Source organism: Plecotus auritus, assembly GCF_963455305.1.
Source record: "Plecotus auritus genome assembly, chromosome: 9".
NCBI classification, from domain to species: domain Eukaryota; kingdom Metazoa; phylum Chordata; class Mammalia; order Chiroptera; family Vespertilionidae; genus Plecotus; species Plecotus auritus.
Window position 1 is genome coordinate 115,379,570 of NC_137783.1, and position 72,089 is coordinate 115,451,658.

Here is a 72,089-nt window from a genome sequence, read left to right on the forward strand (position 1 = left end):
AGTTTACATCAGCTACTATTTGGTTCTCGGATTCCAAAGTAATTGATGCTCCCTATTTAGTGATAATAAGTGGAGAGAGAAAGCTGACGTGAGGACTACCTGCAGAATGTACATGACTTGATGCTGTTTTCAAGTTTTATTTCTTGTCAGTTTCATTATGAACATAGTAATTATTAAAATAGAGTTCTATAGTTTAAAGAGGAAGGGGATTTTTCAGTCAGGTTTCTCTCCTGTGCATCAGTTTTCATATAAAAGCAACTGAATATATTTCTGAATGGGACAGCTATAACCATTTTAATGGATTCTTTGCTGTAAACTCAAAAGTTCTAAAAAAAAATTCTCAATGTATTTGGAATCATTTGAAGATGTGTGAAGTTATGGTGATACTGTCTTTTCAACATCCATCCCTTAAACATTTACAGTATGTCAACACTGCGCTAGAAGCTGGAGACACTCTAGGAACTAATATCTAAACATTACACAAGGTGACAGGTACTAAACAAATGATGTGGAGGCACAGGATTCCAGAGACCTGATTTGGCAAACTTTAAGCCTCTAGCAACTGGGCAAGATATCCAAGATGATTAAAAAACTGCATTTGGGAACGGAGAAAAGCCACCTATTAATCTAAGCCCTGGCTGTGAGGGGCTCCCTGTCCACCAGGCTCCTTTTCCATGCGCCTCTCTCAGGTAAGGGCAGATGGGTGAGAAAGCTGGAGAGGAAAAGAGTCTAATGGCAGTCCATTTCGTAGTCTGAAGAGATCACCTAGGAGATCTCCAGGATGTGTGTCTACAATTCATAGCTTCAGCCTATTATCAAAAATAAATCAATCTAACACTCTGCTCACCCACTGCAGCCCCTTCAATCTGAGGGCAGGGCAGGCTGGAAGGCTCAAAAGCCAGCCATTGCACCAACAAAACTAGAGTCTATCCTAGGGAACTCCTACACCAGGTAACCTCAGGAGCTCAGGCCAGCTGGAGAACACCTCCCACACGGGCGGGGCGGGGCTGGCCTAGTGACGGGAAGTGGAGTGTAGGAGGCAGGTGGAGAGGCCAGGGCTGAGGCCTCCATTGCCAGTTGGGTAGCGGGCAATGCAGTCTTTCTCCCAATAAACCTGGGTAACTATTCTAGCTTTAGGGCTTCTCTTTGATTGATGTTGGAAGTGTACAATGACCTCTAGTCTCCAGCACCATGAAAAACGCTTGCCGCTTGGTGTCGAAGACGTGAGATTTTCCTGCTGGGCCTCTAAGCTTGGTGTCATGTGGCTAATTGTGAACCTTTTGGAGACAGAATTTCTCTGGATATTGAATGTGCTTAATAGGACCTTTCTTGAAATGATTTTGAAGTTAGAATGACATTGGACTTTTGAGAAGATTTCCCAGAATCATTATGCTGTGAAAATTAATACTTTATTGTGTGGCAGGCAGTTTTTTAGAGATAAAGGATAGAGGGACTTTAGTTAGGACTCCTATTATTTAAATCCCGTTAATTTACAGCTAAGAGAGGTCAAATAATTATCCTAATTCTACACCATCAATCCTATGTAATATGCAAATCGATCAAACAGCAGAACAACTGGTCACTATGATGCGCACTGACCACCAGGGAGTAGATGCTCAACACAGGCGCTGCCCACAGCCCGCAGGCCCCAATCACCTGTTCCGGCCCACGGGCTCCAATCGCCCGATGGGGAATGGGGAACTGGGGGTGGGTGGCGGCAGTGGGTGGGGCCTGAACAGACCCTGATCGCAGGCCAGGCCTAGGGACTGTACCCGTGCACAAATTTTGTGCACCAGGCCTCTAGTAAAAGATAAAGGACCAACAAGTTCTTAAAATACTTCAGGCACTGTGCTTAGCGCTGCTCACCAGGAAACTCTCAGACTGTTAACATTCTGATTCATTTGCCAATTAATTTTAATGTTTGGTGGAAGACAACAGCACATATGACTCATGGTGGCCTGTATGTATTCTAAATTTTAGGGCCTGTGAATATGATAAAAAACACACCCTTGTGTTACTTTTTGGATTGTATAATTATTCGGCCTCTGCATATCCTAGGATTTAATCAGTTACTTTGGTGGGCATATCTGATAGGATCTGCCTGACATTGATACTGAGCCTACCAGGATTGCTGCTGACTCTCTGCAGTACTCTGAATTTTTATTGATCCAATGATTACAAAAGTTTGTTGACATTAGGTGGAAATAAACTGTCTTCATAAAAACTGATCTGAGCTCTGGCAGCCTAGCTCTTAACCACTAAGCTGTAGTTATTCCTAAAACTGTATATTTTGCTCACTTTTACACATCTTTACCCGCGGCCCCTTATTTCAATTTATTCTGCACTAAAGTTAGATATACTCCCTCTGGAAAGTCTCCCCTTACTCCTCCCCATAATTGGGCTTGACCCATCCGATGGAATAATCTCAGCTTTATGTTATCCATATGAAAAAACCCTACACCTTGTAGAGTAGCTCAAACTCCAACATGAAATCATTAATCTGGACAGACTGATTTCACTGTCCCTAAAACACTGTGCTCTACTAATTTTTCCCTCTTGTCAGCTATGAACAACTTCTCTGGCCTGTAAACTATTTTAGCCTTTTTATATATTACCCGGCTGGCTTCCCTCTGGTCCTGGCTTTGTCAGGAAGGACGTCTGGGATGACGTTAGGAAGACTTCCAGTCTAATTAGCATATTACCCTTTTATTATTATTGATACTATCTAAGCCCTGGCCAGTGTGGCTCAGTTGGTTGGAGTGTTATCCCATGCATTGAAAGGCTGTGGGTTCGATTCCCAGTCAGGGCACATACTAAGTTGCAGGTTTGGTTCCAGGTCAGTTAAGGCATGTGCAGGAAGGTGGCCTATAGATGTCTCTCACACACTCTCTCTCTCTCCCTGCCTCCCTTCTTTCCTCCCTTCCCTTCTCTCTAGATCAATAAGCATGTCCTCAGATGAGGATTAAAAATAATAAAATACTATCTAAAATCCAGTTTTAAAACTACCTTCTGATATATTCAGCATACTCAAAAACTATACTCAAAATTTAATGATTTTTCTCATCTCCACTGTTAACACTATGTAAACACCTTAGGCATCACTGCAGTACCTCCTCATTAGAATCCTTGCTTTATTACTAGCCTCTACCTTCAGTCAATTATTAACACAGCATTCAGAGCGAGCCTTTTAAAATTTAAAGTTAGATCATGTCACTTAAAACCCTCCAATGGCTTTTCATACCACCTTTAACCTGGGTTTTTTAGTGACTATATTTACCAAATTTATTCTGGTGAGCACCCTAATAAAGGGAAAAATAAAACAGTTGAAAAAAGGAAACTGCCTCCTACTATCAAAACTCATTGATACCACCTTAGTTGTCTACTAAATGGTCTGGTAAGCTCCATTCTTGTTCATTCTCTTCCCCTCACTCTCTAACATATCCAGTCTCCACAGGGTTGTTAAAGTCATTTTTTTTTAGAATAATAGTGTTGCTCTTTCATTTAAGTTTCATTAATATTTCTCCATGACCAACAGATTCTTTTTTTTTTTTTTTTTTTTTTTTTGCTTGGCATAGGAATTCCTTCATGATCTGTCCATCTGATTATTGCAAGAGTTTAAAAAACTATTGACTTTTGTATTTTTACCCACACCAATTGGGTTTAATTATAGTTCATTTTAATTTATAAAGACATATTGTAGACACTCCTTTATGGTTGCCTACTGAACTTTAGACTTTTTTATATTAATAAATCAATACTGATCAGTTGAATAGCTGGATTCCTGGTCAAGGGCAGTACCTGGGTTGCAGGTTCAATCCCCACCCTGGTGGGGGCACATACAGGAGGCAATCAATTGGTGTGTCTCTCTCACATCAATGTTTCTCTCTCTTTCCCCCTCCCCACTCCCTTCCACTCTAAAAAAAAAAAAATCAATGGAAAAAAATTGATTTTTTCCCCTCCTTGGGTGAGGTTTTGGAAAAAAAAAAAATCAGAAATGTAGCACACTTCTTCTTGCAGCCCTTTCCCCACTGGTGCTGGATTTAACAAATAGAAACACAGAATGCCTAGGTAAATTTGAATTTCATATAAACAAATAATTTCTTAGTATAACTCCCACCCAATATTTGGAACATACTTATACTAAAAAATTATTCATGCATACCTGAAATTTAAACAACAGTATTTTATCTGACAATTTTATTCTCCCACCCAAATTTTATATGTAATCTTCTATACTTAGCATTTGTATATTTTCTTGCATAACTATTTAAAATTTTTGAAGTTTTGTAAACAAATGAACAATTATTCAGACTTAATGGCATATTTAACTAATTTTAGTGCTCATCACAAGTCCTTTTATACCATTACTTCATATTTATGAGCTCTTTAAGAAAGGCACATGTATATTTTGTCTAATTTGCTATCTGTACCCATAAAAGACAATGTAGTTGATTAAAAATAAACAACTGTAGAGATAACGGATTTTTTTAATCTCACAATTCCAAAGGTGGCGTTCCATTATCTTTTGACATTTACTATTGCTGAGGTCTTTATCCATCCTTCCTTTTTGATTTTGTAGATAACCAGAATTTTTCTTTCTGCATTGCTCTTTTTTTCCTAAGTCATTTCTAAGCATGGTTTTTATACTCCCTAAAAATCTAGTGAGCATATACTTTTAGCCCAGGAGTAATTTCTTTGATCATTGATTCTATTCCAAATGTTCTTTTATCTTCCTTAGAAACACCTTTCTTACACTAGAATCTCCATTCTCTGTGCTTCTTTTCTCTCATTGTTCCCGTTTCATTATCATTTATTTATACATTTAAGATCTCAAGTTTATTCATTACAGTATTTGATATTTTGCAGTGTCAATTCTCATTACCTTTTACTTTGGTATAGTATTTTAAATTTCCCTATAGTCCTTCAATTTTATATATTTTTCTTTTTATCTTAGAGGTTCTTCTATACTTATGGATTTCTATTCTAGTTTTATTGATTTCAGGTTTTCAGTCATGCCACCAATTCTTTTTTTAATTTCTTTAGATCAAAATAGCTCATTCTTATGGCATTGAGATTCTAAGTCTTTACAATTATATTCCTTTCTTTGGTACTACAATTTCCTCTCATTTCCCTAAACATGTCTACTTAATTTATTTTTCTTGGGATGTGATATCCAAACATATTTATATGTTAATAATTAGGACTTGTATATTCCTATTGAGTCTACTCCATTTTTATAATGGCCAAATTCTCTCTTCTTACATAATTAGCTTGAGTTCATATTTGCACCTAGTTCTGAGTTCCAATTTGTTTCTAGCAGTTATTTTTCTATTACCACTCTATTCTACCGAGATTAAATCAAATTCTACTGCTTAGATCTCTAACTCTGAACCAAAGGGAGTTATCTTCAGTTTCTAACACATTCACTTCTATCAGCTTTTGTACATATCATTTACACCTTTCTTAGAGAAATCTCGTATTATTTTTTTGGTGTCTGAACTTGTGTGGACAACTGGGGAGAGGAATGGATGAGAATGCATTGTGGTAAGTTCAAAGTATGGCACCCCTGCAATGAAAGGATGATTCCTGAGTGTTCTGGTTGACAGATATAGCATCTCTAAGATATCCCATCTAGATAAAGGGTTATAGTGTTTCTCTTATCTGTTGTCATAAGCAATTGAATTTTACTTACCCTATATTAATTTTTCCACATTTGAGCAACTGGCTATCTACCAGTTTTGAGTTTAAAGTTTTGTGTGTTTTCTTTCTTTTGGTGGCTTCTAGGGACTTTACAGCAGAGTCAATATGCTATTTCATAGCTAGCTAGCCAATTTCACTTCAATCAAAATATAAGTAAATGTTTTGAAGTCAGTGAAAACACAGAATTGAACATATAGTATGATTTCATGCACATGAAAATGCACAGAAAAAAGTGACTAGCTTGAAACAAGATGAAGTTTTCACTTTAATGCTTTTATATATATCATAATGATTATGTGTATTTATAGTGGAAAAAGAAAATACACTTTAATTTTAAATATATAGAAATCCTCCTAAGAATCTCCTCTTGAATCGAATTATTCTTAATGAGCGTTAGGCGAAACTAAATGTTGCTTGGGATTGCTTGAGTTATTTATAGAATTTGCTTTCCCAATAGCATTTATTTGGCTTAAGGTTAAGCTTTGATTAAAGCTGTTAACTAAAGGAACAGAATTATACGTTTTCTTTACTATGATTACTGTGAAGATGTGAATTCTGATCGAATCCCCTATAATACTCATGGCATTTATGGGGTTTCTCTCTTGTGTGAACTTTTTGATGAATTCGAAGAGCTGAGCTATGACTGAAACCCTTACCACACTTAGCACATTGATAAGGCTTCTCTCCTGTGTGGACTCTCTGATGAATATGAAGATTAGAGCTGTGACTAAAGCTCTTTCCACAAGCATCACATTTATAGGGTTTTTCTCCTGTATGGACTCTCTGATGAATGAGAAGATGTGAACGCTGACTAAATCCCTTTCCACATTGTTCACATTTATAGGGTTTCTCTCCCGTATATACTCTTTGATGAGTGTGAAGCTTTGAACTCTTGCTGAAGCCCTTCTCACATTCATGACAAGTATAGGGTTTCTCCCCTGTATAGACCCTCTAATGAATGCGAAGATCTGAGCTGTGACTAAAGTCCTTCCCACAGTTGTCACATTTATAAGGCTTCTCTCCTGTATGCACTCTCTGGTGAATTTGAAGATTTGAGCGCTGGACAAAGCCCTTACCACAGTCATCACATTTATGGGACTTCTCTCCTGTGTGAACTAACAGATGAATTTGAAGATTGGAGCTCTGGCTGAAGTCCTTACACATTCATCACATTTGTATGGTTTCTCTCCTATATGGACTCTCTAATGTACATGAAGTACAGAACTTCAACTAAGACTCTTGCCACACTGATCACACTTAAAAGGCTTCTCTCCTATGTGAAGTCTCTGGTGAATGTGAAGTAATGAATTTCTACTGAGGTCCTTACCACACTCAAGTTTATAGAGTTTCTCTTCTGTGTGGACTCTCTGATGAAAATGAACATCTATGCTTTGACTAAAGTTACTGTCAACTTCATCACATCTGTACAACTTCTTACCTATGTGGATTCTTGGATGTCTGTATAGGTCTGATCCCTCAAAGAAACATGCTGTGTTGAGGGCACTGATAAAAGTTTTCTCCAAGTTGATTTCTCTTGTGGAGAACATACTGTGAGTTCCAAGAATAAGTTTCCTTACATTTATTACATCCACAGTATTTCTCTTCCATAGAATCTTTCAGTAGGTCATTTAGGCAGAACTCCTCAATATACTTTGGAAGAATTTCCTCCATTGAGACATAAGAATGCTGAACTATGAGCTTCTGTTTTGTTTTTTTCCAATGGAGAGATTTTTCCTGCATATGCTAATATGGTATTTACTTCCTTGAAAACCATGTGAATCTCATAGATTTCTCTAGTACTGTCTGGAGTGTGTTTTATTTCTAAGGCTTGCTAATATAAACTTTGTATATTTTACATTTCTGGGACTTTTTTTTTTAAAATAAATCTTTATTCAGATTATTACAATTATTTCTCCTTTTTCCCCCCATAGCTCCCCTCCACCCCTTTCCCACCCCACCTTCTGCCCTTACCTCCCCCCCACTGTCCTCATCCAAAGGTGTATGATTTTTGTCCATTCTCTTCATGAACCCCCCATACCCCTTTCCCCTTGAGAATTATCAGTCCACTCCCTTTCTATGCCCCTGATTCTATTATATTCACCAGATTATTCTGCTCCTCAGGTTTTTAATTCACTTGATTTTTAGGTTTGCTTGTTGATAGATATGTATTTGTTGTTCATAATTTTTCTCTTTACTTTTTTCTTCTTCCTCTTCTTTAAGAATACCTTTCAGCATTTCATATAATACTGGTTTGGTGGTGATGAACTCCTTCAGCTTTTTCTTATCTGTGAAGCTCTTTATCTGCCCTTCAATTCTGAATGATAGCTTTGCTGGGTAGAGTAATCTTGGTTGTAGGTTCTTGCTATTCATCACATTGAAAATTTCTTGCCACTCCCGTCTGGCCTGCATAGTTTCTGTTGAGAAGTCAGCTGACAGTCGTATGGGTGCTCCCTTGTAGGTAATTAACTGTTTTTCTCTTGCTGCTTTTAATATTCTCTCTTTGTCTTTTGCTCTTGGCATTTTAATTATGATGTGTCTTGGTGTGGTCCTCTTTGGATTCCTTTTGTTTGGGGTTCTGTGGGCTTCCTGGACTTGTAAGTCTATTTCTTTCACCAGGTGGGGGAAGTTTTCGGTCATTATTTCTTCAAATAGGTTTTCAGTATCTTGCTCTCTCTCTTCTTCTGGCACCCCCATAATTCTGATGTTGGTACGCTTGAAGTTGTCCCAGAGTCTTCTTACATTATCTTCAACTTTTTGGATTTTTTTTTTTTTTTTGCTTTTTGCTTTTTCGGTTGAGTGTTTTTTGCTTCTTTGTATTTCACTTCTTTGACTTGATTCTTGTGTTCCTCTATTCTGTTTCTGGGTCTCTGTATAATATTTTTTATTTCAGTCAGTGTATGTTTAATTTCTAGTTGGTCCTTTTTCATATCTTCGAGGGTCTCGTTATATTTATCGGCCTTTTCTAGGATATTCTTAAAAAGTCTTATAACGGTGGTTTTGAATTCTATATCCAGTCGTTTGTTTTCTTCCATTTCTTTCGTTTGTGATCTGATTCTTTGACCCCGCATTTTCACTGAATCCCTGAGTTGGTAAGGTAGATATTTGTGCTAGGTTTCCAATATGGCCCAGTGGGTCTGCTTCCCCAGTTAACCTGAGGTGGACACTCTTGGTGCACCCCTTTGTGGACTGTGTGTACAGCCTTGTTGTAATTAAGTCTTTATTGTTGTTGGTATCACTGGGAAGAATTGACCTCCGGGTCAGTTGGCTGTAAGGATCAGCTGTGTCTATGCTGGGAGAAGTTCGGTGCTGGAGACAGCCCTATAGGATTAGACTTGCCAAACTGCAATAGCCTCTGTGCTCAGCTTGGATGGGGTGGAGCCTCAGTCTTGGCTTCCTGTCAGCCCCGCCCCTGCGCGCACGTGCACTTTCAGTCCTCCGCCTTCCCCAGCTCGAGTCTCCGCCTGAGAGTCCAGACTCCCCCCACAAGAGCGTGGGTCCCCAGGGGCTCGCCTGGAACCGGGGTTCACTGCAGTCAGAACTGGGGCACAGTGCCGTCAGGAGCCTCTGACTCCCCTCCACCAGGGAAAGCCCGCGGCAACCTCCGCAGCCCTTGTGCGCACCAGCGCAGGCGCGCTTTCAGTCCTCCGCCTTCCCCGGCTCACGAGTCTCCGCCCGAGAGTCCAGACTCCGCCCACAAGAGCGTGGGTCCCCAGGGGCTCGCCTGGAACTGGGGTTCACTGCAGTCAGAACTGGGGCTCAGTGCGGTCAGAATCCTCTGACTCCCCTCCACTAGGGAAAGCCTGTGGCAACCCCCGCAGCCTTTGTGCGCACCAGCGCGTGCGCGCGTGCACACTTTCAGTCCTCCGCCTTCCCCGGCTCCCGAGTCTCCGCCCGAGAGTCCAGACTCCCCCCACAAGAGCGTGGGTCCCCAGGGGCTCGCCTGGAACTGGGGTTCAGTGCAGTCAGAACTGGGGTTCAGTGCGGTCGGAGGCTTCCTTCCCCCTTCCGCCAGAGAAAGTCAGCCAGGCTCTCAGCCGCCCTTCCTCTCTGCGCGCACAAAGCCCCTTTGCCGTACCTCCAATTCTCTGTGAGCTTTTCTCCTTCCTTCTAGTTGTAGAATTTTCACTCAGCCTGCTTTCCTGTGGTTCTGGATGGTGTCCGTTATGTCTTTTAGTTGTAGTTTTGAAATTGTTGTGCTAGGCAGCAGTTTAGGTGTTTACCTATGCCGCCATCTTGGTTTCTCTCACATTTCTGGGACTTTTGCCTTCAAAAGTCAGTTCATAGTTCCCATAACCCGGTACTTGTGTAGAGAGTATTAACCACTCTTGATGGTGGGAAAGATCTTGCTGCTTTGGGTTTTTGAAATCTATCCCTTGAATGGTTTCCACATAGTTTCGGTTCTCATATGTCTGAGGGCTAGCATTCCTCCAATCTTGCTGGCAGGAAAGATTTTCATGCTCTAAATATCTGAATCTTTCTTTTTGGGGTTTGTAGCCCTCTTTCCAGTTTCCTGGAAGAATAAACAGATAATCCAGTGGTGAGATAAAGGTTGTGTTTAAAATTTCTAAGTATCTCAATCAATGACCTTCAGAATTATAGGAATATATGTGTGGGTGGGAGTGGGAAAGAAAGGCTATGGCTTAGGCTGCTCTATATTTGGGTTTGAAATTCATTTGTTTGTTCATTCATATATGTATTCATTCACTCACTCATTCATTACAAATGTATCTTGAGCATCTACTTCTAACCAGGTACTCTTAGAAATAAAAGAGTAAGGCTGACTGCTTCATAGAAATAGTATTCAAGATGAGATTTAATTAGTTTACTCTATTTGGGGCATTAAAGAAAAAAAATACTGTTTCTACCTTTCTGTTCTCTAATAGTGTCACCGATTATGTTAAAAAAAATGGCTGCATTAACTCTCTATTTTTATCTACAGCTTTGTGTTACCCTTCCTTACTGACTGTAGGCTTGGCTGTTTGGTCACTAGGACAATAACAAAAGTGATATAAGCAGAGACGTGCATTGCCTCTTACCCTCTTCTCTTGCTGGTTTTGAAACTACTGTGACCACCACCATGTAAAGGAGCCTGGGCTAGCCTACTTGGAGAGAGATATACACTGAGTGGCCAGATTATTATGATCTCTGAATGCATAATAATCTGGCCTCTCTCTCTCTCTCCATATATATATATATATATATATATATATATATATATATATATGCATTATTATGCATTCAGAGATCATAATAATCTGGCCACTCAGTGTATATTCCACCCATTCCCATTATTCCCACTGATGCTGACCTATTGCCAGATATGTGAGTCAGGCTATCTAACCTAAACTTACACCATCCATCCTTAACCAAGTCACTCCATGATGGAAGATTCATCTAATCAATTAAAATTATAAAAATTATTTTTTATGTCAGTTAGTTTGGGGTAGTTTGTTATACAGCAAAAGCTAACTTATACAAATAGTATGAAATGAGAACAAATTTAGGACCACACAAAATTAATTGTAGCATGCGGAGATCTGTGCTTTAAGTGCAGTCCAAAAAATAAGAAGAACAATCACAAATACCTATTAATTACATGGCCTACATGGCATGGAAGATGTCTTGCTTTGTTTATTTTCTATTTGTCATCTAATTTAAGAACCTTTTTTGAGACTACTTCTACCACATTATAATACGAAGATAAAGAACCAAATACTTAACAACACTGATCTCAGAAGAAAGTTGTAGGGAGCGGTTATAGGGTTAAGCCTTGGACTGACCTGCTGGCAAAGCTGCAAACAAGTCCCAGCTTAGAGGGCACAGCCCTCTTAGCATAATTAAGCTTGGTCTTGTGACTGCTCCCTAGATTCTTCTTGGGTAGCTAATGGGCTGTGGGAGGTGCAGCAAGTGCTGCCAAAACAAGTGAAACTTATAAGAACATTGTAAATTACCTTGTTTACCTCTGACTATAAAATAAAGCATCCGCTTGCAGTCTGGATCTGTTCTGTGGTCTCAGTCACGCACAGAAAATCAACCTAGACCCAGCTTATTCCCTTTGTCTGTCTTTTCTTCATCCTTCGCCAGCCCTCCCTCAGGCTCCCCGAACCCTTGGCTGTGCTGGCGCGGCACAGAAAGTATTCCCTGAGAGCTGGGTTAACTTTATCTACTGACATGACATTTGTGTAGTTCTCCCACATGACTTCTCTGTAGAGTTGTTTTTTTAAAAAAATCCAGGAATTTCCACTCCTCCCAAGTAAAAATAACAGTCACATCTTCAAATGTTACTGCCATCTAGTCAAAGATCAGGCTTTCTAGGAAGAAGAAATCTAAGTAAGAAGATGGACAAAGAAAAAGACATTCATCAGGTAACAAGTGGCAAATCAAACAGTAAAAGAAAGAACTTCAATAATGAAGGGAAACAAGAAAGGTAAGAAGAGACATAATAGTAGTCAAATGGCTAAATAATGTATCTAGTCATTGAACCCTATCACCGTCATAAACATTTATATAGCATTTGTGTGCTAACCACTGTGCTAAGTACTTCACATATATTTCAAGGAGTCCTATCTTGTAGATACTATTATTATCTCCATTTTACAAATTAGTAAACAATGATTGTGAAAGATGAAGTAAATTCCCAAGATCCATGCCTAAACAGTAAAACAATCAAAAATGAGAAAATTCAGTGTTATTTACTTTTTGTTTATTAAATAAATGTTAAAAAATTTAAAGATGATAGGTCTACTTTAACACAAATGAATATATAAATAAAATAAGAAAATTGGGATGCTCAGAAACCCAGACTACAGGACTGAAAACTGGTGTCAATGTAGAAAATAAATGAACTTGCTGTCCCTCGTTTTGAAAAAAGTACAAAAAAAAAAAAATAAACCTATCTATAATTTAACATTATAATAAGGAAGCCACTGACAGAAGAGTATATATGGTGATTCCATTTTTATAATGTTCAAAATAGGAAAACTAAATAGTTTTATTTAGAGATGCAGACATAGATAGTTAACACTACAAAACAACAAGATTTAAGACAGCATTGCCTCTCTAAGAGAGGAAATTGTGGGGTCATCGGGGCTTTGAAAACTATTTGCAGATCTGGATGATGGGTGTCCATGTTATTATATGTTAATTGTACATATGTGTTTTAATATATTCTTTTGTATTATGTAATACATCACAATAAAAGTTCAAATTAATTAATATGTAAAATCCAATTACATAATTTAGGAAAAGAATTTGGACAATAAATAATATTTAAAAGTTATTTTTAAAATAACATAACTAATTTAAAAATATAAATTTTTAAAAATTAGCTTAAAAACACTTAAAACCTATATAAAGATAGCTTCAGGATTTATAAATACTCCATAATCTTAGGAGAAATAAATATAATTTTGTTCTCAATAAACCTATCTATATTTTTATCAAGATACTAACAATTTGGGGAGGGGGAGTATCTGACATACTGATTTGAAGTTTCACAAATTTCATGAAAAAAGAAAAATTGTGTGAAAAGGAATGAGGGGAGACTAACCCAATGGTATGTTAAATAAGGCCTCCGTAATTATAACACCACAGGGTTGACTTAGCAGTAGAGAAGAAAACCAATGAAAAATACTAGAAATCTGGAAATAGACTCAAATATAGCAATGAATTATGAACATGTTATAGGTAATATCAAATTTGATGGCTTATTTAATTGATGCTTGGAGAACTGACTAGCCATCTGGCAAAAAAAATTAAGCTAACTTTTAAATTACTTTAATTAAAAATTAAGCTGTCTCAATTCTGATGTTTTAGTGACTACAAAGTTATATAAGATATGCATTATATTTTAAATAACATAATAGAAACTGTTGGTTCTATTTGTCAAGCACTATACTAAATTTTCACATGTATGATCTCATTTAACCTTCTTAACTACTCTATATAATAGGTTCTGTTTTTCCATTTAAGATGAGAATCTGGTTAAGTAACTGAATCTAGTTTGCATAACCAAGTTGTAGGGGCATGAAACAAGTTTAGGTAATGAGTACAGCACCTGTATTTTGTCTAATATGCTATATTAATAAAAATACTGAAAGGTTAATATATTTAATATCTAAAAGTTATTAACTTTTACTTCCTTTTTTCCAAAATAGAAATTATCAGAATGTTATTCTGTGGAATATTCCCAATGTGTAAGCTATCTTCCTTCCTTTTCCTTATCTTCACTGAGTGAAAAACAAAAGCTAAATTACTCTTCATTGCCCATTAAATGCACTACATATACAGGAATAAGATTAAATACATTTTGAAACAAGCATAAGAGTTGAAAAATAGGTCCATGTAATAGGACAGTCCTAAAAGTGATCTGTGTTACATGTGTGTATAAAGAATTTAGTAATTTGGATATGAAAAGATAGCACCACAATCAATGGAGAAAGGAAATGTTATGAGAAAAATAAATGGGAAGAAAAAAAATGCCAAGTTTGAGAGTTAAAGTTTTATCATACTTGAAACTATAAATAAATTCAAAAAATGAAAGTGATTATATATTAAATCCGGGGATGAAGAGATTTCAAAGCAAATCTATATAAATAAAAAGAAATAAGATTTCACTTTATGCAAATTTTTTAAATTTCAAAAATTTATATATATATATGAATTTCTCTATATACCTGTATCTTAGATAAACCCAGGTGTGTATATTTTGTAAATATATGTATGTATACTTACGCATACATATTAGTGTTTGTACAGATTAGTGAGTATGTATATTAAGTATTAGATAAAGGACTATAAGTCAGTAATGGCTGCCTCTAGCTGGTAGGCAGGGGACTCTGAGTGGTGTATAAGAATAAGTAACCAATTAAATATTAATAGCTTGTGAACAAAACGGCCTCACCTTATCCATTCATACTTATCCTCTACTGCAACTAGCCCATTTTCTATATTTGTCCCTTCAAATTCTACCTGAGATTAGATGATAATCTTCCTGTTTGGAATGTTATCTTCCTATACATAATGATTATCCAAATCTGAGTTGCTGGTCCTGACTTCTTAAATGCCACTCATTCTGGCACTATTTAATATGCAACAACTTTAGAAATTATTATTAACTTCATATGGTTTATTTCCCCAATGTTAAGGAAAGACACTATTTACCTCAGAGCACTGGGAACACTATGAATTATACAGTAGACTTTAATGACTAAGTAAATGTTGGGAAAAGACACTGGGAAGGAGGCAGGGGCTTGCTGCATAGGAGGCTTTCCAGGCAAGCAAGCAACACAGAGCATTCTATTTTTCTATCCATCCATTCCCATGACCACTACTCACTGTCCATGGAGAATTCAGGGGCATTTTATAAAGGAGAAAAGACAATCCTACTCACCGAGGGTCAGACAATGAGGAAGAGAGTGAACATTCCTTCCTACTTTCTGCTCCTCTTTTGTGTAAGGGTGGAGTGTTGAGAAGGCTGAGCTGAGGAGAGGGAGAAAGACTAGGCATGAAATTCCCAAACCCACTACAATCCCACATATAGTACTAATGGGGTATTATCCCCAAATCCCCTACAAAGAGGTCAGAAAGAACCCAGGAATGTTTCTGTTTCTTTTCAAGGACCAGGAGAGCTATCAGGGCTGGCACCAAGACCTTGTTTCTGGCCCTCTAAAAACTTCCAAGGTACAATTCTAGTTTGAACACGAAAACACAGAATTTTATCTCATTGCTTAGAGATGCATATGCTCTCCATGTAATTTAACCTCTTGAGCTTCAAGGCTTTCTTAGTTTATTAACAAGAATAAAAAAATAATAGATACAACAACAGGGTAGTTAAATAGCTGATAGTCTTTATTTTTCTTACTTTGCTCATCAGTTAAATATACAGTATAATTCCATTGCTCTCCCCTACTTGTTACATCAGAAATACTATCTTTACTAGCAGAACACCCAGAGTCTTAGAAAAGGATCCCAGATCCTAATCACAATCGCAACTCTTGTCACCAACCACTTTATGGAACTTTGGAAAGGACCAAATTTATAGACCGCCCGGGGCCTCACTTTCCTCACCTGAAAAACGGAGGCATGAGCCTTCGAGTCCTGCCTTGCTAATCTGATCACAGGTCCCTGAGGAAAAAGATCAACAGTTAAGACCCCTTTTTCTTTGGTGAGAAAAACGACTCATGGGTGTCCCAAGAGCAGGACAGGTTTGGGCTCCCCAACGCACCACGCGCTGCCGGAGTGTCTGGATTCGGAGGTAAAAATGGTTCTAGACGCCCGTCTCGGGGCCACACCTGCGTGGCCTCTGCTCCCGCGAAGAAGGGCGCCGTCTCCGATGCGCGTCCAGACCCCCCCACACACGCTCGACCCCCAGCACCCCTGGCCCAGGGCCCAAGCTGCCTCTGCCCTCCTCTCCGCTTCCCCTACCAGTGGTTCTCAACCTTCCTAATGCCACGACCCTTTAACACAGTTCCTCATGTTGTGGTGACCCCCAACCATACAATTATTTTCGTTGCCGCTTCATAACTAATTTTGCTACTGTTATGAATCGTAATGTAAATATCTGATATGCAGGATGTCTTAGGCGACCCCTGTGAAAGGGTCGTTGGACCCCCAAAGGGGTGGCGACCCACAGGTTGAGAACCGCTGCTTCCGTTTTCACCTGGGGAGGGCGACTGCGAAGAACCCACCTACCAGGTGTCTCCAGGATTTCTAAACCCGCCCCGCCCCTCGGCCCTGACCCTCCCTTTTCTGCCGCTGGCTCTCCAGCCACAGCCCTCCCCGCCCTTGTCCGCTCTGGCTCAGAGCCCACGAGAGTCACTCACGAAGCCTCCTAGGAGGATAGTGACTTCCCCAATCACTCCCGGCGCACAAACAGGGGCCGCAGCCCCGCTGGAAGGAACCGAAGCCGCAAGCCTGGGCGTAGACTCCGGGGCGTTTCCATGGAGACCGGAGGGGCGGGCAGGAGAGGCGAGCGTGGAGGACGAGGCTCCTGATTGGCCAGAAAGATCGGGATGCAGTTGGGCGCTTTGAGAGGAGGATGCGGCCAAACATCCCAGATACTAAAAACATGGGGCTATTTTAGGCGCGTTCAGGGCCCCTGGGAAGGGGACATGGCCCGGAGTTCTGGGAAAAGAGAGACCCTCACGTCCCACTAGTGCGGAATCCCCATCAGGAACCTGGAGAAACCCTTGTTGTCAGGTTGCCTTTGGGGGCCAGGAGCGGTAGCTCCCGCTGACTCGCGCCCTCCTTGTTAGGTCTGCCCTAGCATCATCCCTAAACTCGGGGTTGGAGTCAAGCAGCCATGAAGAGGACCTTTCAGATTCCAGTTTAGGTTGCCGGACACCCCCTTCGCTCCAGGGTGGATGGGGCTTTCCTCCCTTCCCCTCTTCCTGCCAATTCTTGGGCTCCTTGGGGGACTGTAGTCAGAGACAGGAAAGGCAAGGTGGGACCTGCGTGGAGTCTTGGGAAGGAGCCCCTTCTCCATGTCCTGATGAAATGAGAAAATTGGATTAGAGCGTGTGGTGTTCCTCTGGGCAGGATGGTTCCCAGGTCCTTGTCCAGTGGAGTCGAAGGATGAAACCAGGAACAAAAGGTGGTATACTAAAAGATGGAAATTTATTGAGAAGCAAGCACAGACTCCCACGTGGGGAGAGGGAGAGAGTCCTACTGGGTCCCTTTTTTCTATGGTTTATAAAGGCTACAGTTCTTTGTGCCTTGACATCCCCTCTGATTGGTCACTATCCCCTCTGATTTGGTCACTATAACAACTTCAGGGCTCTTACCTCAAGTGAGGTACCTGAGGTTCTCCTCCCTTATTGTTTTCCTATTCCCTTTGGGCTTTCCTCTTCCCTCTCTGAATGAGGGGCTTCCTTCCCTTTATTCTGTAAATGTATATCTTCTGCAGCTCCCAGCTCCCTTATTCTATGGAAATGTACCTTCTGCTGCTCTGTAGCCCAGTGCTTTTTCTATGGACCCCTTAATTCCCAAAGTTTCCTAAAACCTATTTTACCCCTAATAACTCCTTTCACTGAGAACAGGAGAAAGAGATCCAAGCATCTGCTCGTCTGTTATCTAGTTGAGTGTGTTATCTTAGGAAAATGTTTTCATTTCCTTAAGCACGTTCCCTCAAACTTGGGCAGGATTCATTCTATTCAAGATTTAGTAGGCAAGGGACCTTTTTAGGGGAGTCTTTAAAAGCAAGGGATTCCTTGGATTCTAATGTGACTACACCACTTACTGATGATGTGACCTTGGCTGAATGACAACCTTTTGGTGTCAGTGACCCCACCTTTAAAAGGGGAATAATAACAGTAGCCATTTTACAGGCTTGCTGTTAGAATTAACTTAATGTAGTCAAAATGCTAACCTACTCCCTGGCACATAGGAAGTACCCTATAAATGTTAACTATGTATTTATATTTCAGTGTTTTGCAGAAGTTGTTGGTCCTGGGCCTACCCCTCTTGTCTCACCACAAAATGAGCCCCTGAATTTCTTATGAGTCCCAAGACTACTATTTGATAATCATTGTGCGAGCAACACTGGTCCCTGGCTTAAATATTCTGAGGCAGCATAGCATTTAAGAGTTTGGGCTTTGCTGTCAAACAGAATTCACTTTAAACCTATCATTGTTATCCATTTGGTGATGTTGGGTAAGTTAATTAATCTTTTGCCCTCAGTTTTCTCATCTGGGAGATGGAGATGTTAATGTAGTTAATTAGTTACAGTTGAGAAAATCCTGTAAACACAGGCGTTGACCGGTAAGAGCAAGTACTGGAGGTCAACTGCTCTGCCATGCTGCTTCCAACCTGTAGAACATCAGTTCTGATTGTTAAAGAATAGTGAGATAACTCATGTAATTTGCTCTTACAGCTTCCTGGAAAATAAAAACATCAAATGCTAGCTGTTGATCTTATTATTTACCTTATAGTCTCATTTTTAAAAGTGTGCTTTGAGACTGAACTATTGTGTATCAGAGGATCTCAGAAGTGTAACTGAGTCTCCTGGACTTTGAGTTTTTGTGAACTTATTTTGAGATGGTGTGGAACCCAGTGTTTTGTTTCAAACAACTGATTATTTTCTAATTAATTAATCAATTAATTAAGAACACTAATCCTTAAGGACTTTCACCCCAGACACACTGATAATGTCTTCAGCCAAGGTTGGGATATACTGGGGAAAATTGGGGCTTTTTCATGTAAAAGAAGGTAAACAGGTCTACCATTTCATAAGGTCATTCACAGAACAGGGCAGTAGCTCTCTTCTATTTCCTGCTCTGTCTGCTTTTCCTAAGCAGACAACTAGGGCTTATGGAGAGAAAACTTGAGCTTAGAGCACTGGTTTAGAGACCAGATGTTGGACCTCTCTCCATCCTTTTGGGCTGGATAAGAACGTAGAGGACAGCATCAGAACCTTGGTGAGAAGACTTGAAGACCCTGGATCTCTGGTCTGTGGACTCCTTAGGAGACCTGTATAATTTACTGGGGTTCTTTGACTCTCAAGAGACTAAGAAGATGATGCACATGTGGGCTGACTGTTCCCTGTGCTGAGACAGGTATTATGAGACTAGGGAGCAAGAGGGTTTTATCCAGGTGCCTCATTTGGAAAATGGCAGACTTCATGCTTCTATCCAATAGTGATCAGCAGTAAATACCCTTTGCCTCTTTGTCTTCCTCTAACTGTGGGACTGCTGCTACTTAAAATATCCCATTAAGCAGACCTTAACCTCAACGAACTGACAAAAACAAAACAACTAAGGGATCCAGTTGCCAAATGGAAAATGATGAGTAAAAACAAACAGAATATGCATCTAGGGAAATGTAGCTGCTAGAAGAGCGGATTACAGTATTAATGACAAAAAATATAATCAAGTATAGAATACAGACTTTATGGAATTTAAAGATATACTTTTAAAAATAAAATTAAAGATATCTATATTTATATCTATATGTATCTTCTACTTAATCAGTTTAGCAAGTGAATTGAAGATGGTCACTTTTAAGACTCAAGAACTAGATGGCTTAAAGAAATACCCCAGGGGGGGCAATGGTAAGATATGTACACATATAATACTTTAATAAAAATATATATAAAAGAAAAAAAAAGAAATACCCCACAGCACAGAGGAAAAAAGATGGAGATGGAAATTATGAAGAAAAAAGATAATAGACTTAAAGGATAGATCTATAAGACTACAATATAAAAACACAAAAGTTCCAGAAGGAAAAAAAGAAAGGAGTGAAGAAATAAATGAAAAACAAAATAATAGAACTTTCTCTAGGGTTAAAATTTTTTAAAAAAATATTTTTAAACTGATTTTTAGAGAGAGATGAAGGGGGACAGAGAGAGAGAGAGAGAAAGAAACATTGAAACATGATCTGCTGCCTCCTCTCTCCTGCACATTGATGGACTACCCCCTGTACTCCACTGGGAATTAAGCCAGCAACCCAGGCATGTGCCCTGATGGAATCAAACAGGTAACCCTTCAGCGCACAGGACAACACTCAACCAACTGAGTCACCCTAGCCAGGGTAATGTTGAAAATGTTTTAAACGGCCTGAATCTACAGATCTAAAGAATTCATAACATTTCAGTCTAGATTAGTCAGTAAAGACTCACAGTTGCGCATATACAGATATAATTCCTACATATTAAGGATGAAGAGAAAACTCATAAACTTAAAGCAGAAAGGACAAGAAAACTAAAAAGATAAATAACATTAGACTTTTCATTTGTAATGTTGGAAGCTAGAAAACAGTTAAATAACAGCCACAGACTACTAAAATAAAGAGGCTTAAACCATCAGCCAAAATGTAGTCACCTGTCCTGAGGAAATAAATATTTGAGGATTTGCAAGAATTCAGTGTGCATCATTTAGGTCTCCCCCATCTGAAGAAACAATTCAAGAAAGGACTCTAAACAAGTAGCAAATAAACTAAAAACAAATAACTGAGGAAAATCATGGAAAAGGAAACAGAGGAATCCATGATGTAAAATAAATAAGAAACAAAGTAACATATAAAGAATGCAATAAATTATCAGTCATTGCACTAAAGGTGAATAGACTGAATTTTCTTATTTAAAGGCAGAGACAGGGCCAAGCAATAAAATCCAGCCCTGTGCTGTTTACAAGAAACACCTGTGAGGCTGGTCTAAAAGCTACCAGGCAAGCAAAAACAACAGAAGTTTCAATGTTGCAGAAAACAAATTGAAAGAGTCAAGAAATAGATGGACTATAAATTGATAAAAGACAATTTATGAAGAAGCATAATAGCATAAAACCTGCTAAATACATAGAGCAAAAATGTATAAATTTGAGAACTTGATAAAAAATACAGTTCTGGCCCTGACCGGTGTGGCTCAGTTGGTTGAGCATGATCCCAATCCTCATCGGATGAATGTGATTTTAATTGCCCTTATTAACTTCGTGCCCTATTAGTTTAGTTTTATGAAGAGACCTCTTTTAATTTTTTCTGATACCTTTTTGTTAGTAATTCTAAATGTAAAAGATGTGCATTTTCCTTTTTATTATTTATAAAGTTAGCATTTCTCGAGCTGGAGTCTTCATAGAGAGCTTTAAGCCTTATTGTGTTCCCTTTCCACCCAAAGAGAAGTAGGATCCACTTCCTGGCCCCCAACCCCTGCACAAAGTCCCTTAGCCCACTCTGTTTTTCTGCACAGAGATGATCATCTGGTATACTACCGTTCATTATTCATTATCTGAGGTCATTCAGTACAATGTAAGCTCCATGGGAGGTGGATGGGGGAGGCGGAAAGCGAAACTTTGGATGTTTTGTTCCTTGCAAGAGAGAACCCAGAAAACTGACAGGCACTAAGTAGGGTATTTGGATGAATGAATAAAGGAATGCTGCTTTTTTGCGAATCATCGGGTCTGAGAAAGGCCATCCGAAGCTAGGGTCCAACTCCGAGACCCCCTCATCCCCACATGCTATTGGAAATGAAGAAGGCTGTGCGTCCCCAGCTGTGTTGCACTCATAGGATCCTATATTGAACAGTGTATCTTCTTCCAGAAGCAGCGCCTGGTAGATCAGTCCGCCCCGCAGGCCGGACATAGGGCACTGGAGCAGCCCCGACATAGGGCACTGGAGCAGCCCCAGGCCCGGCCAGCCAATGGGAAGACAGCCTCTCTGGGCCGGCCAGGAGGGTCCACCGCACACGCGGCCCACGCACAGCTCTTTGCGCCTTTAATCAGCGCGCGGCGGAGGAGGGAGATCGGGCGAAAGGGCCGACGAGCGAGTTTCTCCTTTGGCATCGCCCGCAGTTCCTTTCACTTTTTTCTTTCCCTTTTTGGTCCTGGCTTTCAGTGCTGGGATTTACCCTTCGGCGCCGACGCCCATTGTGACCCCAGGTATGGAATGACTCTCCTCTTCTCCGGGTCTGTTTGGCCCGCTCCCAGGTAGGAAGTTAGATTCCGTGAGAGTCTTTGAGCGCGCACATCATGTGTGGGAGACAAGGAAGGGGTTGCGGACCCCGGGCCCAAGGCCCAAGAGGAGCTGCCAGGACCCCCGGAGTGGAGAACGCCAGCGGCTTGCGGGTGTGGGCGCGGGCGGAGACCGGGAGGGAGAGGCCGCTTTCCGCTGCGATGCCGCGCTCACCTGTTGAGGCGGGGAGCCCGGGACTGGGGTGAGGACGAGCATAAGGAGTCCACTTCGGGTGGGGACGTAGTGTGGCCTGAGTTCAGTGTTATGATTATTCCCACTTTCACCAGTCCTGATAAACTCAGGAACGCCTCGCTGGGCCCCAAAGCAGGTGCTGGTCCTTCTGTCTGAGAATATTCCCTCCACCTGTGCTTCGCGGTGGTTCCTCCGCGCGGTGCCTCCTCCAAGCTCCTCTCATTGAGAACAGAGCAGCCTAAAAGTTGACAGCATTGTGCTCGGCGTCACCAGTTTCTCCCCTCCTTCCTTGCAAAGTTGTAGAAAGAATAGCTCTTGCTTGCTCCCTGCATGGAGTCACCCTCTATTCATAATAGTGAGGCTTTATCACCCTCACCCTCTCCCCTAGCAGTGGCCTAAAAACGGTTTTCTCTGCAGAGGTTACTAATGAGCTCCCACCCGCCAAATTCGAGTGCAGTTGGCAGGCATTTATTTCTATGTCGCTGTGGGATTTGATAAATTGATAGTGCCGTCCTTTCACCTTTATATTGTTCCACTTATTTAAGGAATGTATTGCCTTTAAAGAAAGTTGGCGCAAATTGTTCTAAACCCCAAACACAGCCATGGTTAATATTTTGAAATATTTTCATGCCGCTTTTTTTATGAAGAAGTTTGGTTTTAATTCCGTGGTTGTAATCCTCATAGTCCTACCATATGCTCCTCCCTGCACGTGTTGCATATTGTTGCATCGAGAGGTCATTTTAAAGACAAAAAATTCAAGTGTGCTATATTTGTATGCATATATTTCATTAATCATAATTGAAGTTTAATTCCTTGACAATTATTTACTATTCTAAATAAACCCCTATGCACAAAACTACACCCCCCCCCCTGTATTTGGGATGCATTCCATTGGATAATTTACCAAAGAAGAGGTTACTGGCTGAAAGTCATGCATAGTGTTAGAGCTCTCCATAGTAGTGGACATGCAGCTTTCCAAGGGTGTAGCAGTTAACCTTCATACTAACAGTATCTGCTCCATACCATTCTCTTCCTCATATGGAATTATTTTTTAAAGCTTATTTTTGCCATTTTGATTCTTGTGAAGTGGTATTGCCTGGTTTTATTAGTTTTTAATATCTGCTCAAGTTGGAACTTTTTCTGAAATACTTGTTAGCCATTTACCTTTTTTTTTCTCTACGAATCGGTTATTTGCAAGAATTTGCTTTAAGACTGTGTTATGTCTTTCTGGTGATAGTAAACTTTTTAAAACCATATTTTAGTGTGGTTATAATTCACATAGAAGAGTGCATTAAACATCAATGTGCAGCTTAGAGGGTATTACCAACTGATCATCCATGTAAACCATCACCAGGTCAAGGAACAGAACATTACCGGCGTCCAATGCCTCCTTCCCTGCAGAGGTAACATTAAACCAACGTTCACAGTAGTTACTGCCTTACCCATAGCCCATTTAAAAAAATATGGCGTTGACAACTGTACATGCTACATGCATCTATAAACAGAATAGTTTAGTTCACTGATTTTCAGTTTTGGTCTTTTTTATAAATGGTAATTCTTCTTCCTTTTGGGCTTCACTTCTTTCACGGATGTTTTTGAGATATTTTCTAGTGACATGTAGCGGCAGATCATTATTTTCATTGCTGTGTAGGACTTCGTTGTATGAATTTAACACAGTTTATATATGGATTCTGCTATCAGTGGTCGGCAAACTCATTAGTCAACAGAGCCAAATATCATCAGTACAACGATTGAAATTTCCTTTGAGAGCCAAATTTTTTAAACTTCTTCTAACGCCACTTCTTCAAAATAGACTCGCCTAGGCCGTGGTATTTTGTGGAAGAGCCACACTCAAGGGGCCAAAGAGCCGCATGTGGCTCGCGAGCCGCAATTTGCCAACCACGGTGCTAGGTGAACTCTTGGATCTCTTCCAGTGCTTAGACATGACAAACCATGCTGCTGTGACTATTCTTGCCTGTCTCTTGGTGTGCCTGCACACAGACACTTCTGTTGGGTATATTCTAAAAAGTGTAATTGCTAGGCCATAAGGTATGCAGATCTTCAGTTTAAAAAATAACCACTTCTTTTTAAATAGTTTTAGATTTACAGAAAGAGTCCCCATAAAACCTTCCCCAAATTTTCCTAATTTTTATCATCTGTGTTACTATGGTATATTTGTAACTAAAGCAATTAAGAACAATTAAGTCACATTTCAGTTTTCACTAGTTTTATCCTGGTTCATTTTCTGTACAGGCAAATCTCACTTTATTGCATTTCACAAATGCTGCTTATTATTATTTTTTAAATTGAAGGCAAGATTCCACCAGCACAAAGATTACAACTCAGTCTATTGTGGTACTTGATTGTGGTGGTCTGGGACCAGATCCACAGTATCTCTGAGGTATGCCTGTGCTCGGGTCCTTTCTAGGATACATATTACATTTAGTCTTTTCTCCTTCCTCTGGTCTGTGACAGTTTCCCTCTTTCATTGTTTATGATGACCTTGATGACTTTGAAGTACTAGTCAGGTATTCATTTTGGGTTTGTTTGATGCTTTCCTCATAGTTAGACTGGGATTGTGGATTTCAGAGAGGAATATCACAGTGGTGACATGCCATTCGAAGCACAGCGTATCAATAGGTATCAATAGTGCATATTGTCAACAATGACTACTGACTGATACTAACCTGGTCATTAGGCCCAGGCAATGTTTATTATCAAGTTTCTCCACTTAGAGAATCATTAAGTACTGTCTGCACTGGTGGGTGGGGGTAATGATCTACTTCCTGGAGGAGGAACTAGCTATCTAAAGTATTTGTAATTCTTTTGTAAGAGAGATTTGTCTCCCCTCCCCCAACTTATTTATTTAGTCATTATCTATGTTAGTATGGACTCATGGATACTTAATTTTTTCTAAGGCCAAAATATACTCATTGTGACATTTTATTATATTTCTTAGCAGTGGTTCCTTTCTTTTCCTTACACCAGTTTATTATGAAATTACTTCTTCATTTATACATTGTGTTTTAATTGTCCATAAATCCCAAAACTATAGGTTACAAATGCATGAGTTTTTGACAATAAAGTGATGTATTTTAACACAGCCTATTTTGTATAGTAAAAATTAGTTTACTTATTTTGCCATTAAAAGTTGTCTTGTTTGAAAAATATTCTACACATTAAGTAAAAAACACTGTCAACTAGTTTATTAGCACTTCCAATGTTGGGTTAATTTTTGCAACTACTCATCTTATAAATTCAAAATTGCTACTCAAACCCATGTTCTGAAGTCTGCACTTTGGAAATACTTTTACTTGATGGTGACAATGATGGATAGAATGTTATGAAACATGGTATAAAAATACAGTTACATAAATCTAAAAATAGCACCTTCTATTGAATTCAGATGTAGATTGCTGCCTTCCTTAAGTTTTTTTTAAAATTTTTAATATATTTTTATTGATTTCAGAGAAGAAGGGAGAGGGAAAGAGAGATAGAAGCATCAATGATGAGAGAGAATCATTGATTGGTTGCCTCCTGCATGCCCCCTACTGGGGACCAAGCCCGCAACCCTGGCATGTGCTCTTGACCCCTGGCATGTGCCCTTGACCATAATCGAACCTGGAACCTTTCAGTCTGCAGGCCAACACTCTATCCACCGAGCCAAACCAGATAGAGCTGCCTTAAGTTTTATCAAAAATTAAAGAGAACTTCTAGGTAACTGGAACATACAGAAAGACTGAAAAGCAATTAATTGGAACTAGGGCTTGTCACTGACCATGATGATAAGGCAGTTTATTTAAACATCTGTTAACTGGAAAACATTTATCCTTTCTTTTTCCTCTACTTTCTATTGTTTTCACTGCAGATATTGTGGTTTTTATCCCTAAGTTCCATTACTTCAAAAGAAAAGATGTTAACATTTCACTTAAAGAAATATATATAGTTACAAGAGGCCTGGTGCATGAAATTCTTGCACGGGTAAGGTCCCTAGGCCTGGTGGACGATCAGGGGTGATCTGTGGGGTGACCAGCGGGACAATCTTGGGGTCCCTGCTGGCACCCGCCTTGGCTGGCCTAAGGCCTGCGGGCTGGGGGCAACTCCTGCATTGAGCGTCTGCCCCCTGGTGGTCAGTGCACGTTATAGCAATCCGTCGTTCTGCTGTTTGGTCGATTTGCATATTAGGCTTTATTATATAGGACTCGAGGCCTGGTGCATGAAAATTCATGCACTTGAGGAGGGGTCCCTCAGCCTGGACTGCCCCCTCTCACAGTCTGGGAGCTCTCAGGGGCGGGAGGCGACCTGGTGATCAGGGGAAGGCGATGCCCCCATCACATCTCCGCTGCTGCCACTGCCAGCAGCGCAAGCCTCGGCCGGCCCTGGTTACCTGTGCCTCGGGCTGGTCCTGGGCGGCTGGGGGGCTGAGGGGACTGAGGGACTCTGCAGGCAGGCGCGCGGAGCGGCCAGGCCTGTCTAAGGGCGGGCCCCGCACCTGCTGCCCCAGGCGGGGCTGAGGGGACTGGGCACCACCATCTTGTGGCTGTGGGCGCCTCCATCTTTGAGGGCATGGCAGTCAATTAGCATATTCCCTCCTTATTGGCTATGGGCGCTGCCATTTTGAGGGTGTGACAGTCAATTAGCATATTCTCTCCTTATTGGCTGAGGGTGCCACCATCTTTGTGACAGTGTGAGGGTCAATTAGCATATTCCTTCTTTATTAGCTAGGATTATTAGCATGTGCTGGATGAATAATTTATTTTGAACAAATATGCTTTAGTTATTATAGGTGACAAAAATCCACATCAATAAACCTGCAAATTGAAATTCATCCTTTTAGACCATGGGTTCCCATTTTAGTTTAGGACATTCTGGAATTTATGAATATCTTCACATAAGTGGAGCAATACTAGGCATTTGTTATCCTCTTCCTAAAAATATAAACAAAGGAAAGCCACAAAGCAAATAAAAGACCCCCTGCCCCAAATTCTCTCAAATACAGCATAAAACCTTTGAGAAGGAGGCCAGAGTATATTGTACTATCAGAATTGTAGCTATCATATAGAATTAACCCAATAGGATTCAGAACCATATAGAGATATTGGCTCAGAGACACCCAAAAGGCAGGAGGCAAATGAAGAAAGCAGGGGATTTTGAGAGTCAAGGAGAGAGAGAATACAAGAATTAAAGCTAAAATAGTACATATAGAACCTTGTAAATTAGGTGTGTACATTAGCTTCTAATCCTTACAGAGGATTTTCCCCTTCTTACAGATATGAAAATTGAATCCAAGAATGCCAATTGTGTTTTGCAACAGGTGGTAATCCGCGTATGAGTTATCTCAGTGAAAATTTGGTCCTGAAGATTAGATTGCAGTAGGTTGAGGAGGTATAATTGGTAAAGTATAGAAAACTCTGAAGAAGTTTGTGAAGATGAAGGGGATGTGGAGGAAATGAGGTACTTGTAAAAGACTAAAGTAGACTTGGGAAATTTAAATGTTAACAAGGATTTTCAGGACAGGGAGAAGTTGAAGACAGAGAAGAGAGATCATTAATGGGTTAAGTCACTTAATAATTGGATCCTGATGAGATTCAGATCACAGGTGGAGGGATCAGCTATATCAGAGGGGAGGGAGCCCCCTTCCTTTGTTACAGGAAAGAAGAAGAAAAAGGCCCCCACACAGTGATACTGTAAATTCTAGGCAGGAAGTTGAGGGTGTTGTGTTCTATGCCTCATTTTCCCTCACTTACCATAGTCTGTATGTCTTGGAGAAATTTCAGTGTTCCTTTGCAGTTTCCTCATATTTATTCCTTTTGCTTCTTTTTAAAAAATTACTTTGAAACCTGGTTTGATTAGGTCCTAGTCTATAATCCAGAATATTTCTGCAGTGAAGTTAAAACAAAAAACAAAACAAAACAAACCATCACCATCACTACCATCACCATCACCATCACCATCACCATCACCACCACCACCACCACCACCACCACCACCACCACCACCACCACCACCACCGCCACCGCCCCGCCCCTGCAAAAAAAAACAAAAACCCAGCTGATAATTCAACAATTACTGTAGGATATAATTCTAACTTACTATATAATTTTGAGGTAATTCACCTTCTGTTTAAGAAGTAAAGTCTCCCTTTGCTACATTTTTTATTTCCCCACCCAACTTTTCCAGTCTCATTGGCGAGCATAGAGGGAGGTATTATGAAGACTGGCAAGGGAGGCAGTTTAGAGAAAGATCTGTGAAGTTCTGGTGGTACCACTTACTAGCTCTGTCTCTTTTTAGGCAATCACTGAAAAGGAGATGAGAAACTTGAAGATATGGCTTAAGTGATTAACTGGAGTACCCATGCTGAATACAAAATTGAATAAGGTTCTTAAGATGGCTGATAAGAGGAAAACACAGGGCTCAAAAGACTAAGAGTTGATAGTGTTTGATAGAGGAACTGTTACAGTGGGAGTGAGGGCATGAAACTGCTCAGTAAACTGGAAGATATTAGCAGAGAATGGGCTATGGGACTTTGGAGTTTAATAGTTTGAGTCATTGTTGCTGATACAGTCTGGAGCGATAGCCTCAGAGTGAAATGCTGGAGTGAAATAAGGTCATGGGAGTTAAGGTTAAGGATGTGAAATACTAATGTTTTGGATGGGCTTTAACTTTGAACTCACCTAGAATAATTGTGAAGGGGAGTAGGAACACAGACCCTCTGTGACTGCATATCAGTTCGTGACCAGATTTGACAGGACAAGAAGAGGTAGATGGTGGCATATTCCAGTTGCATGTGCTGCAGGAGTAATGGTATCTTTGGTTGGGGTACAATAACAATGCTTTATAGGCTGAGATACACGTTGTGTGTTGGTGGGGGAGAGAAGGGATGAGGAAAGTTGCAAATACTTGGTAGGATCCTGTTCTGTGCCGGGTGATACATGCACTCTACCTGATTTAATTTATACCACATACCTCTGGGGTTGCCTCTGATATCAATACTTTGCAGAGTAGTTAACTGAGGCTCAGAGAGATGAATTGTCTTTATTTCTTCTTATATGTGGTGGGATTGGGAGTAACTCTTAGGAAGGTGAAAGAAATATGTGATGATCTGTATTAGAGGAATGTTTTCATGATAGAAAATCCCAACATACTTTTGGTGAATTAATATATATTTTATAGGTATTTTATTTTCTAATCTCTTCCATAGGTCCCATTTATTTCATTTTCCCCTACTGAACATTGACCCACAGACAAGATGACAGATTCTTCGTCGTCTTCCTTCTTTTCTGATTTTGGGCTGCTACTGTACTTGGAGGAATTAAACAAAAATGAATTAAGTAAATTCAAGTCATTCCTAAAGAATGAGACCACAGGACCCGGGAACTGCCTGATACCCTGGACTGAAGTGAAGAAGGCCAGTCGGGAGGATCTGGCTAACTTGATGCACAAGCATTATCCAGGGGAGCAAGCCTGGGATGTGGCTCTGAAAATCTTTGGCAAGATGAACCTGAAGGATCTGTGTGAGAGAGCAAAAGCTGAGATGAGTTGTGAGTGATGCTAGGGACATATCTGGGGGGAGGGAGAAGGAAGTGCTTCCTGGAAGCTACTGGGATGATTCTATGAAAGGGATTTAGGGACTAAACCATTCAGTGGTTCACAAACTCCTTGGAGGCCACATATATTGGGAACTTGTTGGATCATTTGAGAAACAACAAAGAGGCAGGAAAGTTTTGAGAACTGTTACAGCCTGGCTCATTAATTAGTATTTAATCCATTTGGTCGCAGTTAGCATGATCAAAGCAACTGAGTGATAAGAATGATCTCATCTAGTATACCTTTGCCTAAACTACAGATAAGCTCATACATTAGCCTAAATTTTAAGGAATCTCAAATATGGCTTAAAATCTTTGCTGAAATATGAGGAATGAGCAAAAAAATTATTAAGGGACATAAGCCAAGCCAGTATTTTTAGTCATTCCCAAGTATGATATATTGTAGACATCTAAAATTCCTTACTCATATTTGCTTTGAGCCTCACCATATCTCTGTGAGGTCAGTACAGACAAGGACACTTAAGCTTAGGCAAGACCACTTGCCCTGTTACAGGCTGGTGGCATGGCAAGAGGTCTCCTACTTCAGTGTTGGTTACATCACATCACTCTTCCCTCAGGTAAACTGGTGCAGTCTGGGGCTCTGTTGGCCCTAGTTTCTTAAACCTAGATGGTCATAGAATTGGACTACTGAGGAAAATTCTGGCCATTACCAAAGCTCTCCTTGTTTTTGGTAATCTTGTGATCCTGTTGCAGGGACAGCCCAGACTATGGAACCAGAGGACATCACGGCTGGAGAGGCCCAAGGTGACCAGGAGGGAGTTCTGGGTAAGTAGATAGGTTTTTGTTAGATTTGGGAGGAGGTTGAGCTTTTAAAGCATTGATGGGATCTATCTGTGAGGGCACTTTTTTTCAACTCTTGATAACTTCTAATTCCTACCTGTTCACTGATATCATTCAAAGAGTCAACAAAACTGGCTCTCTGGCCAAAGTCAGAGTCAGGGCCATGTTGATTCAGGGCCTCAGGAGAATGGTATTTGGGAATGCCCAATCAAAGGTGAAAGTCTAATAAACAAAGGTATGTTCATGTTTGTGTGTTATGGACTAAGAGTCTCTGAGTTGGCAGGGACTGTAGCCTGTCACGTCTATTCCCTTCCTTTAGGAGTGATGCTGTAATTAAGTTCCCACGGTATTGATTGACTAGTCCACATAAAGTGTAATTTCTAGTTCAATCCCATTTCCATTTTCCCTACTTTGTTTTGAATTCTGTTTACTTGAATTTCAGTTTATGTAAACGGAATTACAGTACAAAGAAAACCGGAGCAGGTGAGAAAGCTTTGTATTCATAACTCAGCCATGCTGGTTTCTAAGAGGCCACACTATTCCATTCAAGAAGTAATTGAGGCCCTGGTCAGGTATCTAAGTAGTTAGAGTGTCATCCCTACAAATATGCCAAGGTGGGTTCAATCTCTGGTCGGGACACATATAAGATGCAACCAATGAAAGCATGAGTAAGTGGAATAACAAATCAATGTTGCTCTTTCTCTCTCAAAAAAAAAAGTCAATAAATAACATTAAAAAAAAAGAAATAATTGAGACCCTACTTCATTTCAAGGACTAATAAAAATTGCTTATTTCTTTAAATGATCTTGAAGATGACTTCCTGCTTTGACCTTAATTTCTGATTCAATATAAGGACATCTGTTTTTATGGTATAAATTTAAGAAACCAGGTTTTTATTTCCATAGAAATTTACTGTCAGAAAATTTGGAAGACAGATAAAAGTAAACAAAGAAATTAAAAGTCATCCTTATAATCTCAATTTTCTTTTTAAGTACTGCACTGTACTAGATATTATACCATAAAGAATATCTATATTCTAATATCATAACTTTTCTTGGAGGAGAATTAAGCATAATTTACTGTGATATTAAGTATGTTAGATATTTGTGGGTTTTTTTGTGTGTGGTTTTTTTTATTGATTTCAGAGAGGGAAAGAGACAGAAGCATCAGTGGTGACAGAGTCACTGATTAGCTGCTTTCTGCACGCCCCCTAATGGGGATCAAGCCTGCAACCCGGGCATGTGCTCTTGACCAGAATCCAACCTGGGACCCTTCAGTCCACAGGCCGACACTCTATCCACTGAGCCAAACCAGCTAGGGCAAGTATGGAGTGACATTTAATTGAGATCTAAAGATGGAATCAGGCTTAACTAGGCAAAGATGAAATTATATTTTCATTCTACTTGGACACTTGGGAATTTTTTTCTTTTGTCTGTATAATTTTGTTAACCAGTGTCACCCCAATAAATTCAATAATAAATAAATAAAATGAAATGAAAAATATTCTTTAGGGTATGTTTCAGTGTTCATTTCTATTAGTGTTTTACCTGTATAAAGTGGATTGATCTGTAGCTTCAGATCTGTAGCTTCAGTTCCTCACTGGCTATTATTGTTAATTGTTGCCTATTTTCCTTTTTATAAAAAAATTGATTTCTCAGAGAAAGAGGAAGGGGGGGAGAGAGAGAGAGAGAAAGAGAAAGAGAAAGGAAAGAGTGAAACATCAATGGGTTGCCTTCTGCATGCCTCCTACTGGGGATCCAGCCTGCAACCTGGGCACGTACCCTGACTGGGAATCGAACCAGCAACCTTTCTGTGCACAGGACAATGCCTAGCCAACTGAACCACACCTGCCAGGGCACCTGTGTTCCTTTTTAATCTGGATATAACTCTGTTCTACACATATATCATCTTTATTTTCTCTAAGGAGGAAAAGTAAAAAGAGAAAATATTTCTAGAACAGATTTAATTTTTATTTTCCATCACAAATTTATTTTTATGCATTGCCAGTTCTATTTTTTCAGTTTCTAACATATGTTTTAAATCTACAGGAATATTCTTTGTTTTGTTTATATTTTTTTCTTAGCTAAGCCAGCTGATTTTTTATTTCAGCCTATATCTCTTCCTGTTCCGAAGTCCAGGTCCAGTATTCTTAACGTTACACATCATAGAATGTGTTTTGATCATGTATATCTTTGTTTTGTTTTTGCTCCATTCTGATTCAGGTGATGGAACAAAATATAGGATTCAAATACAGGAAAAGTTTTCCCTCGTGCCGGATGAGAAGTGTTGGCTTGGAGAACCTAAAGATTTCCATCATGAGATTGCTGAGGAAGGTAGAGAACTGCTAGAACATTTGTTTGATGTGGATGTCAACACCGGTGAGCAGCCACAGACAGTGGTGCTGCAAGGGGCTGCTGGAGTCGGGAAAACCACCCTGGTGAGAAAGGCCATGTTAGATTGGGCTCAGGGCACTCTCTATCAGGAGAAATTTACCTATATTTTTTATCTCAATGCGAGAGAGATTAACCAGTGGAAAGAAAGAAGCTTTATTGAAATGATATCAACAGACTGGCCCAGCACAGAAGGCCCCATTGAAAATATTATGTCCCAGCCAAGTAATCTCCTTTTTATTATTGACAGTTTTGATGAGCTGAACTTTGCCTTTGAGGAACCCGAGTTTGTCCTGTGCGAGGACTGGACCCAGGTACACCCCGTGTCCTTCCTCATGAGTAGTTTGCTGAGGAAAGTGATGCTCCCTGAGTCTTTCTTATTGGTGACAACTAGGCTCACAACTTATGAGAAGCTAAAGCTCTTGCTGAAGAATCAGCGTTCCGTAGAGCTACTCGGTATGTCAGAAGATGCCAGAGAGGAATATGTTTATGGGTTTTTTGAAGACAAGAAGTGGGCCTTGCTAGTATTGAGTTTACTGAGAAACAATGAGATGCTTTTTAGCATGTGCAGTGTCCCCCTAGTGTGCTGGGTCATTTGTAATAGTCTGGAGCAGCAAATGGAGAAGGGTGGTGACATCACATTGACCTGCAAATCCACCACGGCTCTGTTTTCCTGCTATGTCTCCAGCTTGTTCACACAGGTCAACGGAAGATGTCCTAGTTTGCCCGAACAAGCCCAGCTGAGGAATCTGTGCCACTTGGCTGCCAAAGGAGTATGGTCTATGACACACGTGTTTTACAGGGCAAATTTCCGAAAGCATGAATTAACAAAATCTGATGTCTCTAGTTTCTTGGACATGAATATTCTGCAGAAGGACACAGATTATGAAAACTGCTATGAGTTCACCCACCTACACATTCAGGAGTTTTTTGCAGCTATGTTCTATATGTTGGCAGACAGCTCGAAACTCGGGGACCATTCCTCTCAGTCTTTTGCAGACTTGAAGCTGTTACTTGAAAGCACCAATTGTGAACACCCCCATTTGACACAGATGAAATGCTTTCTGTTTGGACTTTTGAATGAAGACCGAGTAAAACAACTGGAGGAAACTCTTAACTGTAACATGTCATTGGAGATAAAAGGGAAGATACTTCAGGGGATGGAAATATTGGGAAACAGTGACTCTTTCATCCAGCTGGGATGTCTGGAGTTATTTCACTGTCTGTATGAGACTCAAGATGAAGCATTTATAATCCAGGCAATGAGATATTTCCAAAAGGTTGTCATTAATATTTGCGAGAAATTCCATTTGCTTGTGTCTTCATTCTGCCTTAAGCATTGCCAGTGCTTACGGACCATTAAACTGTCTGTAACTGTGGTATTTGAGAAGATGTTAAAATCAAGCTTCCCAGTTGAAACTTGGTAAGTGTCTTAGGTCAGTTCCCTGGAAGTGCCCTGTGGGGGAGTGAAGGAAGTCGATTTTGTCTTGGGGGAGGGGAGGAGTTGTTTAGCTGAGGTCCCAGAGCCTGGAAAAATATTCAGAGTTGTCCCACCTTGAGAAATGGAGGCCAGGCACTGAAGCCTCTATTGAACAGCCACAGCTCTTGGTAAAGAATAGGCAGAAACTTGCCTGAAGTGGCTCTCTTCACTTGAAGGTAATCCCAAGAGAGGGACTTGGCTGAGAGCTGTCAACTGTGAACACTCCCAGCAACTAGGGAATGAGTGCCTCAGCCCTGAAGGAAGGATGTGGCACAGCACAAACTTACATCCACTATCCTACTTCTATTAACTTGTAAAAGCAATGCCCTCCAGAAGAATAGGGACCAGGAATTTCTTCCTGGACCGAGTGTACGTAGATCATCTCTCTGGGCTATGCTCCACTGTACTCTACTGACCTAGCTCATTGCCTAGACACAGATTGGCCTTTGTAAGAAAGGTCTAAGCTCTTTAACACCTAACTGGATGGAGTCAGATGCAGGTAAGCAATAGTAGGTGCTGAATGAGTGTTTTGAAAGACTAAATGAACCTTCAGCATTTTTTGCTTATTACTAGAGGCATGGTGCACAAAATTTGTGCACTGGGGTGGGGGGAGGGTCCCTCAGCCTGGTCTGTGCCCTATCGCAGTCTGGGACCCCTTGGGGGATGTCCGACTGCCTGCTCCCCACGCGAGCCTAAGCTGGCAGTCAGACATCCCTCTCACAGTCCAGGACCCCTCGCTCCTTACCGTCTGCCTGCTTGCTGCTCCTTACTGCTCTGCTCCCTGCTCCTTAGTGCTGCCTCGGAGGCAGGAGAGGCTCCCACCACCGCTGCTGCGCTTGCCAGCTGTGAGTCCAGCTTCTGGCTGAGTGGCGCTCCCCCTGTGGAAGTGCACTGACCACCAGGAAGCAGCTCCTGTGTTGAGCGTCTGCCCCATGGTGGTCAGTGTGCATTATAGCAACCAGTTGTTCTGCTGTTCAGTCAATTTGCATACTAGGCTTTTATTATATAGGATTATTATACCCTCTCTCCTTCCTCAAGTTGCCTTTTCTGACTCTACCCATCTAAGTCTGAAGAGTTGAACTATGGGACTAGTTCTAGATTTAACTAAAATTAATTGAGAGTTTACTATGTGGTATATAGAGTGTACAGGATATTGAACATATCCAATTGAAGGCTGGTCAAAACCACATTTCTATTTTTAAGATTATAAAACTGAGATTCATGGAAGTTCACCTAAAAAGTAAGTGTATAATCATTGATTTAACCATAAATAATAGCGAACATTTGATTCACACATACCTGATAGTCTTCTAAGTCCCAACTCATTTAGTCTCCTAAAAATCCAATTTCCTTTTTACTTATTAAGAAATGTATTAAAAAAACACCCAAGTGCGTGTGTAACTTGAAAGAGGTCACGTCTGATGATAAATCCTTGGTTTTCCAACTTTACTCAAGCTGTCTCATTGCTGTTACATACAATTGCAGCATCCCTCTTATAAGAATACATTTCATTTCTCTCTGAACTGTGGGAGCAGGAATTGAAGGTTGGAATGCTGTGACTCTCACTTTACTGTCCTTGGGAAGTTATAAATAATCTCCTCCAGTCAATTTTCTTGATTCTGATTTCATAGTTCTATTGACAGAAGACATGATTGAACCCAGGGCATCAGAATGTATATTAAGCCTAATCCTATATAATAAAGGCTAATATGCAAATTGACCGAACAGCCGAATGACCAGTTGCTATGATGTGCACTGACCAGGGGACAGACGCTCAACACAGGAGCTACCTCCTGGTGGTCAGTGCGCTCTCACAGGGGGAGCGCTGCTCAGCCAGAACTCTGAGCTGGGCTCATGACTGGCGAGCGCAGCAGTAGTGGCGGGAGCCTCTCCCACCTCTGCAGCAGCACTAAGGATGCCTGATTGATGGCTTAGGCCCACTCAGACATCCCCCGAGGGCTACCGGACTGCGAGAGGGCACAGGCCGGGCTGAGGAACCCCCTCTCCAGTGCACAAATTTTGTGCGCCGGGCCTCTAGTAATAAATATTAGGAAGGCATTCTGGCCACTATATAGCCAGTCTTCATGCTCTGCTCCTCTCCCCTCCCCTCTGTTGTAGTGTTATCTAATTCTAGAGTTGGCATTGTTACTAAAATAAAAATGGAATCTGAGAACCCAGTGTTTTAAAAGGGACATTACGGGTGACTTCAGTCTCTGCTACAACCTAACTACATTGTAAACTTAAGAACGGGATTCTTATCTTGTTCACCATTTTATCCATAATATTTGTACATAGTAAGCACATGAACGAATTATTGCCCAGTTTTCAGATTTAAGACTTCAGGTGATGTAGAGCCCGCCACTCTGCAATGTCACTCATTCCAATTTAAGTAAGGTATTGGGGGAACCAATGTTTATTGAATAGTGAAGGGCATCAGGATGTGCCACTGCAACAGGTGCAGCTTTTGCATAAGAATGTTTTGAGCTGAAGGTGTTGGAGTCCCTGAAATCCCTTATCTGCCTAAAAGCAGAGCTTCCCAAAAGGACTTACCTGTCATAAGCTGCCCCCAGGAGCAGCATTTATCTCTTCTTGGAGACTGAAGTTGGCCCTACAACTAGACAGAACTTGTTATAAACTATCATGTCTCCATCTAGTTTCCTAAGGGCCCACTTACCTTTCCAAAAAGTCATTTGTTTTTCCATAAGTACCCTTTCTCCGTTTGCCTTTCCCCTACTAACATACACTGAGTGGCCAGATTATTATGATCTCTGAAAGTGTAATAATCTGGCCACTCAGTGTATATCCTATATAATAAAAGGCTAATATACAAATTGTCCCCTCGACCAGAAGTTCGACCAGCAGGTAGGCCGGCCAACCGCCCATGTCCCCTCCCCCTGGCCAGCCTGTCCGGACCCCACCCATGCACGAATTCATGCACTGGGCCTGAATATACACACACACTGAGTGGCCAGATTATTATGGGTTCAGAGATCATAATGTGGCTACTCAGTGTAGGTATGTAGACCCCAAATTCTAACCACCCCTTTGAATTACCTATAATTGAATAATCTGGCTACTCAATGTAGGTATGTAGACCTCAAATTCTAACTGCCCCTTTGACTTACCTATAATTGAATTTCTCCCCTTTGTATCTTTTATGCACATAAAATTTGTATGCTTTTCTCTTGTTAATAGGGATACCTATTACTGCTGGCAAGATCTTTGTTCTGTGCTTCATACAAATGAACACTTGAGAGAATTGGAGCTATATCATAGCAACCTTAATGAATTGGCAAAGAAGATTTTTTATAAAGAACTAAGGCACCCAAAATGTAAACTACAAAAGCTATTGTAAGTCTGACATGAGTTGTTCTAGTTTCTGTGCCCCACCTCCCACTCCTACTTATCAGGGGAGACCAACAGTGTAAAATACTCTTAAAACGTGAACAGTGGAAACCTCTGGGAACACGGAGGCATAACTAACCTGTTCTAGGAACTATTGCACAGAGCATGGTAACTGTTGGCATGGGTTTTGGGGCTTGATTAGGAATTTTCTAGATGAGGAAGAATACAAAGGTAAGGCATTCTAGGCAGGTCAACAAAGCATTTTCCAAAGTAAGTTCTGGAACATACTATTTTTTCTTTTTAAATTTTTTTTATTGAGGAATAATTTATTTTCAATATAGTGCACATATATTAAGTATTCATTCAGTGCATTGAGCTATGTAAAAAATTGCATACAGCTATGTAAATACCAAAAACAAGACAAAATTATTCCCTCACTTCAGAGTCCTTTCTTGTACCACTTCTAAAAGTCTTCTCACCCTGTTCAGACCCACTTTCTAATCTCTATCACTATAGCTTAGCTTTTCTGTTCTTGGAAATCATTTAGGAAGACTTGTTTTGTGTTTATCTTTTGCTCAACAAAATGTGTTTCCATGTTGTTGCATGTTTCAGTAGTTATTTTTTTATCGCTGATTAGCATTCCATTGTATGATAGAATACAACTTGCTTTTTCATTCTTTTGTGAATAGAACCTGAGGTTGTTTCCACATTTTTTTTTGCCATTATGAATAAGGCTGCTGCTATGAATATTTTTGTTCACCTTTTATTTTTGTGACATACATTTTTATCTCTTGGGCTAATACCCAGGAATGCAATTGCTAGTTCATTGGAGGATGTTTGACTTTTTAAGAAATTGCCAGCCAGTTCTTCAGAGTCATTGTACCATTTCACAGTCCCACCAGCAACATGTGAAAGCCCCAGCTGCTCATCCTTGCCAACATTTGCTATTGCAGTTTTTAGTTTATCTCATAATTTGATTCTAGATACCCTATCATTTTTTAAAAATATATTTTATTGATTGCAGAGAGGAAGGGAGAGGGAGAGAGAGATAGAAACATCAATGATGAGAGAGAATCATTGATCGGCTGCCTCCTGCACACCCCACACTGGGGATCGAGCTTGCAACCGGGACATGTGCCCTTGACTGAAATTGAACCTGGGACCCTTCAGTCCGCAGGCCCACGCTCTATCCACTGAACCAAACCAGCTAGGGTCATTTTTTTTTTTTTTTAATGTTTGCTTGTTAATGTCTCCCTCTTGTCCATGGGCTCTCCTAGGAGCTGGAACTGATCCTGTTGTCTTCTGTGTTCAGTGCCCATCAGTGCACTCAAAGCCTAATTTGTGCTCAGTAATATGTACTAATGCTGAACAAATGATATATTTTGTTTCCATTAGCACCGAAGATTATTTTTTGGGGGGCGGGGGGCGGGAGAGACAGTCTTCCCCTTAAATATTTTCCTTAGAGCCTTGGTGTTTTTAGTGATATCTGACCTTAGATTTCAAATAACTAGATTAGGTCTGGACTTGCATATAGATGTGGCAGGAAACTGCATGTATGTTATGATGAAGGGGTTCTTAGAAGTCCTTTTCCTCACCCCCAAATATCTTCCCAGTTTGTCCCTTCACTGAATGTCACTAACCTAAATCCTAACAATTGTTAATGCCATCTTTTGGGTTAGATAGCTTCCTCTTTTAGAATTCAAAGGTCCCTTGGGTTGAGGGTGGAGGGGAGTGACACCATGAAGGCAGCTCTTAGTCTTTCCCACCCTGGTGTGGCTTTACTTAAGTCCCATTTCCCTAACAAGTGAGGCTGTACTTTCCAATTTATGTTTAGTGAGTACATTTGGCACTTTTATTAGATGATGGTGGTTAGTGCTCAAAATGGGTAAAAGCTTTATTTTCTTGTGCTTGGCTGGAAGGGATGTGAAAGTAAAGGGTAAGTAGAGGGCAAAAGGGAGGGCAGGTGGTATTATGAAGAGAGGTTTTGAACAGTTAGCAGTGTTAACCTGCTGGGCATGTGGGGCCCACAGAGGTACTACAGAAGAATTGGATACAGATAACAGTGACTGAGTTAGGAGATTGGAAATCGGAAGAAAAATAGGCGATTTAGCTTCCTTCTTATTTTGCTTTGGGCTGTCCATGAGATGGTAGGGCATATTTTGCAATGATGTTTTGCTAATGATACACATTAAAAAGTTGATATTGACAGTGAAATATTATAAATTAATACTGTAATTGCAGAATTTGGAATAGTCCCAATAATTTTTGATAGCCATTCCTGGGGTTAAGGGTTCAAAAACTCCTCTTTTTTTTCCTGATATTACCTTCCTTTCCTTCAAGGTCAAACAAAGTTGAGAGTATCAGTTATCAGGATATCATGGACATCTAAGTTGTAACCCAATTGTTTTTCTAAGCAGCAAATGAAACTTGGATTTATGACCTGACCTGGAACACGAGAAACCCAGAGTAGGAAAAGAGGTGGCAGGAGTATTTAGATAATATTCAAGATTTGGGCTTGAAAAGACAAAAGAGATGATTTTGTAATCCCTCCTGCATATTTTTCTTTTGAAGGTTGAGATTTTTTTCTTTTGCTGATGGTTGTCAGAATTTTGCCAGTTGTTTGACTCACAACCAGAATCTGCTGCATCTTGACCTGAAAGGAAGTGATATAGGGGACGGTGGAGTGAAGTCATTATGTGAAGCCTTGAGACACCCAGACTGCAAACTGCAGAATCTGAGGTAAGTCGTGATTTTTTTGGTATTACAATTGAGAATTGTATTCGTCCAGATAGAGCCTTCCAGCCTGGAATTGCTGTTCGTGGGACTAGGTTACATCTACTTTCATGATATGGAAAGGGGCGGGGGGGAGATCAGTAGATTTAGGCTAATTTCTTCCAGGTAGGACTTCTAACTCCTCCCATCCCCCCACTGAAGACCCCTCATTGTTCAGTCACCTAAATCTAAAAAATAAGCAAAAAAAAAAAAACAGCAGATCCAGAATATATAAGATTTAATTTTTTTTCATATTTAAATGCAAGCATGTGTTTATTCCCTGTATTTTTGATGCTCAGAAAAGAATGCACTAGTGGTAGCTGGGGCAGGCTCAGTTTTACTTAATTTTTGATAGTGAATCGCCCTCACCTTGTAATTGCAACTCACTGATCAATATAGAAAATTGAGGAAGAACAGTATAGCAACTGCTCTCTCACTGTCACACACTATTGATCCTAATGGTAGGCCTGATTTTCTTTCTCTATGAAAGTGAGGGGTCTAGCAGTCATACTTGGTCTGCACATTGTGTAGCAGGTTTCAAGAAAGATCTCATGTTCCAATGAAAGATATTTAATTCAGTTTATGGCAAATAAAACCAAAAAAACAAACAGGAGCAAAATAAAAAAATCATTGCATTAAGTTTTACCTTAGAGGTTTTTGTAATCCCTGGATTCACGTGGGGTTGGGGGGTAAGAATGAACCTTGGTACATGAAAGGCCAACATAGGTCTGTATTTGTGGGAAACAAATGATAACTTGTGTGTAGAAAACAAGTAAAATCTGCCATAAGACCTTCTTTTTTGACAATAGGCATATGAATTCTGTTACCATTCGGAATTTATTTTTAGGTTTCACTATTTTACAGGATGAAATTCTCTCATAGCATGTCTGAAAATTTGTTGCATAATTATTGAATGTGTTTAGTTGTCAGCAGGACAGGTTAGGGTATTGGTTTTACCATCTAGGAAGTAGTTCTAGTACATTTTGAAGAATTTTCTATAACCTGTAGCCTCTGGTTCTGGAACTCAAATGAGAAGTAGGTCATTGGTGTCTCTTTGTAAAAGTAAAACATGTTAGTGGCAAAAAGCTGTTAAGTGGAGGGAAAGATATTTTCTTACAGTGGGAGCTGTGGATCCAAACCAAAATGCCTTGGCCCTTAACAGAGCAGTAGGACTTGATAAGATCTCTTTCATCAGTTGAGGTTTGACAAGCCTTGATGTGGGCTCGGTTACTAGGCTTTTAGACAGGAAACCATCTCACTGGGTCAACTAGTAGGGCTCCTTACACCAGTGAATAGAGTGTTTCGTGGCAGAAGTCATCAGAGCTTTGTAATAATAAAACACTACAACATGTAGGGTTGGAAGTTGTCCCATTGTGGGTGGCCACTGAGGAGTAATCAAGAGTCCTGTAGATATCCTATTGTCATTTCATGTGGGAAAGTTTCTAGTCTTATGATTGTTTTAGAACTGTTATAAGAGCTATGGACAGTTGGCTGGCCATGTTATACATGTGCTTATTTCCTGTTTGTTTAGATAATTTTTTTTTCTGTTAAAACTTTATGAATTAATCTATAGTACTCTTTCTGTCTAGAAGACCTCTCTCCAAACATAATGTATGAGATTGCCTTCATTTCCCTAACTGCCTGCTTGGCTGCTGATATAATGCCCTTTAGTATTAGTCTACTCCTGCTGCCGTAACAAAATAACACAGGCTAGGTAGCTTAAACAACAGAGGTTTATTTCTCAGTTGTGGAGGATGGAAGTTCTAAATCCGGGGGCTGGCAGGCTTGGTTTCTGGTGAGGCTTCTTTCCTTGGCTTGCGGACAGCTGCCTACTCATATATTATGGCCTTTTTTGTGTTCGTACATTGCTGATGTCTTGTCCAGTCCTATTGGGTTAGGGGTTCACTCTTGTGACCTCATTTAACCTAGTTACCTCTTTAAAAGCCCTGTCTCCAGATGCAGTCACATTGGGAATTAGGGCTTTAACATACAAATTTGGGGGAGCACTAATCAGTCCATAACACCTTTTCAGGGCAAGTTGAGGTTTTCAACCTTAGGCCATGTTCTGGGTCATCCATTGAGGTCTAATCCTGTTCCTACCTCTGTATGCCCTGATTTTGATGAAGAGAATCAATTCCTGGGGACTCAAGTTAATAAGTCCTTGATTAAAAGAAATAATCAAAACAACTCCACGTTCCAGGAACATTGCTGCCACTGGACTCTCTTTATAAATAGCTGCTGATAATCAGGTCCAGCCATGCCGAAAGCACAGGTGGTCTCTAAATATGAGTCTCTAAAAATAGGGGCTCTACATACACTTACTTTCTTCTGCTGCTGCTGCCCTTTTTAAACTTTATTTTTAGAAACATTTTACTTCTTGTTTTCACTGGTAAGGACTGGTTTCCTCAGAAAGCGTAGGTTGACTCCCACTTGTAAGTAAGCTCTTGGCAGGCAGTAGTGGGAGTGGCAGCTTTTGCTCCTGATTTCCTGCCCATCTTTTTCATAAATCAGAATGCCAGGATGCAGCTCTTCTCCAGTCCACCTCCATCCATGTAGTTAGAGGACATTCCTCCCAGATTAAAACATGATCATTTAAAAATATTTTTAGCCCTACTGGTGTAACTCAGTGATTGAGTGTTGACCTATGAATCAGGAGGTCAAAGTTTGATTCCCAGTCAGGATACATGCTGGGGTTGCAGCTCGATCAGGGCATGCAGGAGGCAGCTGATCCATGATTCTCTCACATCATTGATGTTTCTATCTCGCTCTCCCTCTCCCTTCCTCTCTAAAATTAATAAAAATATATTTAAAAATATTTTTAATGTTTTCATAGGGAATTGGGGATGTGGGAATGGAAAAGACCCCCCCCCCTTCTAACTCTCTATCAGAGCCTTATGATGGGATTAAATCACTCTTATTCTAGAGTTAAGCTGGGTTATCAGAAAAGGTCCCAAAGACCCAGATCGATCCGGTGACCAAATGCTCTGGCTGGGTGAGCGTTGGTTATAATTCTTCTCCAAGGAGGAGTCATTTCTATGTTTCTGTATTTTTCCCCCAGCCTGGAATCCTGCAGCCTAACTACACTTTGCTGTCTGAATATCTCCAAGATTCTCATCAGAAGCCACAGCCTGATATTTCTGAATCTGTCGACCAATAATATATTGGATGACGGAGTGGAGCTGTTGTGTGAGGCCTTAAGACATCCAAACTGTCACCTAGAGAGACTGTCGTGAGTCTTTTTGCTTTGTTTTCTGTAGAGTCATTTTGTTCAGCCTTGGACACATTAGTTATGAACTGAATGGGCAATCTGCCTGGGTCTTGACACCAGTTGGTTCACTTGTTAATTGTGGATCAGCTCCTCCTTTTCACCCTCTACTGCCCTTCCTCTTTTACTTAACTTTTACCCACTTTTCTTCATGATTAACTTGTTATTTTTCATTTTTTTCCAGGCTTCTCCTCTTCCCTCCTATTTTTTGTTTCAGTACACCCTGTGCATAGCTGAAATGGAATCCATAATTTAAGTAGCTTTGATGAAGTAGAGTCTATAGTTGAGGTGTAGGGGTTGTAAGTACCAGCTAACTTCCATTTGAAGGAGAAGAGAAGCATGAACTTTGGGATTTGACTGATCCCTTCCCATTTGTGTTTCTCCTTCAGCTTAGAAAGCTGTGGCCTGACAGTAGCTGGTTGTGAGGATCTCTCTTTGGCTCTCATCAGCAACAAAGGGCTGACACATTTGTGCTTGGCAGACAACATCTTGGGAGATGGTGGAGTAAAGCTTATGAGTGATGTCTTGAAGCATCCACAGTGCACTCTACAGAGCCTTGTGTAAGTGTCTGCTAGTTTTCAGCCTTTCAATATAATAAACATTTTTGAAATATATTTAAAATGAGAAAATAATATGAACACATTCTGTCCCTTGCTTTCTCCCTACTGTTGGCTTTAGTGATAATGATGAAGATGATGATATTAATAATTGCCATTTATTGTGTCTTTACTGTGTGCTGGGCTTTGTGCTAAATTTTGTAAACCTGTACAGAAGTTCCTGTTTGTGTCAAATTGGCAACCTGAGTTCTAAGTGCCTCATTGTACAGGTGAGGAATGTGAGGCTTAGAAAGATTATGCAACTTGCCTAATGCTCACAACAAAATGACGGATTCAGGACTAAAGTCCACCTGTTCAGTTCCATATTATGGGCTCAGAATAGGTAAATATGTAGGAATGCCATTAAACAGAAATATAGCATTCTTTGGTATGGCTGGATCACACTGGGTTATTCTGTTATTAGGTAATTTCCTAGACACGGAATTGATGAGCCAAAATTTTAATTTTGTCAGATATGGTTAAATTGCCTCCAGATAGATTGTTTATATTCCCTCAGCAGTCTAGGGGCCTGTATTTTGATATCCTCACTGAGGATCTACAGTCTTTTTTATCAATGTTAATTACTTCATTGAAAATAATGTTAAATAAGGATTTGATGTTGAGCATCTTTTCTAATGTTTTTTGGCCCTTAATATTCTAGGGATTATCTCTTCATAGGCTCAGTTTTCTTCTGGGTGTTTTCTGTATCTATGTTATATATTATGGTTACTGATATAACAAATACACTATTAATATTATATTTTATGTATTACAAATAATTTTCCTAGCATGTTGCTGTATTTCTAGTTTTCTTTATGGTCATTTTTAGAATATAGAAGCTTAAAATTTTTCTGAAGTCTAGTTTTCTTCCCCGTCATGACTTTCAGAAGTTTTTTCATAGTGGGAAATACCTTTCTTTAAAAAAATCCACTTATGACATCTTTTTCATATTCTTTATGAATTTATTTTTAACATTTAAATGTTAAAGTACTCCAAATTAAATTTGTTATAAGGCTTAAACTTATTTTCCCCCATGTCAGGTCTGTTGTCCTGAAATGATTTATGGCATAATATATCTTTTCCCTACTGATTGTGGAAATGCCACTTTATTATGCATAAAAAGTACTTATTTTATTGTGATTACTCCCATTCTACTCCGTAGGACTGCTTCTTGGCTCCATGTAGCTTTTTCTGCAATAGGATACTATATTTATATCCAGTTTTATTTATAATAATAAAAATTCTGAAGAACATGAATCTAGTCTGTAGCCCAATTTGGTGCAAACCTGTTTCCCAAGTGAGATAAAGAGGCAATGAGGGAAGAGGCTGTTTGATGAGATGTAGATAGAGATCGTAACATGAAATCTTTTCAAGGATATAAATCTCTGGCACTGGAGCAATGATTCCATTTTCCTCACATTGTCCTTCCTGTAGGCTGCGGCGTTGCCATTTCACTTCAGGTAGCAGTGAGCACCTGTCATCTTCTCTCCGAAGCAACAAGAGTCTGACACATCTGGATCTGGCATCAAACCAGCTACAAGACGATGGAGTAAAGCTTCTGTGTGATGTCTTTCGGCATCCAGGGTGCAATCTTCAGGACCTGGAGTAGGTTTCTGTGACGTTGGTTTGTGTAGCTTTACTGTGAGCACAGGGGAGGTATGGAAAGAAAGACTGAGAGCTGAGTATCTGTCGGAGGAAAGAATATATTCCCTCTCATTTTTCCTGAGAAAGTCTGTCCATCGGCCTTTTTTTAAATTATTTTTTTAACCAATTAATACATTAATTACAGTCAACTTTCCCCAGGTAAAGAGGACCAGAGCCATCAGGCCGAACAGTAGTCACTTTATTTTTCCCTTGGTTGTGCCCCAGTGCCCCTACTGTGTCCTTCACCTTACCTCCATGAAGCTGAAATTGTGCTCTACAGGTTTTTCTTTCTTATAATTGGGAAAACTTTTAAAGAAACTGGGAAGGGAATTTTAAAAACTATCCAACAATCCAATCATTCTTTAACAATAATTGTGTTTATTCTTATGTTCTCTCTTACTTTGTGAATAGGCATACATATCTTTGCATGACACATAGATGTGTAATTGTGATTACTGTATAGATGATACTTTGAGTTTATTTTTTACGCAGGAGTATTTCATAAACACATTTAAATACTTATATACAATTAGAGGCCTGGTTCACAACATTTGTGCACTTGGAGGAGTGGGGGGGGGGTGGGTCCCTCAGCCCGGCCTGTGCCCTCTTGCAGTCCGGGAGCCCTCAGGGAGTGGGCCTAAGCTGTCAGTCAGACATCCTTAGTGCTGCCACAGAGGTGACAGAGGCTCCTGCCACTGCTGCTGCACTTGCCAGCCATGAGCCTGGCTCAGGGCTTCTGGCTGAGGGGTGCTCCCCCTGTGGGAGCACACTGACCACCAGGGGGCAGCTCCTGTGTTGAGTGTCTACCCCCTGGTGGTCAGTGTGCGTCATAGCGACTGGTCGTTCCACTGTTTGGTCAATTTGCATATTAGCTTTTAATATATAGGATTATCTTACTGATTTTTTAATGGCTGCAAAATATTTAACATTGCATTATATAAATGTTGTAGCTAGATTGAGGCAAGATATAGGTGTCACTTAGCAGTCTCAGCTCACTTTTCCACTAGGCCTTCCATGGGACTGACCCGTAGCCTGGATGAGTCATTGTTTTTTTAGAACTATAAATTCAAGATTATTGGTATGCCTAGAGGTGTTTGTCTTGACTGGACTGTCTCATGATAACCAAATTTCCAAGTGAATTTAATAGTTGGTTGTCACATCTGGAAACACGAAAGTGACTGAACTCTTGGGTCCAATAAGCTTCTGTACTTCCTTTAGGAAAATGTAATATGATATGGGTTACAGTGTGATTCTCTGAAATTTCCTTGATTATTATTCAATTGGAAAATAAAATTTTACACAATGGAAATTATCATTAAAGCCATGCCTTCATTTCAGCTACGGAGATATAATTGCTAAGTGACCTATACCCACAAAATATTTGCTCGGCCCAGTTTCTTTCCTTTGCATTGCTGGTGCTTTCTCAGCTGCCTTTATAGTCTCTGTAGACCATGCCAGTTCTCTCAAACAACATTTACAACATATATGAGCTAGATTATAAGAGGACTAAAGGTTATTATTAAGGTGATGCTCTTATCCCCAAGTTATTCACAAAATGCTGATAGTAGGGAAAGAACTTGCCAACTCTAATATATTTCATATTTTGTTATAAAGATATGACAAAAATTTCCAAGGAACAAGGAATGGGACAGAGGAGACGTGAGTCACTTTAAGCTTGAGAGATGAAGAGGGTTTTGTTATGTGTAGATATTCCAGGCAGAAGGAAAGAAGAGAGACAAGGAAGGGAATGAGGACAGATGTGGTATATTTGGAAAACAATAGATTGTATGGTTGGGGAATAGGATGGGGACCAAAGAGGGAAAAAGAACATTTGAGGCCATATTTTAAATGCTCTTGAATATCCTGCAAAAGACAGAAAATATCTTTTTATACGTAGCTTCTTGATTCTTTGGAGATAACACTCTGAGATAGATTCCTAGAAAGCATTTTAATGTAAAAACTATATTAGAAACAAAGTATAGACATCAGTGGGTTCTTGGGAAAACTTACAATCCTTTTTAGTATTGATAGGAGTGTTTACACCTTTATTTGGCAAGCATGATAGATGATGACCTGTTTGTAGGAAAAAGCAGTTTTATTTTCTGCTCATTAAGAAACCCATCTGTTTCTACTGGTAATGTTAGACCTTCTTGTGTGCATCCTGGATTATAGATTGAAAAGGGTCAGAAAAAAAGGTGCAAATATCTGGGAATCTCTCCCAGGATTAAACTAATTAAGCCTCACAGCTAAAGGTCTCACTTTTCTTTTGTATTTCTTACAGACTGATGGGTTGTATTCTCACTAGTGCCTGTTGTCTGGACCTGGCTTCTGCTATTCTGAACAACCCAAACCTGCGGAGCCTGGACCTTGGGAACAATGACTTGCAGGATGATGGAGTCCAAATTCTGTGTGAAGCTTTGAGGCATCCAAACTGTAATATTCAGAAGCTCGGGTGAGTTCAATTTTCCATTAGGAGAATCAAAGCTATTTGGGGCTAGTATAGGTAGGAGAAATTTAGTATACGAAGAGAGGATGGAAAATGGATGGGGTTACAAGGTAAGTTACTCTCAGAAGTGAGAATCTGAATTTCAAATATATGGGTCAGTGTGTATTGTATGTTGTTAGTATAGAAGCTATATTTCACATTTCTTTACATCCTTCTCAGTACCTTGGACAGGGTATGCATTAAGTAAATGGGATTTAATTTAGGTCTTCCACATTCTGTCGTCCTTCAGCTATCCCATTTGGCCTTGTATTATTATTTTTTTAAGGTGTAATTTTACTAATCATCTTCTATCTAGAAAAGTTCTATTGATGCTCTCAAGGAGCTTGCAACATAACAAAATCTTATCCTGTGTTCTGAATACTTATGTTCAGATATTGTTTAGATTTTTATTTTCTTTTTAAAATTTTGAACTAAAATTGGAGAGTACATTTTCACTCATGCAGCATGAATTATTGACTTCTGGGACAAAAATTTTGCTTTACATGTGGGAAGCCCAGGCCCTATGATATGTCTCTGAATCTTACAAGACAGTGTTGCTTTTTCATATTCTATTGACTGTGTATATGTTTTTATCACAGCAATGATGATATTATAACTTTGGGTCTGAAATTTAATTTCATCACCTAGTAAGATAGCCTATTGCAATCTCATGGATGCTGACAGGAGACATAGAATCCTATCAGAGAAAGAGGACTTTATGCATAAGCACACAAGCATTAGGAATGTTTGTGTCAGTTTCCCTTGAGCCGTAAGTCCCCTAGGATTGTTGTGGAGGAGCCCAATGGATGTCTGCACATGCAGTAGGTTTCATCCCAAGAGAGGAACATTGAGTTTGGGGACTCACCATTTTATAGCATGCAGGGAGTAAGCCTGCTCTTTGTCCTGGAGAGGGACACATTACCTCATCCAACAAGGTTGCTCATTGCACATGTGTCCTAGGAAACGGCCTAGGTAAAGAGTTATCAGCAAAAATGTAGGAGGACAAAAGACCCATAGAATGTCTCCCAACAATATCTACTCTTTTTTCTACACAGTACAGTCTTGGCTTCTGGTGTATTTTCACAAGGAAGTGCCACTTCATTGGGCATTCTAATTAATCTGACCAGCAGAGGCTAGGACCGAATTTGGTCCATTTGTCTCATACACCACTTCATTAACACCACTACCAACAGGTATCGAAGTACAGGATGGGGACAAATTTCAGTACCAATTTCAACTATGTGCCCAGGGTCCTGGACTCAGCCAATTGAGTTAGACCCAGGGAGGAACAATAGGTGTTATTATCCATTACAATTCATAAAAGGGAGTTGAAAATGACCTGCCAATCTTAGTGTCATTGGCAATAAATAAAGGGGAAAAAGATGGGTCACAAGCATTCCCATCCCCAATAAAGAGACATTCATCGGGCCACACTGCCCAATTGCAAACATATAACATATAGCACCAGTCACTGTGGTGTGGTATTTGTGTTGTATTTGACTTGAGTCACCATTCAATTGATTTGGTTTGTCACATGGGCAGTGTCACTGAATAGTTACAGCTGCTTCATTTGCCATACATGGCCTAACCCAGGCTTTTCTGGCATTGGGAAGCTTGTGAAGTTGTATAGGTCAGCCTGAAAAGAGGTTGTATCTGTGGTTGTATTTGTAAACATATGAGAGGGGTCCACATTCGGGGGCTGCCGTTGATGGTCTCAGGTACAGCAGAATAGTTAAGTCCTGCCAAGTGTACATGAGATTTTCTCTTCTCATAGCGTGTGTAGCCAGCATGACAACTGGGTCATGGGTCATTTTGCCCACCACAGCTGCTGGACTAAAGCAGACCATGTAACTATTTTGCCAGGTGGCATTGTTGGATCCATTGTTGGAAAAGAGAGTCTTCTTGTTCTCCCCAGTCCCTGTAACTCTCAGGTTCTAAAGTGTTTCTTCCCAGGTATTGGTGTTGCTACTCTTCCCCCCAGCAATGAAGTCAGTGCGCCCCTTCACTATTCCCCAACTTGTACCTTCAGTCCAGAGGGATCAGGTGGAAGAGGGACAAAGGCAGTTTTATAGTATTTACTGAAAGCCATTATACCCCACACCTTGGCTCTTGTCTAGCACTGTACTCAACCAAAGGATCATTATCCTCATGACCTGGGGCCTAGTCAATCCAAACGAGAATCCAGCTGTCTGAACTGAATAAGTTTGAACATCATAGGTCCCTTCTTGCTGGCCTGCCACCTGGAGGCAGGCTGTATCTGGAGTACCAACCAGTCTGGCCTGGAGTTACTGTCAGGGAAAGAAAAGTACCATGCCCGGGAATGATCAGGATGTAATCCTGAAATTCCAAAGTTATTCTGTATAACTTAGGATGCAAGTATATTGCTTGCAACCTAATCATTACCCAGGAGGGGCCAAAAAGAGGTGAACGTTTCAGGAGAAGCTGCATTTAGTGATCAAACTGCCCTGGAGTTGGCAAGAGAGGTAGAATAAAAAATATTTTTATTTAATTTTGTGAGGCCATTCCAGAGCTCAGCAACACCAGATGCTTGTGGCCGACAGAGACGATGGAATGTTCATTGAATACCTTGACTATTGACCCATTGTTTCCTCCAAATAGAGGACATGGGTGCTATACTCCTTGATTGTTTGCATATCTGAAAATGACTTCGATTTCTGTGAACTTGAATAACTGGTCGGCTGTGTTCAAAGTATTTTGGTCATCCTTCTCTGAGAGTTTTCCAGAGAGTTCACTGCCTGCTAGCATTGAAACTAGTTGTAGAAAAGTCTACTAGTAAAACCAACAGATTCTTCCCCTTCAGTGTCCTTATTTGTTAAAAATGATTTTCAGCATTTTCAGAATAAGTTTCAAAAGATTAAAGAAAATTACAGATAAGGAAAACCAACAGAAGAAATCCAACATATTAGTGATCCTGAAAAAAATTGAAAAGCAAAAATTAAAGGTAGGAAACCTTACCCCCCAAAAAAGCACAATCTATAGATTAAAAAGGCACACCATTTCCCCAGAAAAATACTAAGAAAGACAAGTAAACACAGGACAAATTATTGGCATACAGGTCTAAAGATAAAGTATCTTATAAGGAAACTGAAGGTGAAGAATCCACTGGTTTCAGACTTTTCTGCAACTAGTTTCAATGCCAGCAGGTAGTAGACTCTCTGGAAAACTCCCAGAGGAAGGATGATGAAAAACTATGAACTCAACCAAGCAGTCTTCCAAGTCATTCAGCAGTTGGGAAAATACACTTGTCCACTTCTAATGTGACTTTCATTCTATAATTTTTATTTTTATTTTCTGTTATGTTTAAGTTCTGTCAAATCATATTTTAAACATTTTCATGATGAAATATAAGTAAATACAGAAAAGTAAATAAAACTAATATTTAAAAAATAATAAATGTATGTAACCACACCCAGGTCAGGAAATTGAATTTCCCCAGCAAACCAAATTCTCCTCAGTCTTCCCTTCGAAATCACAACTTCTTCCCTTCTCCCCAATAAGCAGCCATTGTCCTGACTTTATGGCAGTCATTTATTTGTTTTCCTGTACAGTGAATCATGAGTGTATGTAATTTTAAACCATTAATATAATTGAGTTATGCCTGATTTTGTACTTTATATACATGGAATCATATTTTATATATTCTTTGGTATTAATGAATTTTTTGCTTAATATTATGATTGTAAGAGTCACTCAGTTGCTTCATGTAGCTGTAGTTAACTCTTTTTTATTGCTGTAAAAGATTTCAATGAATGACCACACCAAAAACTGTAATAACCATTCTAATGTAGGTGGGGTTATTTTTATTTCTTTTATGACTTAGTGATGCTATAAATATTTTAATACAGAAATTCTGAGGCACATGCATAAGCATTTATCTAGAATAAATATTTAGGAGTGGACATGTTATATCATGGGGGAATATATGTCTTCAGATTTATCAGACATTATCAGAAGGATTGTACCAATTTATTCTACCATTGCCAGTGTGTAAGAAGAGTTCCTGTTGCTCTCTATTCTTGCCAATTTTGTCAGACTTATTTTTTAAAATTTTAGCCAGTCAGGTGTGCATTTTGGAATATGGTTGTGCAAGATTGGAATTATTTCTTTTTTGAGCTTTGTAGAAATTTCCGGTGAAGCTATATGATGTGAAGCTTCCTCTGTGTGACTTTTAAAATTTGTATTCAATTTTTAAAATATATACATTTATATAGGTTTTTCTTATTGAATAATCTTGGTAAGTAATAGTATTCCTATGCTTTTACCTATTCATCTTAATTTAAAAGCTTATTGGCAAGTGTCTAATAATATTTTTGCTTAATTTCTGAATCATCTCTAGTGATTTAGATACCTAGTCATGTTTCATGAATTGTTTCTATCTTATTTCTTTTCTTCTGCTTTGGTTGAGTTTATTTTACCATTCCTTTTTCTAAATTCTTGAGTTGGATGCTTAGCTTATGAATGTTTCTTCTTTTCCAACACAGACTCAAAGTTATGATTTTCCTTTAAATCATTGCATTAACTTCATCCTACAAGTTTTGATATTATGTGAATGTTGCTATTTTTTTAGTCTAAAATATTTAAATGCCCTTATGATTTTTTTTCTTCGATCCACGAGTTATTTTTGAAGTGTATTCCTTGATTTTCAAACATAGGAGAAGTTTTTTGTTATCTTTTTATATTTACTCTCTAGCATTGCAGTCTGAGAACATATATGGTTTCAGTTCTTTGAAGTATGATGCCATTTGCTTCATGGCCTAGTGTATAACCAGTTTTTATATGTGCTCCATGGCGTACTTGAAAAGAATATGAAGAGCTGTTGGTTAGTTGCAATATTTCATACCAGTTAAGATCGTTAATCCGGTTGTTCAAATCTATGTCTTTAATGATTTTTTCAAGATAATTCAGTTACTATGAAAATGTTAAAAATCTCCTTTATAATTGTAGACATGTTTTTCATTTTGTAGTTGTTAGTTTTTGTTTTCTGCATTTTTTATTGAATTTATTGGGTTGATTGACATTGGTTCACAAAACCATACAGGTTTCCAGTGTACAATTCAACAAAATGTCACCTCCACGCTGCATCATGCACCCATTGCCCCAAGCAAAGTCTCTTTCTGTCCCCATTCCCCCCAACCTTTGCCACCTGCACCTTGCCCACTTTCCCTCTGGCTATCACCATATTGTTGTCTGTCTATGTGGTATGCATTTATATTTTTTGGCTGATCTCTTCATCTTCTTTCATCCAGTCCTCCAACCCCCTACCCCTCTGACAGCTGTCAATCTGTGTTTCATGTATCCAAACCTCTATTTCTGTTTTGTTGATTAGTTTATTTTGTTAATTAGATTCCACATATAAGTGAGATCATATGGTATTTGTCTTTCCATGGCTGGCTTATTTTGCTTAGCATAATAATCTCCAGCTACATTCATGCTGTCGCAAAGATAAGATTTCCTTTTTTATGGCCGCATAGTATTCCATTGGTAAATGTACAACCGTTTTTTTGACTGTTATTAGTGACTACAAATTTAGAATGATTGTTTCCTGGTGAATTCTTGATAATATTTTATGTCTTATACATTTTGCCATAAGGTTTGATATTTGTGTACTTTGTGTCATATTTAGTGGTGTGACTATTGCTCCACTACATTAATGTGTGTTCCATGTGGGCAGCAACTTAAAAACATTTTGTATACTCGGTATGTATTTAGGCACTCAATTGTTGAATGAGTAGGTAAACATTAAGGTGAACATTAAATATAAATTAGTTGGTTGGGGGGAATCATCAGGTATAGAAGATCAAGTTTAACATATTTCCTTAGTTCATAGTATTGTATTATCAGTGGTTTGTGCAAGGACCCATTGGTCGTTGATTGGTTAGTTGGTTAATTTATCTCCACTAACCACTGTCCTTTCCACCTGTAGGCACCTGAGCTAATGTGTTTGAAATTTGCCATAGAATTGTGTGTATCCTTGTAAAAGATGTGATACTGTTTTTTGGTGCATGCTTTTTTATTTGCATAAATGGCATGGTGCTAGAGACATTATATACCTTGCTCTTTAAACAATATCTTATTTCTAAAATCTACTTATGTTATATTTTTAATGCCATTCAAGGATTCAACTGCATTCGTTTTCTTTAGTGTGCTTCCATATTTTATTTATGCCCTGAATTATAATTATGAATTTCCAGTTCATGATATTGAAAGGGATATATTCAGCCTATAAATCTTTAGAATAATATTGTAAGTACTTATAGTCTTTGAATTTCCCTTAATCATACTCATTTTTTTTTTTATGCTTTGAGAGTTATCCTACACTCCCAGATCTCTTGTGCTTGCTGACTTTCATGGGATAAAGTTCATTTTATCTGTAGTCTCTCTTCCCTGCAGGTTGGAATATTGTGGTTTGACCTCTCTCTGTTGTCAGGATCTCTCCTCTACTCTTCGCAATAACCAAAGACTGATAAAAATGAACCTGGTGCATAATACCTTAGGTTTTGAAGGAATTAAGAAGTTATGTGAAGTCTTGAGGTCTCCTGAATGTAAACTACAAGTTCTAGGGTAAGTCTTCATTGGCTTAAGAAGAAAGTTTTCTGGAATGAGGGACTGGGGGAGCCACTCATTATTGCAGGCCTCGAGATCAACCTGATTGTGGATCCGTGGGCATTTTCTAGGCGCTTATTTGTTTTTCTCCCATAGAACACTGAATTTTGAGAGACAATGTAGCATAGTGATTAAGAGCCACGAACTCTAGAGCCAGACTACCTGAGTTTATTGCCACTTAATAGATATTTGAACTTGTGCTAGTCCCCAATCTCTGTGTTTCAGTTACCTTATCTGTAAAATGATATGAAATGATAATATCTACATATAGGCTTATTCACCTGAGTCAATATAGGTGGTCTTTAAAACAGTACCTAACATGTAATAAACAATGTATGCATTAGCTGTTTTCATTATCATCATTAGTATTACTATTTTGCTTGACAAAAAAAAGGGGGGCTCTTTGAGGATCCTTTTAAATTTTCATCTCTCTCTCTCCTATATTCCATTTTCCTTCAGCTGCAATATCCCCTTCAGCATATCCCTTAGTTTCCTTTTCTATTCCCCAGCCATGTTAATATTCTCTCTCTACTTTAATAGTCCCCCACCCCATTGAAATAAAATATCATGAGAAAGTAAAAGGCTGTGGGAAAATCGAGTGCAAGAAGAGATATTCCCTTGTTTTCTCAGGTTGTGCACAGAGGCATTTGATGAGGAAGCCCAGAAGCTGCTGGAAGCTGTGGGAGTTAGCAATCCACACCTAGTCATTAAGCAGGATTGTAGTGATCATAACGGAGAAGATGGTTCCTGGTGGAAGTGTTTCTGATGTGAAGAACTTGACATTATTTGAAAAAGTAAAAGAAAGACCTCTGAGTGACAAGGCCTTGGGCTCTGAGCTTTAGATATTCTGTGCCCAGACATACTGCATTCAGTGTTTGTTAGATATAGTTAATCACTTCTGTCAAATGTTGTTCTACTTCACATAGGAGTTTGAGAGGCTAAAATAAAAACATAATGCTCTGTGAAAAGTGTACCATGATGGTTTTTTAAAAGAAATAACGCTTTTATTGATTTTTAGAGAGTAAGGGAGAGGGAGAGAAACAGCAATGATGAGAAAGAATCATTGATTGGCTGCCTCCTGGAGATGAAGCCTGCAACCCAGGCATGTGCCCTGACTGGGAATCGAACCACGACCTCCTTGTTCATAGGTTGATGCTCAACCACTGAGCCATGCTGGCCAGGCACCGTGATGTTTTTAATTGGATGCAGAGCTTAAGAATCCAGATGTGAGAAGCCTAGAGATGAGCTTGGAGGGTGGCGCCAGGGAAGAGCACCTTGGTTTCCTTTTTCTCCGTGCGTGCCCACTGCAGTGGCTCAGTTCAAAGCCTCGCCGTTTCTGGTGTGATTTATTGAATGTTTTCCTGTGTATATTCTTGGGACCACTCGTGTCAGAATCACTTGGGTGTTTCTTAAAATTTAGATTCCTGAGTCCCATACTATGTTTACTGAATCAGAGTATCTGGACAAGGGTTCTAGGAACTGGCCTTTGAAATATTTCCCAGGAAAATCTTTGGGATGTTAATATTTGAGAAGCTACTAGAGTCAATAGAAATGGGAGTCCACTTCTGCAGTGAACATTGTAGCCTGTTGTGAAGATAAAAGGAGACAGATATATTGGGGTTAGAACGAAAAACAGGTTCCTCCATTTGCCAGAAAGGAAGCACCGTAAAATTTTCTGTAAAAGAATGTTTGGGTAATTTATTGCTATGTGTAACAAACAACCCCAAAACTTAATGGCTTCAAATTGTAACCACTTTATTATATGTCATGACTTGGTGGATTAGAATTCAGAAAGGGCTCAGCTAAGCATTTCTCATGCTCTGCATGAACATCCCGAGTCCCTTGGTGGTATTCACCTGACAGCCAGGTTGTTCCAAGATGACTTTAGTCACATGTTTAGTGCCTTGGAGAGGATGGTACTGCCTTATGACCCACAATTTCACTTCTGAGTATTTATCCAAAGAAATCCAAAACACTAATTTAAAAGGATATATGCACCCTGATGTTCATTGTGGTGTTACTAATAATAGCCAAGATATGGAAGCAACCCAAATGCCCATCAATAGATGATTAAATAAAAAAGCTGTGTACATCTACACAATGGAATATTACTTGGCCATAAGAAAGAATGAAATCTTACCATTTGCTACAGCATAGATGGACCTACAGGGTATTATACTAAGTGAAATAAATTAGGGAAAGACAAATACCATATGAATTCACTTATATGTGGACTCTAAAGAATAATATAGACAAAGCAGAAATAGACTTAAGAATACAGGGAACAGACTGATGGTTGCTAGAGGGATGGAGGGTTGCAGGTGTGTGAAAAGGTGAAGAGATTTAGAAGTACAAATTGGCAGTTACAAAATAGTGGGAGGTAAAGTACAGCATAGGGAACCTAGCTTATAAAATTTTTATAACTATATATGGTGCCAGGTGGGTACTAGACTTATCAGGAGGATCACTGCATAAAATATATAAAAGTCCAACCACTATGTTGTACACCTGAAACTAGGTGGACTGAAGAAAAGTCTTGTTACAACTAGGAATTTAAACTGAGATATTTAAAAAAATTAGAACAGAACACATTAAGTTGCTTATCTTCAAAGCTACATATTAATTTCTGGATTTGTGTATAGCTAAACTGTGAATTAAAATGGAACCAATTCAAAATAAAGCCTTGTCTATTTACTAAATAAAGTAAAGTTAAAGCTGAAGAAAATAAAAACCCACTATATATGCCACCTCAGGCCATGTTGTTAACTAGTCCATATAGAATAAATTTTAAACTTAGATATAAAAAATTAGAAAAAAAAACTTAAAAAACCTCAGTGCACTGTCTTACCTAAAAATTTAGAACAAAATAATCAAATTGTTAATCCAAAGGATGTAGAAAGAAGGAAGGCAATAGCAGCAAATAAAATCAAAACAGAGGATCAGCAAATAATAAAGCTGGTTCTTTGAAAAAATAAACTTCTGACAAGGGTGATCATAAAAAAGAGAAAACAGCTGTCCTTAAAATTTCAAATTAAAAATAGATAACTCTTAGAAAAGTATATCCTACAAAAATCAAATCCAAGGAGAAAATTTTAAAAATTGGAATAGACTTAAAACTAAAAGAAATTTAGGCAAAAATCTCCCCAGCTCAATATGAGGAAGAAAATCCTACATAGGCCAATATCCTTTATGCTCAGAAATGTAAAATTTCTAAGTATGAGCAAACAAAAAAAATCACTATATTTACAAATGAATAACATCTCAAATAGCCTAGAAATAAATATTTCATAATAAAAATCTGTTACCGCAATTCATCAAATGAACTGATGATGCACTTAGCTTAATTGCCGTTCATGCATGATAAATATTGAAACCTTAAAATCATCCCCATTGAAGTAAAAAAAAAATCACAAAAATGCCTACTTTCACTATCTCATTGTATAGCTATTGCAATAAACTAACATAACACGTACGTATGTACACATAAAGACTTCTCACATCTATTTTCACCAAAGCAACCTTTGAAAAACATATTACGATTTAAAAAACAGCCCCAAGCCTTGAAACCAAGATGGCGGCATAGGTAGGCACCTAAACTGCTGCCTCACACAACAATTTCAAAACTACAACTAAAAGACAGAACGGACACCATCCAGAACCACAGGAAAACTGGCTGAGTGAAAATTCTACACCTAGAAGGAAAGAGAAAAGCTCACAGAGAATTGGAGGTACGGCAAAGGGTCTTTGTGCGCGCAGAGAGGAAGGGCGGCTGAGAGCCTGGCTGACTTTATCTGGCGGAAGGGGGAAGGAAGCCCCCAACCGCACTGAACCCCAGTTCTGACTGCACTGAACCCGTTCCAGGCGAGCCCCTGGGGACCCACGCTCTTGTGGGTGGAGTATGGACTCTCGGGCGGAGACTCGGGAGCCGGAGAAGGCAGAGGTCTGAAGGCACGCGCGTGCCAGTGCGCACAAAGGCTGCGGAGGTTGCCACAGGCTTTCCCTAGTGGAAGGGAGTCAGAAGCTCCTGACTGCACTGAGCTCCAGTTCTGACTGCACTGAACCCCAGTTCCAGGTGAGCCCCTGGGGACCCACGCTCTTATGGGGGGAATCTGGACTCTCGGGCGGAGACTCGGGAGCCGGGGAAGGCAGAGGTCTGAAGGCGCGCACGTGTGCACAAGGGCAAGGCTGACGGGAAGCAAAGACTGTCTGCTCCGCCCTGAGACTCCACCCCATCCAAGCTGAGCAGAGGCTATTGCAATTTGGCAAGTCTAATCCTATAAGACTGTCTCCAGCACCGAACTTCTCCCAGCATAGACACAGCTGATCCTTACAGCCAACTGGCCTGGAGGTCAATTTCTCCCAGTGATACCAACAAAAATCAAGACTTAATTACAACAAGGCTGTACACACAGTCCACAAAGGGGTGCACCAAGAGTGTCTACCTCAGGTTAACTGGGGAGGCAGACCCACTGGGCCATATAGAAAACCTAGCACACAAATCTACCTTACCAACTCAGGGAAGCAATGAAAATGCGGCATCAAAGAAACAGATCACAAACGAAAGAAATGGAGGAAAACAAACGACTGGACATAGAATTCAAAACCACGGTTATAAGGCTTTTCAAGAATATCCTAGAAAAGGCCAATAAATATAACGAGACCCTTGAAGATATGAAAAAGGACCAACTAGAAATTAAACATACACTGACTGAAATAAATATTATACAGAGACCCAACAACAGACTAGAGGAACACAAGAATTAGGTCAAAGAATTGAAATACAAAGAAGCAAAAAACACTCAACCGAAAAAGCAAAAAGCAAAAAAAAAATCCAAAAAGTTGAAGATAGTGTAAGAAGACTCTGGGACAACTTCAAGCGTACCAATATCAGAATTATGGGGGTGCCAGAAGAAGAGAGAGAGCAAGATACTGAAAACCTATTTGAAGAAATAATGACTGAAAACTTCCCCCACCTGGTGAAAGAAATAGACTTACAAGTCCAGGAAGCGCACAGAACCCCAAACAAAAGGAATCCAAAGAGGACCACACCAAGACACATCATAATTAAAATGCCAAGAGCAAAAGACAAAGAGAGAATATTAAAAGCAGCAAGAGAAAAACAGTTACCTACAAGGGATCACCCATACGACTGTCAGCTGATTTCTCAACAGAAACTATGCAGGCCAGACGGGAGTGGCAAGAAATTTTCAACGTGATGAATAGCAAGAACCTACAACCAAGATTACTCTACCCAGCAAAGCTATCATTCAGAATTGAAGGGCAGATAAAGAGCTTCACAGATAAGAAAAAGCTAAAGGAGTTCATCACCACCAAACCAGTATTATATGAAATGCTGAAAGGTATTCTTAAAGAAGAGGAAGAAGAAAAAAGTAAGGATAAAAATTATGAACAACAAATAACGTATCTATCAACAAGTGAACCTAAAGATCAAGTGAATTAAAAACCTGAGGAACAGAATAATCTGGTGAATATAATAGAATCAGGGGCATAGAAAGGCAGTGGACTGATAATTCTCAAGGGGAAAGGGGTATGGGGGGTTCATGAAGAGACTGGACAAAAATCATACACCTATGGATGAGGACGGGGGCGGGGGGAGGTAAGGGCAGAAGGTGAGGTGGGAACCGGGTAGAGGGGAGCTATGGGGGGAAAAAGGAGAAACAATTGTAATAATCTGAATAAAGATTTATTAAAAAAAATAAAAAAAATAAAAAACAGCCCCAAGTAACACTGAATATAGATTTAAAAAATTTTTTTTAAAATGTTAAAGTCTCAAGCAAAGATACATCCACCAAGTTATTATTCACTTTGGAAAACATTGTAAGGAATAAATTTGAATTGTGTAATTTATTTGAATAAACCCAAAATTTTTTTTCTGAGGAGTTCCTCATTGAAGACAGTTTGCTATGCTTGCTCAACTGCTACTTTGACGAGTGTCCAAGTGTTCTCATGTTTTGCCTTTATTTTGTCCTAATGTGACTTTCTGACCAATAGAAAGGGCAGTTTCAATGCTACATAGCGGAGCCCTTTGAAGGCGGAAAAACGAAGAAAACAGTGCGCCCAAAGAACGATGCCCTCCTTCCTGTCCCAACAACCAACTGCCCACTATCGAGTCCTCTCTCTTCCCCTTTCGCAAAAAATCAAATACGTTCTGCGTATAAACTACATTCTTAAAGTTTTAAAGTGCTGTTATTTCATTTTTTCAATGAACTTATTTCTGTTTAAAAAATGGTTTTGGTAACTTTGATTGTAATTCATTACTGTTCTCATTAAGAGTAACGGGAAAAACATTATTTTTAATCGAATAGTTTTAATTTCACAGCAGAACTTTAAGGGAAGGTCTTAAAAACCTTAAAACCGGGGCCAGGTTAATAAAGCGAAGTTTAGCGATGGGGGCAAGAAAATCGCCAAACTGCCACCCTTCCCCGAAGGCGGGATCTGGGACCTGGACAACCAACCAACCAATCACTGCGGCGGGAGCCTGACGGGCTGCGGAACCTGCGCCAGCGGCACAATCCGGACGGACGTTCGGCCTGCGCAGTGGGGCCGCCGGCTGAGTTCGCGGCTTCCCGCGACGCGCCACCCGACCGGTAGGAGCCGCCCTTGGCCAGCCGGCTCTGAGGCCACGAGGGCTGCCGCCGCCTCCCCGCCCGCCTCCACTGGCCGCTCGACCCGCAGACATGGTGGAAGCGGATCGCCCCGGGAAGCTCTTCATCGGCGGGCTCAGCCCCGAAATCGACGAGAAAACCCTCGAGGCCGAGTTCGGCAAGTATGGCCGCGTCATTGAGGTGCTCTTGATGAAGGATCGAGAAACCAGCAAGTCCAGGGGCTTCGCGTTCGTCACCTTCGAAAGCCCCGCCGACGCCAAGGCCGCCGTCCGAGACATGAACGGCAAGTCCCTGGATGGTAAGGCCATCAAAGTGGCCCAGGCCACCAAGCCGGCGTTCGAGAGCGGCCGCCGGGGCCCGCTGCCGCCGTCCCGCAGCCGCGGGCGCCCAAGGGGCCTGCGCGGGGCCCGCGGGGGCGGTGTTGGGCCGCGGCGCTCCCCCTCCCGGGGCGGGTCCGCCGACGACGGCGGCTACTCGGGGGATTTCGACCTGCGTTCCTCCAGGGCCCCGATGCCCATGAAGCGCGGCCCGCCGCCGCCGCGCAGGGCCGGTCCGCCCCCAAAGAGGGCCGCGCCGTCGGGCCTGCCCCGCAGCGGCGGCAGCGGCGGCGGCGGCGGGATGCGCGGGCGGGCCCCGGCCGCGCGCGGGCGAGATGGCTACACTGGGCCGCCGCGCCGAGAGCCGCCCCCGCGCCGGGACTCCTACCTGGGCCCCTGGGAGGAGTGCTACTCGCCCAGGGACAGCTACTCGAGCCGAGACTACGCGAGCGCCCGCGACTCCCGGGATTTCGCCCCCTCGCCCCGCGAGTACACCTACCGCGACTACGGCCACTCCAGTGCCCGGGACGACTTTCCGTCCAGAGGCTACGGCGACCGAGACGGCTACGGGGGCCGCAGCCGTGATTATGCCGATCACCCGAGCGGAGGCTCCTACCGAGATCCCTTCGAGAGCTACGGGGACCCGCGCAGCGGCAACCCCACGCGGGGGCCCCCGCCCTCGTACGGCGGCAGAGGCCGCTACGACGAGTACCGAGGCTGCTCGCCCGACGTCTACAGCGGCCGCGACAGTTACGGCGGCGGCGGCAGGAGCGACCGCTACTCCAGGGGCCGCGACCGGGTCGACCGAGCCGACCGCGGGCTTCCTGCGTCCCTGGAAAGGGGGTGCCCTCCGCCGCGCGATTCTTACAGCCGGTCGAGCCGCCGGGCTCCCAGAGGTGGAGGCCGCCTAGGGGGCCGCTCGGAGAGAGGGGGAGGCCGGAGCAGATACTAAGTTGGAACAGACTTGGGACCAAAATCCGAAGTCCGTCTTCAAAGAAACAAACGAAAAGAAGATCCTGTTCTCTGGTAACTACCCAAGGACTAGTACAAGGAAGAGTTGTGTTCACCTTTTGAGAATTCCCTGTTAACTTCCTCGCCCATACATAATTTTGGTTCTTTTGAGAGGAAAAAGTTAAAACTCGTTTAATTTCGTTTTGGAATTGTTAACGTTTCTTGCAACAAGCTCAGTTTTAAAGCATGACTTGAATCTGCGTACTGGTCTTCTTATATTTCCAAGTAGAAATTCAGCTAAAGGCTTGCTCCCTTCTCATTTTTTCCTGGTAAATGAGGCATACCATTTTTTATGTTACAAATATCTGCCCACTTAAAATGGAAAAATGGATCATTCTTTCGATTCAAATCAACTAGATTTTTTGGGGGGGAGAGTGGGAGGGATTGGTGTATGCCACTCTTAAGATTTCAGGGGGTCTTTGAAATTGAATCTCAGTGTTCCCAGTATTGAAAAGCAAACGAACAGCAACAACAAAAGCCACTTAAATCACATGCTAATGTAAAGCAATTTCTATTCATAAATCAAAAAAAGCAAGTGGATAATGCTGGCCATATTTTTGCTCTTTGACTTTTCTTGGGGCATCTACAGAATCTCTTGTCCCCCAAAATACCATTCATATGTGTTGGGCAAGGATGGAATGCCAAATTAAAGATTTGGCCAACCAACCATAAAACTGCAAAACAAACCAGAAAACTTGAGTTAATAACATTTTCACCACCACCAAATTATTAAGAAACAGGTAGAAAATATACCAGTGGTGGATTTGGGGATCTTAATGGCTTCCATTCCTATCTCCAAGCTACTTGCCTTTGGCTCTGGCTCCTGTGGAAAGAACTGGGTTTATTCCCCTAAGGGTGGAGGAATTACATGTGAGCAACATCAGAAACTAAGAATCCCCGAGTGAGCTTGGCAATTCAACATCTGAGGATCTCAACCTGGTGTAAGAGACTTGGGTCTTCCTGTCCATAAAGGCAAGGGGATGGGTTGAATGTACCGTATCTTAAGGTGGGGAAAGGGGCGCCACGCAGCAAAGTTTAGAGAGACTTCCTCCCAAGGTGACTTAGGAGGGATATCACAGTCTCCTTTTTTACCTCAAGCTCAGGGCAAGAAACACCTTTTCCACTCAACACCTGTGGAATTTCCCTATTTATCTGAGAGAAAGTAATTGTACAGTCAAGGGACTCTAGCGAGAAAGGATTAGGTTAAAATTAGGATCATATTCAACGTAATAATTACTGGAGGAAACAGACCAACACCTGAACAACAAAGTACTTAAAGAGATCTGAATGCAACACATTGACATACACGACTCTTTAAAACATGATTTTTTTTACAAAATAATAAAGTAGATGAATTTCAGGAAAAGCTGCGTTAGTGGCCCAGAAGACCAAATGTAAGAAATAGCTAAAAAAGAATAAAATAAAAAAATCCAGGAATTAATCTAGTAAAAATGGGTAAGACCTTTATGGAAAAATTATTAATCTTTATTAAAGGACATAGCAGAAGACTAAATAAATGGAGTCATATCATGAAATGGTCAGTAACACTTTTTATCTCAGCCTCACCAAATTAAATTGGAAAATCAATACAACTTCAAATGAAATTACAACATGATTTTTTTTCCACACAGCTCCCCTCCCCTCTTTCCTGGTAACACCATTTATTTGTATTGATCAACGATGGAATACTAAATAAAAGATTTGGCCAACCAAGCACAAAACTGAAAAAAAAAATCAATAGCTTAATTTCACTATCAACAAATTATTAAGAAGCAGGTTTTTCAAAAATGACACTTATGGGAGATTTAGGTAATCCTAAAACTTTGATGGTGAAATAAGGAGCAAGAAGAGCCAAAGCAATTAGAAAGGACTCACTCTACTTATTCATTCTTCCAAAAGAATGCTTAGAAATCAATTTAATTAAAAAAGAAAGGAAACATAAGTTTAGCAATGCCTAGTAATGTTGGAGTATGCATACGCTATGACTTATTACAGTTTTGGTAATTTAAGCATGTGTTATCAACAAAGATAGACCAGTGAACCAAAATAGCCTAGAAACAGGCCCACTTGTATATAAAAACTTGATATATGGCAGAGATAGTGTTAAAAGAAAGGATGGATTTTTTTATGCCTATTTCTTTGCAGAAAGATAAAATGAGATTTCCTAACTTACAGCATACACAAAAATATATCCTAGATGGTTTGAAGATGTAAATGTGAAGAGGAAATTTTTTAAATACTTAGAAGAAAATGAAGAAGAAATGTGTGACACTGGGGTAGAGAATTCCTTTTTAAGACACAAAAAGCACAAACTTAGAAGAAAAATGTTGGCGTGATTTTCCACATTATTAAGGTATTTTTTATGATAAAACACTGTTAAAGAGAAATATAAAACCATAGATTGAAAGAATTTATTTGCATTGAAATTAACTTCTAAAAGAATGCTTAGAAATGATTTAAGAAAAAAAGCAAGAAAAAATATTTTGGCAATGCCTAGTAATGTTGGAGGGTGCATACCCTATGATCCAGAAATTCCACTTCAAGGAGAGGATCTAGAGAGATTTTCACATGTACACAAGGAGCTATAGACAAGAGTGGGTCTTACAGCATTCTTTGTTTAAAAAGTAGAAAGAGCCTACCTGGAGAGGATCGACTGAAGTTCATTATAATGAAGTTCAATGTAGAAGCTAATGTGAATCAACTTCACCCACATGCATCAACACAGGTAAGTATAAAAAATAGTTGGGGGGAAAAGGCAAGTTGCATAAATGTAGGTATAATTAAAAAAACAAATATGATTGGAGTGATACACAAAAAGTCAGGGTATTACATTGAAAAGGAAAGGAAGATGGGATGAATAGTCGGTTTCAACTGAATCCTATAATGTTTTATTTCTTAAAAGGTGCTTTTTCCAGATCTTAGCCTTTGTAAATAATGCTGTTATAAACATAGGGGTGCATATATTCTTTCTGATTGGTGTTTTGGGATTCTTAGGATATATTCTCAGAAGTGGGATCACTGGGTCAAATGGCAGTTCCATTTTAATTTTTTGAGAAATCTCCATACTGATTTTCACAGTGGCTGTACCAGTCTGCATTCCTACCAGCAGTGTACTAGGGTTCCCTTTTCTCCACATCCTCACCAGCACTTGTTTGTTGATTTATTGATGACAGATGAATGGATAAAAAGGCTGTAGTACATTTATACAATGGAATACTATGCAGCTGTAAAAAAGAAGGTTACCTTATCTTTTGAGACAGCATGGATTATGCTAAGCAGAATAAACCAGTCAGACAAAGATAAATATTACATGATCTCACTTATATGTGGAATCTAATGAACAAAGTAAATTGATGGACAAAATAAGTCCAGAGACATGGAAGCGTGGAATAGACTCACAGATCTCAGAGGGAAGGGTGTGGGTGGGAAGAGGTTAGCCAAATAACTTGTATGCATAAATGTATCACCCATGGACATAGAAAACAGTGTGACAAAGCCCTGGAGTGTGGTAAGAGCCAGGTGGAGGGGCACAAAGGGGGGAAATGGAGGACATCTATAATACGCTCAACAATAAAAATACTTTTTTTAAAAAGGGACGATTTTTAACAAAAATGACAACATTACCACCTTAAATTTCTGTGGTGTATACATTGATATCTCACTGTTACTCTATAATTTTAAAATACTTCATAACACAAATTTTAATAAGAAAAAAAGCTTAACCCACCACCAACATATAATGGCTACTCAAAAATGTTATTCAGAAATTGTCTCAGTTGCAAATCTGTTCTTGTCAGTGATTCTCCCAGCTTTATTCTTTTATCAATATGGATGATGCCGTATTCTGTTTGACTCAGTAAAGAGAACCTTTCTATCCCAGACAGTTCTCATAGCTAGCTCAGCATAACCTCAAGGGTAGAAATTGCAAATCTGAAAAATCTTAGAAAAGTGTACTTTTCCTCTTTGACATTATTTTTGAAGCATAATAGTGACAAAAAACTTTTTCCAATTAATAGAATAGTTATTTCTGGAGAGTAATCTAAATAATAAAACTCTTAATTTTTTTTCTTTATTGATTAAAGTATTACATGTGTGTCCTCATTCCCCCATTGGCCCCTTAAACCCCCCCCCCCCCCCCCCCGCCACACACACTCATGCCCTCACTCCTCTGGTGTCTGTGTCCATTGGTTAGGCTTATATGCATGCATACAAGTGCTTTGGTTGATCTCTCCCCCTTACCCCCACCCTCTGAGGTTTGAGCATCTAATCGATGCTTCTCTGTCTCTGGATCTGTTTTTGTTCATCAGTTTATGTAGTTCATTATAATCCACAAATGTGTGAGATCATGTGATATTTATCTTTCTCTGACTGGCTTATTTCCCTTAGCATAATGCTCTCCAGCTCCATCCATGCTGTTGCAAATGGTAGGAGTTCCTTCCTTTTTACAGCAGCATAGTATTCCATTGTGTAGATGTGAAATTATTTTTTTTTAACCGAGGTGTAAACATTTGGAAATAAAGACTTGCCCAGAGCTTAGATGAGTTCAAAAGATCATAGCATAAAAGGCTGTTTCTCATATACATATATAAAAGCCCCAAATTTTTTCACTGAATATTAATGTGTTAAAACTATATAGGAAAATATGAAAGATCTAGTCAATTGAGAACTCGTGTTTATAATTGCTTTCATAACGAGCAAGAGAGTTGGGGAACAAGTCAGGTGTTTTGCAGGATTTATCCACTGAGTATGATTTAAGAAATGTACATCTCATAACCAAAACCTTTATGTTCTCTATCTTGAGCTTGCCTACTCAGCTTATGCTTGAGACCCCATCTTCACATTCCTTCTGTCCAAAACGGTTCCAGGAGCATCCACACTGTCCATGGAGCAACTGACAGCATTAATGAATATTTTCCCACCAGGTGAGGCCTGAGCATCTTCCATCTCTGACTGCAACCTGAATCCTACTGTGGGTCCTGGGCTCTCTTGAGAGCTGGAGGTAGACTTCTTTCCCCCTTTCTCTCTCCCCCTTTTCCTTTGCATCAGGCCAGGTAATATGGGGAGACTTTTCTGCCTGCATTCCACCTACCTGGAGCCTAATTTCTCAGCCTTTAGATTATGTGGGGTCTGTGTGCCTCTCTTTTTGCCTTTACCTTAAAGGTGATGTGATTTTCCTCTTCTTCCTCCACAAAAATTTCCTTTTGGGGGACAGTTGCTATGTTTTCCTCTTTGGGGCATATTTAAGAACTCACCAAGCAGAATCAGACTATTGCTTTTTCTGTGCACGCATGAAATCCAGTGGTAGTGGGAATTTCTTTTCGAATCTCTAAATTCTGTTTGTGGTGACATTTCTTCTGAAGGTAATTTTTCTTGTAGTGTAGCACATTGAACTCTTTCAAAATGATTCTGAGTCTAAATATTTTATAATTTACATCGAACATGAGTATCAAGGGCAAAAAAGAAGCTAAAGAAGCTAATTCTAGAGGAACTACAGAGCAATGATGATCCTATTGAATGTATTTCACTATCATTTATTAAAATGTTCCAAGAGAGTAAAAAATGCGAGTATCTATTATGAAATTTTTAGGAAAAAATATTGAGGCTTCCCCATAATATTTGAAGGCTGCTTATTATAGTAGAAAGGTAATCTTTCAGTCGTATGTTTGAATTCTTACTCTGTTATTTATGTGGCTTGGGTAATATTCTTAAAATTTTTGACCTTTATTTTTTTTTCATGTGCAAGTTGTGATGACAATTATCTCTTAAAATTTTGAAAGTTTAAAACAGATAATGTATATGAAACAAGCAGCACAGTACCTGGACTGCAATGGGGTTTATTAAATGATAGTACCCCAGCATGCTACACACAGCAATAGCCCAGACTTTCCTTTGGAATTTATCTTTCCCACTTACCAGTAAAATTGCTTATGTACTGGAAGTCTTCAGAAAAGATCAACTTGAGAGTTTTATTGCATTTATTCAAGCTATAGTCACCCAGCTTGAAATCTTGGAGATATATTTGACTCTTTATAGCCCTCATTTATATTCTTCTATTGCTGCCTTCTCTACTTCGTCACAACTAGAGTGACCCAAAATTCCTACCAGCAGGCTCAGAGCCGCTTTTCTAACCAGTCTGAAGTGAGGTAGATAGATGTTATCAAGCCCTTGAGTCCTTCAAACTTTTAGAATTTAGAATTATTGCTCCCTGGCATAATTGGCTTAGACTTCACTTTACCCCATAAATAAAGTACCTAGTAAAGTGCCTGGATTTTTAAAAGTGTGGCTATTACTGTTGTTGTTGTTATTGTTATTTACAATTGAGCCAGGACCTGGTACACTTAGGGAAGTCCTTGAGTTACAGTAGAGTGTAGTGATCTGGAATGAGCTGTATGGGATCTGGTAGACCTGAATTCAAATCTTATATGCACCAATTCACTAACTGCGTGGTCTTGGTCGGGTTACTTAATCACTCTATTTGTTTGCCTTACTTATAAAATAGAGACAAGGATGCTTATCTGGTGTGGTGGTTTATCCATCTGTTTATTAATTAGAGCCAATGTTGAACAGATATTTATGTAGTACCCACAGTATGTCAAGCACTGTGCTAATGCCATGCCAGCAAGGCACACAGCAAAGTAGCACATACACTTGGCTGCTGTATTCATGTTCTTTAAGACACATTTAGAGACAGAGCAGTAGCAGTTGGTGGCTGCCTGGATGCATTCTAGGGGGATGCACAGAGATGCAGGATTGAACATCAGCTTTGGGAGAGAGTTCCTACATTTGAGCTCAGGCTTTTGATACAGGAAATGCCAGCCCCAGCCTGGAATAATTAGGGATTAGGATATAATAGTGCTATGTCATGGTGGAACCCTCTTGTGACTCAGTCCCTCATGGTTGGGATTTGAAGGGGTTAAGGCATTGATAGTGAAATCTGTCTGTCTTCAGACTTGTCAAAAATGGGACACTGAGACTCCTTGGTGGAGGTTTTTGGCCAGCCCAGCTGTCAAGAACTGTAGAAAGCAGAGACAGTAGCATATAAATGGGGCTGGTGGAGATGCTTCTGTGAATAACACATCTTTTAAGATGTTGTGGGGGCTGGGATCGAAGTCTTGTAGTTGAAGCCCTGTGACATAGCAATTAATGGCAGGATTTATTGTATCAGCATTCATGATTGGGGATGCACTAGCCCTATTCTAACATCATAGCTGTAGGGGCAGCTGTGGTCCAGGATGTGCAGCTGGCCACAATTGATGGCCTTAAAAACAGAGCCTTAGCCAGTTTCCGCTGAACTTTGGAACTTACTCCACTGGGGATTGGTTTTGGACAAGTTAATTCTTATCTCTTAGTTAAGCATTGGAGATACTGTGATGCACAAAAGTAGACATTTTAATCCTCAAAGGGATCAGTTTTCACAAGGGAAGCTAGCTTTTGGTTGAAAATATGAAATTTTAGCTATTACAAGCATGAAAGAGTTGCATAGTGCTATGAGATACTATCTATTAAAAGGTTTGGTGTAGTTTAGGACGTCAGAGAATGCATTTTTAAGGATGTGATGATTGAATTAAGATGTGAAGGATGAGTGAGAACTGCTGTTGAAAATTAAATGAGACAGTATATTAAAGCATGTAGCATATAGTAAGCTCAGTAAATAGAGGCTGTGGTTTTTATTGCTATTCTTTTTTGACATCAAGATAGTTTTTTGCTGGAAGTTTAAGCTATATAGAAAAGAGTGAAGGAACACAGATGAATCATCAACATATTAATTTAAGAAAGCATACCCTGAGATTGATTATCAGGAGAGCAATAATGAGAAACAACAAAATGTGAATCAATAAAATAAGAAAGGCAGGAAATACAAAATCAGTTTGGGGTCAAACTAATAAAAAATGAAATAGGTAAAATTTAGAAACCGGAAACAGGCATGGATTATCTGGATTAATGTTTTTACTCCCTTTAAAGGTTCAGAGTCACCTTTACTGAGAAAGTCACTCTTCTTAAAGGTGTCCAGGATATTTGAACCTGAAATTAATCAGATACTGTCTTTATCCTCAAGGCACTCAAAACCTAGTGTGGGTGACAGATTGTTCTGCATCAGACTAGAATGCAAAACGGAGAAATAAGTACTATGAGAGAGGCATGGGCAGTGTGCTAAGGGAACAAATGAATTCTGATTAGAGGAAGGCTTTCCAGAGGATGTGAATTTCAAGGTTTTCCCTGAGACAAGGAAGCTCCTTTTTAGTGTGTGTATGTTACCCATTTTAATACAGATAGGTCCTGTGTTTATAATTGTAGTTAATTTTAGGATTGTCCTCATCTTTGTTGATTTTATTTCCTTCTCTGTTAAATTTACCTGTACTATATTCCATTGGAAACGATTGAAACTTCTGAAGGTAGGTGTGGTGATCTGAGCTGATCTTGATTATTATATCCCTGGCATCTAAAATATGGACTGCAGAGAAAGATTGGAGGTAGAGGGCCATCCTATACATGATAAGGCTTACATTTTTTACATTCAAAATTGCCTGAGTGAGTTAAGAAGCTGGATGGAGGAAAGTATCTCCTGTCTCAGAACAGAGGTGGTTAACTCATGAAAATGTCCACTAGATGGCCCCAAAAGCTTAAGTAAGGATTGTGGTTCCTTGGTTCCATTTTCCTGCCACCTAGATCTTAAGCTCCAGGACCAGAGTTTTAAGGCTGGGTGGTGCTTGTGCTATTCCTTCAGCATATGATGAAAACGAAATAGAGGCAAGTGGAAATCTTCACATAATCAGATACTGAGGATTGTGTATATTTGGAAAGACTATAAGTATAC

The 72,089-nt window shown here is 40.1% G+C and overlaps 2 protein-coding genes across 2 annotated transcripts; both read left to right on the forward strand.

Moving 5' to 3' along the window:
• Nucleotides 1–29,581: 29,581 nt before the first annotated feature.
• Nucleotides 29,582–56,086, forward strand: NLRP14 (NLR family pyrin domain containing 14; the record flags this gene model as incomplete). Its single annotated transcript, XM_080641587.1, is given in 12 exon segments — nucleotides 29,582–29,873; nucleotides 30,633–30,704; nucleotides 32,942–34,532; nucleotides 34,534–34,536; nucleotides 37,785–37,940; nucleotides 40,506–40,673; nucleotides 43,765–43,935; nucleotides 44,361–44,531; nucleotides 46,002–46,172; nucleotides 48,493–48,663; nucleotides 55,108–55,278; nucleotides 55,951–56,086. Coding segments are annotated over 12 exon segments (3,273 nt in total).
• Nucleotides 56,087–62,012: 5,926 nt separating this feature from the next.
• Nucleotides 62,013–63,215, forward strand: RBMXL2 (RBMX like 2; the record flags this gene model as incomplete). The annotated part of the gene is made up of 1 exon (XM_080641637.1): nucleotides 62,013–63,215. The coding sequence occupies exon 1, from the start codon at nucleotides 62,019–62,021 to the stop codon at nucleotides 63,213–63,215; it is 1,197 nt and encodes a 398-aa protein (XP_080497763.1). The 5' UTR covers nucleotides 62,013–62,018.
• Between the last annotated feature and the right edge of the window lie 8,874 nt (nucleotides 63,216–72,089).